The sequence below is a fragment of the Pristiophorus japonicus genome, chromosome 6 (genome assembly GCF_044704955.1).
Source record: "Pristiophorus japonicus isolate sPriJap1 chromosome 6, sPriJap1.hap1, whole genome shotgun sequence".
Taxonomy (NCBI): Eukaryota; Metazoa; Chordata; class Chondrichthyes; family Pristiophoridae; genus Pristiophorus; species Pristiophorus japonicus.
In genome coordinates, this window is record NC_091982.1 from 156540759 (window position 1) to 156612847 (window position 72089).

The following is a 72089-nucleotide window of genomic DNA, read 5'->3' on the forward strand; positions in this document are numbered from 1 at the left end:
CCTTCCCGCAGAAGCCTGTCCAGTTCATATTCAATCTTTTTCCTCATCACATAGGGCACAGCTCTAGCCTTGTGATGGACTGGTCTAGCATCCTGTGTGATGTAGATTTTGACTTTAGCCCCTTTGAAGGTGCCCACACCTGGCTGAAAGAGATGTTCAAATCGACTTAGAACTGTTGAGCAGGAGGTCCGTTCCTCTGACGACATGGTGTGAACATCATCCCATTTCCAGTTTAGTTTTGCCAGCCAGCTTCTCCCCAGCAGTGCTGGGAGATCTCCGGGGACAATCCACAGGGGAAGTCGGTTCACAGTCCCTTTGTGTGTGACTGAGAGCATGGCGCTGCCAAGGACTGGGACGATTTCTTTGGTGTAGGTCCTTAGTTTGGTGTCGACCCTTGTGAGTTTTGGTCTGTTGCTTTTGTGCGGCCACAGCTGTTCAAATTGTTGAGCGCTCATGAGAGATTGTCTCACTCCCGTATCCAGCTCCATGTTGACGGATATCCCATTGAGTAGGACCCTCATCATTATTGGAGGCGTCATGTTGTAAGAGCAGTGGCCATTGATCGTGTTGACCCACTGTACCTCGGTGTCCCGGGTACTGTCCCCACCGTCTTCTGGTCCGCTTTCCGATCCTTCCGATTCGTATACCAGCCGAGCTGCGTTTTTCTGCACATGCGGGCCAGATGCCCTGTATAGTCGCAGTTTCTGCAAACAGCATGCTGAAATCGACACCCCCTTGAGGAGTGCCTTCCCCACATCTCCAGCATAGACCGCTTTCATTGTTTCCGAAGGATGAGCTGCGTCTGGCTGATCTCTCTTGAGCTTCTCTCAGTTTGTAGTTGATTGCTCGCATTGTGGGTTGATGAGGTGTGAACGGCCGTTCATGTGGCCCTTGATGGCTTCTGGCGCCACTGCCTGTTGTTGAGGGCCTGCTCTCCTGCCTTTGTCTGTGTGTGGGGGTAGCGGCTTGTTTCACGCTGTGAACCCCTTGTTCCGATGTTTCGTTAGTTGTCGTACCCGCAGTGTAGATCAACCTCGTTTCTTCTTCTCCTGCCAAGAATGTCTGTGCGACCAGTGCTGCTGCCTCTAGGGTCAAGTTCTTGGTCTCTATGAGCTTTTGGAATATGCCTGCATGGCCTATTCCTTCAATAAAAAAGTCTCTCAGTACTTCTCTCCTTAGTTCATCGGAGAACTTACATAAACTAGCCAACCTCCGAAGTCAGATATGCTCTGGCCCACACAGCGTCTGCAGTTGTAGAACCTGTGTCTGGCCATGTGTAGGCTGCTCGCTGGCTTCAGGTGGTCTCTTACCAGTGTGCTCAACTCTTCAAACGACTTGCTTGCTGGTTTCTCGGGTGCCAGTAGGTCCTTCATTAAGGCGTATGTTTTCGAGCCACAGCTGGTCAAGAGATGGGCTCTTCTCTTGTCAGCCTTATCGTCGCCTAACCAGTCTTTTGTTACGAAGCTTTGCTGGAGCTGTTCTATAAAGTCCTCCCAATTATCTCCAGCATTGTATTTTTCATCTGAGCCGTTGGTCTCCATTCTGTGGATTCTGTAATCCCGTAACTCGTCGCCACTGTAAAGTCCTGTCCCTACAGTACAGACTCACATGAGGTACATGCTGAAGTCAAGGTCACTCAGGACCTGCACCTTTATTACACAGCTCTCAAATGCCACACTTGCCTGAGACTGTCTTTATATACCTGTCTGGGACAGGTATCCAGTGTCTCCTGCAAGTGCACCCCTGGTGGTAAGGTAAGCTTGTGGTTACAGGTCATCTCTAGTTACAGTCATGTATAGCATGGTAAGATACAGTTATGTACAGTAGTGTGAGATACATGACAGCTCCCATGTTAGGTGACATTGTTAACAGTTCTCTCTCCTCAGGTACTGTTCCCCGCTCCCTCAAATCTGCCGTCATCACCCCTCTCCTCAAAAAACCAACCCTCAACCCCTCCGTCCTTGCAAACTACCGCCCCATGCCCAACCTCCCTTTCCTCTCCAAAGTCCTTGAACATGTTGTTGCCTCCCAAACCCGTGCCCATCTTTCCTGCAATTCCATGTTCGAATCCCTCCAATCTGGTTTCCTCCCCTGCCACAGTACCGAACTGCTCTCATCAAAGTCACAAATGACATCCTTTGTGACTGTGACAAAGGCAAACTATCCCTCCTCATCCTTATTGACTCGTCTGCAGCCTTTGACACGGTTGACCACTCCTATCCTCCTCCAATACCTCTCCACCATTGTCCAGCTGGGTGGGAATGCACTCGCCTGGTTCCATTCTTATCTATCTAACCATAGTCAGAGAATCATCTACAACAGCTTCTCTTCCTGCATTGTTACCTCTGATATCCGCCAAGGATCTATCCTTGGCCCTCTCTTATTTCTTATTTATATGCTGCCCCTTGGCGACATCATCCAAAAACACAGCATCAGTTTCCACATGTACGTTGATGACACCCAGCTCTACCTCACTACCACTTCTCTTGACCCCTCCACAGTTTCTAAATTGTCAGACTGCTTGTCCGACATCCAGTTCTGGATGAGTAGAAATTTTCCCCAATTGAATATTGGGAAGACCAAAGCCATTATTTTCGGTCCCCACCACAAACTCCATTCCCTAGCCACTGACTCCATCCCTCTCCCCAACTTCTATCTGAGGCTGAACCAGACTGTTCGCAAACTTGGTGTCATAGATGACCCTGAAATGAGCTTTTGACCACATATCCACAGCATAACTGAGACCGTCTATTTCCACCTCTGTAACATCGACAATCTCCGCCCTTGCGGGCAGGGAAGTGGAGCTGAGCCCAAGATCCTATCAACCATGATCTTATTAAATAGCAGAGCAGGCTTGAGGGCTGAAATAGCCATTCATGCTCCTATTTATTATGTTCTTATGTTCTTGCCTCAGCATATCGCTGCTGAACCCCTCATCCATGCCTTTGTTACATCTAGACTTGACTATTCCTGGCTGGCCTCCCACATTCTACCCTATGTAAACTAGAGATGATCCAAAACTCGACTTCCCGTGTCCTAACTCGCACCAAGTCCCGTTCACCCATCACCCATCATATGCTCGCCGACATACATTGGCTTCCGGTAAAGCATCGCCTCGACTTCAAAATTCTCCTCCTTATTTTCAAAATCCCTCCATGGCCCTTGCCCCTCCCTATCTCTGCAATCTCCTCCAGCCCCACAACCACCGATTCCCCCCCCGCCCCCCCACTGACCTCTCCACCCCGAAATATTTTTGGCTCCTCTAATTCTGCCCTCTTGAGCATCCCTGATTATAACCACTCAACCTTTAGTAGCTGTGCCTTCTGTTGCCTTGGCCCCAAGCTCTGGAACTCCCTCCCTAAACCTCTCCATCTCTCTACCTCTCTTTCCTCCTTCAAGACACTCTTTAAACATACCTCTTTGACCAAGTTTTTGGGCACCTGCCCTAATCTTTACTTATGCAGCTTGATGTCAAATTTATTAATCTCATAATACTCCTGTGAAGTGCCTTGGGACCTTTCACTATGTTAAAGGTGCTATATAAATACAAGTTGTTGTTGTTGTAGTGGTGTCCCACAGGGATCTGTGTTGGGGCCTCAACTATTTACCATATTTATTAACAACTTAATTGATGGGCTAGAAAGCCACTTTTCCAAGTTTGCCAATGACACAAAGACAGATGGCTTTGTATGCCGTGTAGATGGAAGCATAAAATTACAAAGAGATATTAAATAGATTAAGTAAATAGGCAAAACTGTGGCAAATGATTTCAATGTTGGCAAGTATGAGGTTAACCACTTTGGACCTAAAAAGGATAGAACAGGGTACTTTCGAAATGGTGAAAAGCTAGAAATAGGGGAGGTCCAAAGAGACTTGGGGGTCCATGTACATAGATCATTAAATGTCATGGACAGGTACAGAAAATAATCAAAAAGGCTAATGGAATGCTGGCCTTTATATCTAAAGGACTAGAATACAGGGGTTAGAAGTCGTGTTACAGCTGTACAAAGCTCTGGTTAGACCACACCTGGAGCACTCTCAGCAGTTTTGGGCACCACACCTTAGGAAGGATATATTGGCCTTGGAGGGAGTGCAGCATAGGTTTACCAGAATGATACCTGGACTCAAAGGGTTAAATCACGAGGAGAGATTACTCTTCTCTAATTCTGCCCTCTTGCGCATCCCTGATTATAATCGCTCAACCATTGGTAGCTGTGCCTTCTGTTGCCTGGGCCCCAAGCTCTGGATCTCCCTGCCTAAACCTCTCTGTATCTAGAATGCAGCCTAGAGGAGAGAATACAACCCAAATTAGGGTTGTATTCCCTGGAATTTAGAAGGTTAAGGGTGATTGTATCAAACTTTTCAAGATATTAAGGGGAACAGATAGGGTAGATAGAGAGAAACAATTTCTGTTGGTTGGGGAGTCTAGGGCTAGGAGCATAGTCAAAAAATTGGAGCCAGACCTTTCAGTAGTGAAACTCGGAAACACTTCTACACACAAAGGGTGATAGAAGTTCAGAACTCTTTTCTGCAAATGGCATTTGATGCTAGATCAATAGTTAATTTTAAAGCTGAGAATGATAGCTTTTTGTTAACCAAAGGCATTAAGGGATATGGGCCAAAGCTGGTATATAGAGTTAGGTCATAGATCAGCCATGATCTCATTGAATGGCGGAACATGCTCGAGGGGCTAAATGGCCTACTCCTGTTCCTATGTTTATTATCATCTACAAGAGATAAAACTCATTACACACGTCAATCATTGAAAGAAAGTAAAGTTCACAGGAACAATAGACTGCATTTTCCGGGGTGGGGGGGGGGGGCGGATCAGGTGGGAAAGTGTTTTTTCCCCCAGCAGGTCGGGACCCCATTATGAACCCACCGCCATGCGCCTTCATCAAATGTTTCGGTCTTTCAGCGCTGAGCAGGCCTGACACACAGCGATGGGGGAGGCAAATAAAATCATTAGCGGTTTGTTCAGGAACATCCCCAAAGGAGAAGTGAATAGTATGGAGAAGACCATTAAGAAGTGCCTTCTATTGACCTTCAAGCAGACGGACGAGGGCTTTCTCAAGCAGGCATCAAGCCAGTGAGTAGTAGTAATGGGAAATTGGGCTGATTATTCTTTACCCCTCTCAAGCACAGTTGAGGCCAACTGTAGCATCTCCTTTTCTCAGCACAGACTAGGGTTTTATGCAGGAACATTCCTGTGCGGTTCATTACCACACTCATAAGAACATAAGAAATAGGAGCAGGAGTAGGCCATTTGGCCCCTCGAGTCTGCTCCACCATTCAATACGATCTTGGCTGATCTGATTTGGCCTCAACTCCACTTCCCTGCTTTTATATTCTATCCCCCTTGCAATAAAGGCCAACATTCCATTTGCCTTCCTAATTACTTGCTGTACCTGCATACTAACTTTTTGTGTTTCATGTACAAGGACCCCCAGGTCCCTCTGTATCTCAGGATTTTGTAATCTCCCCCAATGTAAATAATTTGCTTTTTTATTTTTCCTACCAAAGTGGATAACCTCACATTTTCCCACATTATACTCCATCTGCCAAATTTTTGCCCACTCACTTAGCCTGTCTATATCCCTTACAGATCCTTTGCGTCCTCCTCACACTTGCTTTCTGCACAACTCGGCATTACATTTACCCACTGAATCCTTGAAAAATAAGCCACTATCTTCAATTTTTCAGTGGAGGTCACCAAATTTCTGTAGTTTGATAGAGGAATTTCAATTGTGCTCCAAATTCTGAGAGAGCCTGTTTCTGTGCCATTATTTTGCTCTCTCTCTTTCACCCAGGAAAAGCAAAATAATACCCCAAAGGTGAGAATTACTGACTTGGGGCAAGCATGAGGTTCTGATTCTTGGGTGCAAGAACAGATTGCAATCTCTAATGTAATAATTGGATCAAATGCATTTTTTACTCATCTTCCTATGAGACCAACTGCTTGCTCCCTCGAACCCCTCTTGATGCAACCTCCTGACAAGTCAATTATCTTTCCTTGGCTCAGTGCTTATTAACCATGTCAGCTGCTCCCTCTCCTCAGAATTTGTTCCCTGCTATCAGAGCTATTGCCATCACCCACCTCCTCAAATGCCCATCCTTGGCTCCGCCCCCAAAAGGATTCATTCCTAACTTTCCCAGTGTAGCCAACGCATCTTAAATGGCCCATGTCCACCTCTGCAATGTACAAGGTTCCATCCTCAGGCACTCCTATTCCTCTCTACATGCTGGCTCTTATCCATGATGGCACTTAGCTTTACCTCCACCATCACCCTTGACTCGATGGCCATTGCTGTGCTGTCAGACGGCCTGTCTAACATGAATGCTTGAAGAAAGTTTTGGCTCAGAATGGCAAGATTGAAGCCAGTCTGCTTGGTTCTCACAAGAAACTCTGCACTGTTATCTTGATTCCATCCTGACTTCCGGCTGAACCTTGAAGTATGCAGCATTGATGTTGTATTCAACTGAGTTGAGCTTCCAATTCTATGTCCAATTTATCACTGAAACTACTAACAGAGGTAGAACCTTCAGCCATCAGGGCCATGCACTCTAGAACTCTTCTCCAGAAATCCCTCTGCATCTTTTCATCTCCCCCTGCATTAAAGTCTTCTCAAAACCTAGCTCTTTCCTTGTCTTCAATCACCCTCACCAGCTCTTTGTCCAATTGTTGCCTGGCGTCCGACTCGGCCTCTCTCTCATGAAGACCCATGACATATTTTGTTGTGTAGGATGCTGAGTGCTATATACACTTAAATTGCTATGTTGTTATGTTGGGTCCTCAATAAGGGCACGGTGTTGTTTTTCTAGTCAGAATAGAAATAACAGGATAGCTAAGATGAATACATAGCTTGAGGAGTGGTGCAAGCGGGAGGGATTCAAATTCCTGGGACATTGGAACCGGTTCTGGGGGAGGTCCAGTCCAAACCGGACGGTCTGCACCTGGGCAGGACCGGAACCAATGTCGTTGGGGGAGTGTTTACTAGTGCTGTTGGGGAGGGGTTAAACTAACATGGCAGGGGGATGGGAACCTATACAGAGAAGTAAAATGGGGCAGAAGCAAAAGATAGAAAGAAGAAAAGTAAAAGTGGGAGGGCAGAGAAACCCAAGACAAAAATCAAAAAGGGCCATATTATAGCAAAATTCTAAAAGGACAAAGTGTGTTTAAAAATACAAAGCTGAAGGCTCTGTGCCTCAATGTGAGGAGTATTCTTAATAAGGTGGACGAATTAACTGCGCAGGCAGCTATTAACAAATATGATATAATTGGGATTGCGGAGACATGGCTCCAGGATGACCAAGGCTGGGAACTCAACATCGGGGTATTCAATATTCAGGAAGGATAAACATAAAGGAAAAGGAGGTGGGGTAGCATTGCTGGTTAAAGAAGAAATTAACACAATAGTAAGGAAGGACATTAGCTTGGATGATGTGGAATCTGTATGGTTAGAGCTGCGGAATACCAAAGGGAAGAAAATGCTAGTGGGCGTTCTGTACAGACCACCAAACAGTCGTAGTGAGGTTAGGGACAGCATTAAACAAGAAATTAGGGATAGCGTGCAATAAACATCTGGTATCATGGGCGACTTTAATCTACATACAGACTGGGCTAACCAAACTGATAGCAATACGGTGGAGGAGGATTTCCTGGAGTGTATTAGGGATGGTTTTCTAGACCAATATGTCGAGGAACCAACTAGAGGGCTGGCTATCCAAGGCTGGGTGATGTGTAATGAGAAAGGACTAATTAGCAATCTTGTTGTGCAAGGTCTTTTGGGGAAGAGTGACTATAATATGGTAGAATTCTTTATTAAGATGGAGAGTGACACAGTTAATTCAGAGACTAAGGTCCTGAACTTAAGGAAAGGTAACTTCGATGGTATGAGCCGTGAATTGGCTTGAATAGACTGGCGAATGATACTTAAAGGGTTGACGGTGGATAGGCAATGGCAGACATTTAAAGATCACATGGATGAACTTCAACAATTGTACATTGCTGTCTGGAGTAAAAATAAAATGGGGAATGTGGCTCAACCGTGGCTAACAAGGGAAATTAGGGATAGTGTTATATCCAAGGAAGAGGCCAGAAATTGGCCAGAAAAAGCAGCAAATCTGAGGACTTGGAGAAATTTAGAATTCAGCAGAAGAGGACAAAGGGTTTAATTAGGATGGGGAAAATAGAGTATGAGAGGAAGCTTGCTGGGAACATAAAAACTGACTGAAAAAGCTTCTATAGATATGTGAAGAAAAAAAGATAAGTGAAGACAAACGTAGGTCACTTGCAGTCAGAATCAGGTGAATTTATAATGGGGTACAAAGAAATGGCAGACCAATTGAACAAATACTTTGGTTCTGTTTTCACAAGGGAAGACACAAATAACCTTCCGGAAATACTAGGCGACCGAGAGAAGGAGGAACTAAAGGAAATCCTTATTAGTCAGGAAATTGTGTTTGGATTGAAGGCCGATAAATCCCTAGGGCCTGATAGTCTGCATCCCAGAGTACTTAAGGAAGTGGCCCTAGAAATAGTGGATGCATTGGTGATCATTTTCCAACAGTGTATCAACTCTGGATCAGTTCCTATGGACTGGAAGGTAGCTAATGTAATACCACTTTTTACAAAAGGAGGGAGAGAGAAAATGGGGAATTACAGACCGGTTAGCCTAACATCAGTAATGGGGAAAATGTTGGAATCAATTATTAAAGATGAAATAGTAGCGCATTTGGAAAGCAGTGACAGGATCAGTCCAAGTCAGCATGGATTTTGAAAGGGAAATCATGCTTGACAAATCTTCTAGAATTTTTTGAGGATGTAACTAGTAGAGTGGACAAGGGAGAACCAGCGGATGTGGTGTATTTGGACTTTCAAAAGGCTTTTGACAAGGTCCCACACAAGAGATTGGTCTGAAAAATTAAAGCACATGGTATTGGGGGTAATGTATTGACGTGGATAGAGACAGGAAGCAGAGAGTCAGGATAAATGGGTCCTTTTCAGAATGGCAGGCAGTGACTAGTGGGGTGCCACAGGGCTCAGTGCTGGGACCCCAGCTATTTACAATATACATCAATGATTTAGCTGAAGGAATTGTGTAATATCTCCAAGCTTGCAGATGACACTAAACTGGGTGGCGGTGTGAGCTGTGAGGAGGATGCTAAGAGGCTGCAGGGTGACTTGGATAGGTTCGGTGAGTGGGCAAATGCATGGCAGATGCAGTATCATGTGGATAAATGTGAGGTTATCCACTTTTGTGGCAAAAAAATGAAGGCAGAATATTATCTGAATGCCGGCAGATTAGGAAAAGGGGAGGTGCAATGAGACCTGGGTGCCATGGTACATCAATCATTGAAAGTTGGCATGCAGGTATAGCAGGCGGTGAAGAAGGCAAGTGGCATGTTGGCCTTCATAGTTAGGAGATTTGAGTATAGGAGCAGGGAGGTCTTACTGCAGTTATACAGGGCCTTGGTAAGGCCTCATCTGGAATATTATGTTCAGTTTTGGTCTCCTAATCTGCGGAGGGACATTCTTGCTATTGAGGGAGTGCAGCGAAGGTTCACCAGACTGATTCCCGGAATGGCAGGACTGACATATGAGGAGAGACTGGATTGACTGGGCCTGAATTCACTAGAGTTTAGAAGCATGAGAGGGGATCTCATAGAAACATATAAAATTCTGACGGGACTGGACAGGTTAGATGCAGGAAGAATGTTTCTGATGTTGGTGAAGTCCAGAACTAGGGGTCACATTCTCAGGATAAGGGGTAAGCCATTTAGGACCGAGATGAGGAGAAATTTCTTCACTCAGAGTTGTTAACTTGTGGAATTCTCTACGGCAGAGAGTTGTTGATGCCAGTTTGTTAGATATATTCAAGAGGGAGTTAGATATGGCCCTTACGGCTAAAGGGATCAAGGGGTATGGAGAGAAAGCAGGAAAGGGGTACTGAGGTGAATGATCAACCATGATCTTATTGAATGGTGGTGCAGGCTCGAAGGGCCGAATGGCCTACTCCTGCACCTATTTTCTATGTTTCTATGTTTCTATGTTTACAGCCACTAATCAATAATTTTTTTCCCAGCTTTTTGATTTTGACAGGTTGCCCACCGATTTCCCGCTGGGCCTAGATCTTGTCTGTGAAGCTGAGGTGGGACGTCAGTGGCCATTGTTCCAGCTGATGAGTTGACAGCTTCAAATGTCAAGTCAAAGTTCCCAACTGATTGAGAAATGTTCTCTTAACTATTAGCTTCTTTAAACTGCATTTGCCTGACACACTCAGGATGCTGCAAGTCTTTACACAATTTCCATCCAGTCTAACTTCATTAACTCTCTCACCATTAATCCAGCCCATGGTTTCCAGATCAGGTCACAGGTACTGAGTGCCTCCAGTCGGGTGGGAGGGGGGGGTGTTGACAATCCAATATTCTCTTTACTATTAATGTCACTCTTTATATTTCCCTGTGGATCTTGACTGTTAATCTACAGTAACAAAGGTGTCTTAACCATGTGTGTATAAACAGGCTGAAAGCAGCTCAGTTGCAGAAAATAGCTGGGTTATGAGACTCACAGAAACAAGCCCACAGCCCACAGCACACATCCAAGTAATACACTGGAGTAAAATCAGAAATATGGCAATCTCACTGAAATTTTCTGGGCCTGTTTGGGAAACTGAGTGTATTTGGTGGGTCTGGGTCTAGTTGGGAGCGTGCTGTGGCTTTTCAAGGGGCTGGGTCTGTTTGGGAGCGGAGGGAGAGCGCCGGGGTGTGGTGGGCACAGCACAGAGCGTCGTGGGGAGTGGGAAACAGGTTTGCGTGAGGAACTGGTGGGTGGGGGGAGGGAGCACTCCTGCTCCTCCAGGCCCACAAGCAGTGCTGTAAAGGCACTTACCTGCTGGATCCAGCCCTTCTCTCCTCCCTTTGCCTGCCAGGTTTCCCGAGCCCACAGCCAATAGATTTAAAACACAGCTGCAATCTGAGACACCCACTAAATATTTAAATCTGGAGTGCATGTTAGGTGCCCAGCCCCCAACACACCTTCGTTAAATCCGGAAATTGGGACCTGGTTTCCCATTTTTGACTCTTTAACCCCCTCCATGCCCATCCTGGGAGGGGTTAAAGTTCCCCCAGTGTGCACATTGCCCAGTGTTTCCCTCGCCCCATCAAATGTGTTAAAAAATGACACATTTACAAATTCACTGGCGCTGGGAATTATTGAGGCCCGAATACTTTAACCAACAGGTATTATCTTCCTGTTAACTTAAAGGTTATAAATGTTTGGATAATAGACGCTGGGTGCAGAAAGTGTGGCCTGGAAATTCGATTAAGCTCGAAAATGGGCGGTGCCAACATGGACCAAGGTTAACGGCCGCCCACAGAAGGAGCACTGGATGCTCTGGTCTTTTGGTGGTGCTGCTGATTTAAAGGGACGCAGCACAGAAGCTCCCTTCCATCGCGCTCTTTCCAGCGGTAACAGCAGCAGGAGCTGAAGGTCGGGTCTACAGGATGGGTGCGGCGTTCTAGGGCAGTCACACATTCACAGGTTTGTAGAGCTGCTGAATTGTGAGTGGCTTAGCCAGTCACGTAATGTTCACAAGACTCAATAAAACCCCAGCCAATTGTGTTCGGGGGATCCACGATGAGGCAGGCGGTTGTGAGCCTGGTGGATGAACTGCTAATGTGTAGTGTGATTGTTAAACCTTTGTTAATAAACCAACTTGTTCCCAACAGCAATGTGTTGCTATGAATTCTTAAGCAAAGAACCCATGAAGAAAATACATTACATCCTTAAACAACTGCATGAGAAATCAATGGAAATAAATTTAAAACAAAGGGAAACGTGAACCTCTTGGTCACCAGTTTACTGGTGTAAATCGTGCAGAAGAGACTTTTAACAATGACAGACTTTTGAAGAATTCTTGGTAAGAATATTGTGTTAAATTTTCTTTAACTCTTGACCTTTTAAAAACAGTCTTCAAAACTTTGCATATTATTTTATCAGTTCCTAACGTTTAAGGAAACGCAACTTTGATGTTTTTTTTCCTGAGATTCTTACAATTGTAGTAGTTTTATTTTAAAAGTATTTTCCACCTGTAAGGTTTGACAGAGCGGGGTGGGGCGGGGAGATTTGATATTTGATGCACCTCTTTGGAAGTGGTTTTCACTGCATCATCTGAGCTCTGCACCAGTTCTCTCAGCAGCTGTTGGCTGCACAGTTTATTGCTCACCCCTGTTTTCCCCGGCTCCACGCGCTGTCAACGGCTGCATGCGCGGGCGTGCTTTGGAAAGGCCGTAGGAGGAGCGTCGATGTCCAAAATTGATGAGCATGCGTCAGTATTGCACGCCGATTGATGTTTTGCTCCTGGTAATTAAAATATTTGCGGCGTAATGCAGGCAACAGCTCAACTTTCCCAATATTGCTGCGTTCTGCACGCCATTTTCCTTCAAAACCGACGCTAAAGGTTCGAATACCTAGGCTTATATGTGCAACAAGGGCTCAATACGTGAGGGATTTCGCCATGTGTGTTTTGCTGTTGTTTTTATTGAAGCACTTTAAAGATACAGGTTGAACCTCCCTTATCCAGAACACCCTTATCCGGAACCACCCCTTGTCCAGAACCATTCCTGGCCACTGAGTGGCGCATGCGCAGAACTCCAACATGAACAAATTGAAGTCCTTCCTCGCTGCCGACTCCAGCAATCACTGGCCTGACCCCGGGATCCACCGCGCCCCCCCATGATCTCTCTGCCGCACTCCCAGACCCAATATCCCCTTACTCAGTACCTGTACCATCCAATTTAACGTGACTACCCCTCGTCCCAGAAAAATCCCTTATCCAGAACAGGCCAGGTCCCGAGGGTTCCCGATAAGGGAGGTTCAACCTGTACAGGATTGTGGCTCGGTCTACACACAGCAGCTGTGACCCAGGGGAGGTTTCATTGTATGAGTCTAGGTTGGAATTGAACGCAGGGTATAGCACTGACTATGGATCCACAAAGTCCCCTTGCACCTGGGGTGACTGGCCATGTACCTTCCCATAGATGCTGAACTTCACAGTTACTAAATGAGCAGACTGAAATTGCTGATGGAGGTAGAGTTTAATTAGTGATCCAGGGAAGCAGAATGAGCTCTATGTTGTAGCATTTCTGTTGATAATAAGCTCAGTACATACAAACAATTCAGGCAGGTACAGAGAGGATATTGTTTCACCGAGGCTGATGTCAAACGGAGGGAGTGGGGAATGATAGCCCACGTTGCTTTAGGAATCGCTGGGTGCTCAGTGTGGAAATCGAGGCCGACTCAATGTGGGGCCTGGCACCAGGCATTGATCTCTGTAATGAAAGAAAATTTTCAATGAGACAGCAATTATTGGTCCTTCTGGTGTTTGCTCGTCAGTTTGTGGTTTCCACCCATGCGTTATTATAGAGGGAAATTCACAGGATGACAAGCGCTCAGCTAAATGCGGCCGCAATATAATTCTTTCCATGGCCTCCCACCATTGGCCTCACCTCAACAAGGTGGAAACTGTGTCACTTGATTCATGGCCCCCCTCAACAGGAAGAGGGAAGATGGAAACTGTGTCACACGATTCATGGCTCCCCCATCAACAGGAAGGTGGAAACTGTGTTTCCCGTTCCACTGCCTCCCTCAACAAGAAGGTAGTGGACATCTGGAACTCTGCTTCCCTTAAAGTTGTTGAGCTTCGGGCAAACAAAAATATCAAAACTGAGATTGATAAGTTTGTGTTAGATAAGGATATTAAGAGTTACAGAACAAAGATGGGTAAATGAAATTGAGATACAGAGCAGCCATGATCTAATTGAATGGGGGAGCAGGCTCGAGGGGCTGAATGGCCTCCTCCTGTTCCTATGTTCCTCAGATGGAAACTTGTTCAGGACACACTAACTCATTGCACCATTCACTTACTGTTTTTACAGCATTTGTTAATTAGAACATAATAAATAGGAACAGGAGTAGGCCATATGGCCCCTCGAGCCTGCTCCGCCATTCAATAAGATCATGGCTGATCTGATCATGGACACAACTCCACTTCTCCACCCGCTCCCCATAACCCCTTATCCCCTTATCGTTCAAGAAACTGTCTATTTCCGTCTTAAATTTATTCAATGTCCCAGCTTCCACAGCTCTCTGAGGCAGCGAATTCCACAGATTTACAACCCTTTGAGAGAAGAAATTTCTCCTCATCTCTGTTTTAAATGGGCAGCCCCTTATTCTAAGATCACTCCCTCTAGTTCTAGTCTCCCCCATCAGTGGAAACATCCTCTCTGTATCCACCTTGTCAAGCCCCCTCATACTCTTATACGTTTCAATAAGATCGCCTCTCATTCTTCTGAATTCCAACCTACTCAACCTTTCCTCATACGTCAACCCCCTCATCCCCGGAATCAACCTAATGAACTGCCTCCAAAGCAAGTATATCCTTTCGTAAATATGGAAACTAAAACTGCACGCAGTATTCCAGGTGTGGCCTCACCAATACCTTATATAGCTGTAGCAAGAGTTCCCTGCTTTTGTACTCCAGCCCCTTTGCAATAAAGGCCAAGATTCCATTGGCCTTCCTGATCACTTGCTGTACCTGCATACTATCCTTTTGTGTTTAATGCGCAAGTATCCCCAGGTCCTGCTGTACTGCAGCACTTTGCTATCTTTCTCTATTTAAATAATAACTTGCTTTTTGATTTTTTTCTGCCAAAGTGCATGACCTCACCCTTTCTAACATTATACTCCATCTGCCAAATTTTTGCCCACTCACTTAGCCTGTCTATGTCCTTCTGCAGATTTTGTATATCCTCCTCACACATTGCTTTTCCTCCCATCTTTGTATCGTCAGCAAACTTGGCTACGTTACACTCAGTCCCTTCTTCCAAGTCGTTAATATGGATTGTTAATAGTTGGGGTCCCAGCACTGATCCCTGCAGCACCCACCTCACTAGTTACTGGTTGCCAACCAGAGAATGAACCATTTATCCCAACTCTCTGTTCTCTGTTAGTTAGCCAATCCTCCATCCATGCTACTATATTACCCCCAACCCCGTAAGCTTTTATCTTGTGCAGTAACCTTTTCTGTGGCACCTTGTCAAATGCCTTCTGGAAGTCCAAATACACCACATCCACTGGTTCCCCTTTATCCACCCTGTTCGTTACATCCTCGAAGAACTCCAGCAAATTTGTCAAACATGACTTCCCCTTCATAAATCCATGCTGGCTCTGCCTGACCGAATTTTGCTTTTCCAAATATCCTGCTACTGCTTCTTTAATAATGGACTCCAACATTTTCCCAACCACAGATGTTAGGCTAGTTGGTCTATAGTTTCCTGCTTTTTGTCTGCCTCCTTTTTTAAATAGGGGCGTTACATTTGCAGTTTTCCAATCTGCTGGGACCTCCTCAGAATCCGGGGAACTTTGGTAAATTACAACCAATGCATCCACTATCCCTGCAGCTACTACTCTTAAGACCCTAGGATGCAAGCCAGGGGATTTATCAGGTCCAGGGGATTTATCTGCCTTTAGTCCCATTATCTTACTGAGCACCGCCTCCTTAGTGATTGTGATTGTGATAAGTTCCTCCCCACCTCCCTGTAACCCCTTGACAATCCACTGTTGGAATATTGTTAGTGTCCTCTACCGTAAAGACAGATACAAAATATTTGTTCAGAGTTTCTGCCATCTCCATGTTCCCCTTTACTAATTCCCCGGTCTCGTCCTCTAAGGGACCAACATTTACTTTAGCCACCCTTTTCCTTTTTATAGGCCTAACATTGCCCAACCCCTTTTTTCGGCGCATTGACCTGAAACGCGCCGACTTTGCACGTTGGAAAGGGCACTAGAAAAAAGGGGCCCCATCCTGGCCGCTCTTCGGAGTCCCCGGTGTCCTGGCATGGCATGGAGGCTGAAGGGGAGGGCGGAGCAACAGGCCAGCGCAGAAAGCACTGCCGGCACCTGGACGCATGCTCAGTGAGAGCTGTGCGCATTCTTCTGCCCTCCCAGTGCGTCCTGTGGGCTGTGAGCAGGACCCGATGCTCGCAGTCACTATCCCCGGCCGAAGGGACGCCCGATCTCGCCGCACCCTATCCCCGGCCAAGTGGCCTCCCGCACTGGCCGGCCGGCCCGCTGAGTTCCCGGGCAGGTAAGGACTTCGCTTTTATTTTTTATTTAGTGGCTGTGCTTGAAACTTTTGATTAATTGGGGGGGGGGAAGTAGGAGAGTTTTGGGGGGGGAGGAGGAGAGTTTTTGGGGGGGTGGGAGGAGGAGAGTGTTGGGAGGAGGGAGGAGGAGAGTGTTGCGGGGGGGAGGAGGAGAGTTTTGCGGGGAGGAGGAGGAGAGTTTTGTGGGGGGTGGGGGGGAGGAGGAGAGTTTTGCGGGGGGGGAGGAGGAGAGTTTTGCGGGGGGGAGGAGGACAGTTTTGCGGGGGGGGAAGAGGAGAGTTTTGCGGGGGGTGGGGAGGGAGGAGGAGAGTTTTGGGGGGGAGAAGCAGAGTTTTGGGGTGGGGAGAGGAGAGTTTTGGGGGGGAGGAGGAGAGTTTTGGAGGGGGAGGAGAGTTTTGGGGAGGAAGGAGGAGAGTTTTGGGGGAGGAGGAGAGTTTTGGGGGGAGGAGGAGAGTTTTTGGGGGAGGAGGAGAGTTTTGGAGGGGGAGGAGAGTTTTGGGGAGGAAGGAGGAGAGTTTTGGGGGTGGGAGGAGAGTTTTGGGGAGGGAGGAGGAGAGTTTTGGGGGAGGAGGAGAGTTTTGGGGGGAGGAGGAGAGTTTTTGGGGGGGAGGAGAGTTTTGGGGGGAGGAGGAGAGTTTTGGGGGGGGAGGAGAGTTTTGAGGAGGGAGGAAGAGAGTTTTGGGGGGGGAGGAGAGTTTTGGGGAGGGAGGAAGAGAGTTTTGTGGGGGGGGGAGAAGAGTTTTGCGGGGGGGAGGAGGAGAGTTTTGGGGAGGGAGGAGGAGAGTTTTGCGGGGGGGGGAGAGTTTTGGGGAGGGAGGAGGAGAGTTTTGCGGGGAGGAGGAGGAGAGTTTTGGGGGGGAGGAGGAGAGTTTTGCGGGGGGGAGGAGGAGAGTTTTGGGGGGGAGGAGGAGAGTTTTGGGGGGGAGGAGGAGAGTTTTGGGGGGGAGGAGGAGAGTTTTGGGGAGGGGGAGGAGGAGAGCTTTGGGGCGGGGGAGGAGGAGAGCTTTGGGGCGGGGGGGGAGGAGAATTTTGGGGAGGGGGAGGAGAGTTTTGGGGGGGGCAGGAGAGTTTTGCGGGGGGAGGAGGAGAGTTTTGCGGGGGGGGGGGAGGAGAGTTTTGGCGAGGGGGGGAGAGATGAGACTTCCAGACCCAGGAGCTGTGATTCCTCCGGTTGCTCAGTGCCCCCCACCCCCGAGACGCGCCGGCCCAGCAGCTGTGACTTCTCCAGTGCACTTCTTCCCTCCCCTATCCCAGGCCAAATGGCCTCACGCACAGTCCGGCCCGCTGCCTTTCCCAGGCAGACTTTAAAGATAAGGTAGGATTTACTTATTTTTTAATTGTATTTTAATGGTTTGAGCTTTTCCTTAATGTTTCCTGCTTGGTTGTTGAGGTCCTCTCCAGCTCCCTTCCCTCCCCTATCCCTGCCCTAATGTCTACCTATTGTGCACTGCTTTTTCTTCACTGCCCTCGAAGGTTTTTCAGAGCAGGCCACATTCGCTGACCTGTGGATTTGGAGTAAGTTTTTGCTGGCCAAAGTGGCATAAATGTCCAAAACTGTCGTAAGTGTCTGGGAACGCCCCCATTTGAAAAAAAAAACTGACCTAAAAAAAATCGTACCTAACTGACTTACTCTGGAGCAAATTTTGGGAAAAACAGCATTTTTTTAAACTTACACCAGAATAAAACAACTTACTCCAACAAAATTGATGCAATTCATGGCGAGGATTGGGCCCTATATACCGAAAGAAACTCTTGCTATCTGTTTTTATATTTTGCGCTAGTTTACTTTCATAGTCTATCTTCCCTTTCTTAATCATTTTTTTAGTCGTTCTTTGCAAGCTTTTAAAAGCTTCCCAGTCTCTGTCCTCCCACTAGTTTTGGCCACTTTGTATGCCCTTGTTCTTAATTGGATACCGTTCTTTATTTCTTTAGTGAGCTACAGATTGCTTTTCTCTTACACCCTTTCCTCCTCACTGGAATATATTTCTCTTGAGAGTTGTGAAATATCTACTTAAATGTACACCACAGTTCTTCAACCGTCCGTCACATTAATCTATTTTCCCAGTCCACTTTACCCAACTCTGCCCTCATACCTTCATAGTCTCCTTTATTTAAGCTTAGTACACTGGTTAGAGATCCAACTTTCTCACCCTCCATCTGGATTTGAAATTCAATCATGCTATGATCACTCATTCCAAGGGGATCCTTTACTAGGAGATAGTTTATTAATCCTGTCTCATTACACAGGACCAGATCTAAAATAACCTGCCCCCTGGTTGGTTCCGTTACATACTGCTCAAGGAACCCATCCCTTACGCATTCTATGAACTCCTCCTCAAGGCTACCCTGACCAATTTGATTTGTCTAATCAATATGGAGGTTAAAATCACCCATGATTATTGCTGTTCCCTTTTTACAAGCCCCCACTATTTCTTAGTTTATGCTCCGACCAACAGAGTTGCTACTGTTAGGGGGCCTATAGATTACGCCCACCAGTGACTTTTTCCCCTTATTGTTCCTTATCTCCACCCAAACTGTTTCAACACCCTTATCATTTGAGCCAGTATCGTTTCTTACTATTGCAGTAATTCCATCCTTTATCAATAGAGCTACCCCACCTCCTTTTCCTTTCTGTCTGTCCTTCCGGATTTTCAAGTTCCGAATTGTTAATGTAGTGGTTGAGGGTGAATGAGGTCAGACACTGTTCTTTCACACTCTGGGACTGGGTGGTACAGTGGGTCACACACTGTCCTTTCACACTCTGGGACTAGGTGGTACAGTGGGTCACACACTGTTCTTTCACACTCTGGGACTGGGTGGTACAGTGGGTCACACACTGTCCTTTCACACTCTGGGACTGGGTGGTACAGTGGGTCACACACTGTCCTTTCACACTCTGGGACTGGGTGGGTACAGTGGGTCACACACTGACCTTTCACACTCTGGGACTGGGTGGTACAGTGGGTCACACACTGTCCTTTCACACTCTGGGACTGGGTGGTACAGTGGGTCACACACTGACCTTTCACACTCTGGGACTGGGTGGTACAGTGGGTCACACACTGTCCTTTCACACTCTGGGACTGGGTGGTACAGTGGGTCACACACTGACCTTTCACACTCTGGGACTGGGTGGTACAGTGGGTCACACACTGTCCTTTCACACTCTGGGACTGGATGATACAGTGGGTCACACACTATCCTTTCACACTCTGGGACTGGGTGGTACAGTGGGTCACACACTGTCCTTTCACACTCTGGGACTGGGTGGTACAGTGGGTCACAGACTGTCCTTACACATCTACACCAGGTCCTGCTCACCCATCACTCCTCTGCTCGCTGATCTACATTGGCTCTCGGTACCTCAAAACCACAATTTAAAATGATCATCCTCAGAATTCAAATCCTTCATGGCCTCGCCCCTCCCCATCTCTATCGCCCCCTCTAGCCATACAACCCTCCGAGAACTCTGCGTTCCTCTAACTCCGGTGCACCCCCCCCCTCCCCCCCCTCACGATGAAGGTTCAGCCGCCGAAGCTCCATGTGTTGGAATTTCCTACTAAGCCCCTCTCCTCCTTAGAGCCCACCTCTGTGGCCAAGCTTCAGGTCATCATCCTTCCATCTCTTTCTTTGGCTTGATGTCGATATTTGTCATTTCACCTCTGTGAAACGTCTTGGGACTTTTTTCTATGTTCCAGGTGCTACATAACTGTAAGCTGTTGTTATTCACCTCTGTAATGTCTCTCTCATTCACTTGCTTCCAAGACTGAAGATAATTTATTCTAATCAGTAACACTGGCTGTGAGAGAGGGAAGAAATGGCCCTTTTTCCCTGTACGCAGGGATCCCAGGCTTTCAGTACGTGACAGTTTGCTTTGCGCAGTCTGTTGCTATGAGGTGAAATGTGTGTTTCAGTAATATTTACCAGATGGGACACAGGAGTAGAGGCCTTCCATTGCTGTGACATATTTTTCACCTAAGAACTCTCTGTAGTCTGTGGTGGGCACGTCAATCAGACATTGAGTCGAGTCTATAAACAGAAGGTGCTTGTGGCCATACTGGGTCGACTGGAACATCGCGAAGCTGCCCTCCTCGGACCCACCACGGCCATGTTTCAGCTGCATTGAGAAACAATACGATTACTGGCAGGGGAAGAAAACATACTGCCATGATCTGCACATGGATGACATTCTATCACCAGAGACACTGATGTACATTGATATCGAACATGCACTGAATTAACATAGAGCGTCCCACACGGTACACCACTCCCACATTGTTGTCTGGGATTGTATCCTTCCTCAGCAACTCCCTGTCCGTCGTTTTCAAACACATCTCCTTTCTGAAACTGGAGAATGGATATCATTGGGCAGAGTCACATTTAAATATACCACACTGCAATATTATAATTTGGAGCTGAGTTATCTACTCCACCAGGTGAGGGATACCCCAGGGCAGGTACAGCACGGGTTAGATACAGAGTAAAGCTCCCTCTACACTGTCCTGTCAAAAACTCCCAGGGCAGGTACAGCACGGGTTAGATACAGAGTAAAGCTGCCTTTACACTGTCCCATCAAACACTCCCAGGGCAGGTACAGCACGGATTAGATACAGAGTAAAGCTCCCTGTACACTGTCCCATCAAACACTCCCAGGGCAGGTACAGCACGGGTTAGATACAGAGTAAAGCTCCCTCTACACTGTCCCATCAAACAACGCACAAATCTGAAACACTTGCACTGGTCAATCTCAAACACCGACACTGATTACAAGCAAACATGTACAGGCAAGCCCCAAACACTTGCATTGAGTGTGAGTAAACCCCAAAATACTCACTAGCTGCTCTTTTAAAAATTGCTGGACTTGATCCCTCATCTCTGCACGGGACACAACAGCTCGAGTTGGAACTGTTGCCAAGTGACACGTCTTGAAATCTGTCACATCAACTTGAGTGCCATTCGTGCACAGCAGCCTGTAGTCATTGGACCGGAGACCTGTAGCCCATTCCTCCTGTGATTTACCTTTAAGGTGAAACATTATATCGGATTCATCAGATATATGGCACAGAAACAGGCCATTCGGCCCAACCAGTCTATGCTGCCGTTCATACTCCACTCGAGCCTCCTCCGTCTTTTCTCATCTAAATCTATCAGCATAACCCTCTATTCCCTTCTCCCTCATATGCTTGTCTAGCCTCCCCTATTGATCTATTATAATATATGCAGCAGTGGTACACAGCTTATAAGCCTCTCCTTCATAGCAACTGGCCTCATTATAATCCAGGTCTGCTGTCACACCATGGTGCCTTCTTCCTGTCACATTATACATGTAACTGGGGTTTTAACAGCATATTGACTACTAAACAAATGTTATGGCCCTGAAAAACTAATTTTAAGTTTGTGGAGTGTCAAATTTAATTTTAAAATTATTTTCATGTGGGAACCGCAATCTTTGTTTTGCTCTCTATAACATTTTCAAACAGTTAGAATCAAAGGAGCATCTTCACTTCCTGGTTCCCGGTCTGTGAGAATTCTGTATTGTGATTGGCTGCTGAGACAGCTTGTTGATGTCACGGCAGCTCGCGTTAGGGAATCCCCATTAACTCGCGCTGATTTCAACAGCGCGTCGGAAAAACCGAACTTCTCGCCACAGGGATCGCGAGATCTTTGTGAGACTCTTACTTCGGGGCCACCGCTGAACGCCTTTGCTTTGCTGCTGACTGCAACATATGGGCCCACTATTAAAATTAGAGCCAGGTCATTCAGGAGGCTAAATTACGAAGCACATTATCACACAAAGGGTCGTGAACATCTGGAACTCTCTCCCGCAAAAGGCTGTGAATGCTGGGGGTCAATTGGAGCTTTCAAGATAGATAGAATTTTGTTGGTTAAATGTATTAAAGGATATGGAGCAACAACAACAACAACTTATATATATATAGCGCCTTTAATGTAGTGAAACGTCCCAAGAAGCTTCACAGGCGTATTATGAGACCAAAAATTTGACACCTAGGGACATAAGGAGAAATTGGGGTTGGTGACCAAATGCTTGGTCAAAGAGTTAGGTTTTAAGGAACGTCTTGAAGGAGGATAGAGAGGCGGATAGGCGGAGAGATTTAGGCAGGTAATTCCAGAACTTGGGACCTCGGCAACACAAGGCACGGCCACCAATGGTTGAGTGATTAAAATCAGGAATGCTCAGGCGGGCAGAATTAGAGGAGCGCAGACATCTCGCAGACAAAGGCAGGTTGAATGGAGTTCAGGAGCAGATCAGCCCTGATAGTAGAATGGTGGAGCAGGTTTAAGGGGCTTAATGGCCTACTCCTGTACCTAATGTTAACATTCCATACAATAACCTCCATGAAGCTAACTGAACAACCCGACAGAAGGTTCATGCATTAAATCACCAACTGGAGTCACTTTGTCTCTTTATCACCAACGCCTAGCCTGAGTGTGGTTACCACTGAGAGCCTTGTCAGTTCAGGCAACATAGTGCAACCAAGAGCTCACACATACCATCAGTATTCTCAAACACCGTTCCATGTTTGAGGAAAGTAACATCGCCCTTCTCCGTCAGGCACCTGAAAGAAATTCCGGTAAGTAATTTAATAAAACGTTTTTTTTCTTTGGATGCGACTCTGGACAGGTACGGGTGTGTTGTGGTCGTGTTATAGTAAACCAGAGAAAAAAGTTCAAATTCAAGAAGCTGTCAGATTGTCATGAAAAATCCAACTGGCTCACTATATCCTTTAGGGAAGGAAACCTGCCACCCTTACTTGGTCCGGCCTATATGTGTCTCCAGTCCCACAACAACATGTTGGACTTGGAGCTGCCCTCTGCAGTGGTCCAGCAAGCCACTTTGTCGTATCAAACGCAGGACAACTCGGGATGGGCAATAAAGGCTGGCCTTGCCAGCGACACCCACGTCCCAAGGACGAATTTTTTTAAATGATGTGTCTCGGCTCTTAAACAGACAGAGGAGTTAGTCAATTTAGAAAGAATGCTGCAATATATTGGCTATTTTATTTCACTCTTATTTTTTCTAAACTATATAAGAACATAAGAAATAAGAGCAGGAGTAGGCCGTATGGCCCCTCGAGCCTACTCCGCCATTCAATAAGATCATGGACTCAGCTCCCCTTCCCTGCCTGCTCCCCATAACCCCTTATCCCCTTATCGCTCAAGAAACTGTCTATTTCTGTCTGAAATTTATTCAATGTCCCAGCTTCCACAGCTCTCCGAGGCAGCGAATTCCACAGATTTACAACCCTCTGAGAGAAGAAATTTCTCCTCATCTCAGTTTTAAATGGGCAGCACCTTATTCTAAGATTATGCCCTCTAGTTCTAGTCTCCCCCATCAGTGGAAACATCCTCTCTGCATTCACCTTGTCAAGCCCCCTCATAAACTTATACATTTCGATAATCTTATACGTATCTCTTCATTTTATATAGATAACAAAAAAAACCCAGATCACGCTGTGGTTCAGTGAGTTACAGAGCTGCACAGAGCAGGGAATTCCCATGTTCAGTCCCTGACGTGAGCCAGCTGATCACAGTCATGGAGATAGTGGGAGGCTGCACTCTGCCATAACATCCCTGAAACAAGGAGGGAAAAAACAGCAAAGGCACCTTGTTCCTGCTGGAATATGTGTGTGTTACTGGATACTGGGCGAATACAGTGTGTGTTACTGGACATTCGGTGAATACAGTGTGTGTTACTGGACACTGGGCAAGCACACGGTGTGTGTTACTGGACACTGGACGAGCACACTGTGTGTGTTACTGGACACTGGGTGAATCCAGTGCGTGTTACTGGACACTGGGTGAATCCAGTGCGTGTTACTGGACACTGGGTGAATCCAGTGCTTGTTACTGGGCACTGGGTGAATCCAGTGCGTGTTACTGGACACTGGACAAGCACACGGTGTGTGTTACTGGACACTGGGTGAATCCAGTGCGTGTTACTGGACACTGGGTGAATCCAGTGCGTGTTACTGGACACTGGGTGAATCCAGTGCGTGTTACTGGACACTGGGTGAATCCAGTGCATGTTACTGGACACTGGGTGAATCCAGTGCATGTTACTGGACACTGGGTGAATTCAGTGCGTGTTACTGGACACTGGGCGAGCACACAGTGTGTGTTACTGGACACTGGGCGAGCACATGGTGTGTGAGTCTGTGACGGCCCCCATGGTCCAATCACCTGCTCATATTACTGACAATGGTCAGTTGGTCAAGGGGGTCCACCAAATGTCCGAGCATCTGAACCTCAGGATAAGTCAGAGAGAAGTATGCTGAAAACAACTGACGCACCGGGCTAGATTTTGACTTTGTGTGAAAGGGTAAAATGGGTGCCAGTAAATTGACAGCCCCTTGTACAGCTCACCCGGTCTTTGACATCCAAATGGAATTAAAAACCGTGAGCGATGTAAAACGCGCTCGCGATTCGCTGTCCCCCGCTTTACCCCATTGCAAAAAGTCAAGATCTACAGCATTCTGTGCATATAAAAATAAGGGTTAGTCATCCAGGGAAGTGAAACTGATTGAAACCCGAATAGTAATCAGCAGCTCACCCAGCACAGACTGCAGCCTCAATGTTATACATCAAACAGCAATTCCACTCCAATTGTGTTTGTGTCTGTGTAAGTTTTGCACATATCTACTTTGTCATGTATCTTACATTATTATATATAACTATATCCTAACATGCTATACATAACTGTAATAAGATATGACCTGTAACCACCAGCATACCTTACCACCAGGGGTGCACTTGCAAGAGACAGGTATATAAGGACAGGTCTCAGGCAAGTGCAGCATTCCAGAGCTGTGAAATAAAGGTGCAGGTCCAGAGTGACCGTGACTTCACTACATGCCTCGTGTGAATCTGTACTGAGGGGACAGGACTTTACAGTGGCAACGAGTTATGGGATTACAGAATCCACAGAATGGCGAACAACGGATCAGATGAAAAGTACAATGCGGGAGACAATTGGGAGGACTTTATAGAAAGGCTCCAGCAAAGCTTTGTAACAAAGACTGGTTAGGCGACGATAAGGCAGACAAGAGAAGAGCCCATCTCTTGACCAGCTGTGGCTCGAAAACATACGCTTCAATGAAGGATCTGTTGGCACCCGAGAAACCAGCAGGCAAGTCGTTTGAAGAATTAAGCACACTGGGAAGAGACCACCTGAAGCCAGCAAGCAGCCTACACATGGCCATACACAGGTTCTGCAACTACAGACGATGTGTGGGCCAGAGCATACCCGACTTCGTGGTGGAACTTCGGAGGTTGGCTAGTTTATGTGAGTTCTCCGATGAACTGAGGAGAGAAATGCTGAGAGACTTTTTCATTGAAGGAATAGGCCAAGCAGGCATATGCCGAAAGCTCATCGAGACCAAGAAACTGACCTTAGAGGCAGCAGCACTGGTTGCTCAGACATTCTTGGTAGGGGAAGAAGAAACGAGGTTGATTTACAATGCAGGTACGACAACTAAAAAAAAATCCGAACAAGAAGTTCACAACACTAAACAAGCTGCTACCCCCACACACAGACAAAACCGGGAGAACAAGCTCTCGACAGCAGGCAGAAGCCATCAAGGGCCACAGGAATGGCCGTTCACACCTCATCAACCCACAATGCGAGCAATCAACTACAAACTGAGAGAAGCTCAAGAGAGATCAGCCAGATGCAGCTCATTCTTTTGGAACACTTTGAACAATGGAACAGGTCTGTGCTGGAGGTGTGGGGGTGGGCGCTCGTCAAGGAGATGTCGATTTCAGCAGGCTGTTTGCAGAAATTGTGAATATACAGGGCATTTGGCTCGCATGTGCAAAAAAACGGCAGCTCGGCTGGTATACGAAACGGATGGGTCGGAAAGCGGACCAGAAGATGGTGGGGACAGTACCCGGGACACCGATGTACAGCGGGTCAACATGATCAATGGCCGCTGCTCCTACAACAGGACGCCTCCAATAATGATGAGGGTCCTACTCAAAGGATATCTGTCAACATGGAGCTGGATACGGGAGCGAGTCAATCCCTCATGGGCGCTCAACAATTTGAACAACTGTGGCCGCATAAAAGAGACAGACCAAAACTCACAAGGGTCGACACCAAACTAAGGACCTATACCAAAGAAATCGTACCAGTCCTCGGCAGTGCCATGCTCTCTGTCACACACAAAGGGACAGTGAATCGACTTCCCCTGTGGATTGTCCCCGGAGATCCCCCAGCACTGCTGGGGAGAAGCTGGCTGGGAAAACTAAACTAGAAATGGGATGATGTCCATGCCATGTCATTAGAGGAATGGACCTCCTATCAACAGTTATAAAGCGATTTGAACATCTCTTTCAGCCAGGTGTGGGCACTTTCAAAGGGGCCAAAGTCAAAATCTACATCACACAGGATGCTAGACCAGTCCATCACAAGGCCAGAGCTGTACCCTATGTGATGAGGGAAAAGATTGAACACGCACTAGACAGGCTTCTGCAGGAAGGCATTATATCACCTGTGGAATTTAGCGACTGGGCAAGTCCCATCGTCCCAGTCATGAAGCCTGATGGATCCGTACGAATCTGTGGGGACTACAAATCTACCAAAAACAGAGTCTCCCGACAGGACCAGTACCCACTGCCCAGAGCGGAGGACTTATTTGCCACATTGGCTGGAGGTAAACTTTTCTCAAAATTAGACCTCACATCTGCGTGTATGACGCAAGAATTGACCAAGGAATCCAAGCTACTCACCACCATCAACACATATCGAGGCCTTTTCATGTACAATCGATGCCCATTCGGCATCAGGTCGGCAGCTGCCATATTCCAGCGCAACATGGAGAGTCTGTTCAAGTCCATCCCGGGGACGGTTGTATTTCAAGACGACATACTTATCATGGGCAGGGACACCGACTCCCATCTCCGTAATTTGGAGGAAGTACTAAAGCGGTTGGATCGGGTTGGCCTACGAGTCAAGAAATCCAAGTGCCTGTTTCTGGCACCCGAGGTTGAATTTTTGGGCAGAAGGATTGCCGCTGATGGAACAGAGTCCAAAACAGAAGCAATCAGCCTGGCACCCAGGCCCCGGAATGTCTCAGAACTGCACGTCTTTCTCGGGCTACTCAATTACTTTGGGAACTTTATGCAGAACTTAAGCACGCTGCTGGAGCCTCTCCACGTGCTACTCAGGAAGGGGTGCGATTGGTTTTGGGGGGATGCCCAGGAACGCGCCTTCTGTGTTCCAACAGTGTTTTGACTTTCTTTGACCCAGGTAAAAAGCTAGTTCTCACATGCGATGCGTCAGCGTATAGGGTCGGGTGCGTTTTGCAACATGTCAATAGTGCGGGCAAATTACAACCCATAGCTTATGCCTCCAGGTCACTTTCGCGGGCGGAGCGCGGGTACGGAATGGTAGTGAAGGAGGCGCTCGCGTGCGTGTACGGTGTCAAAAAGATGCACCGATACCTTTTTGGGGCCAAGTTCGCGTTAGAAATCGACCACAAGCCCCTCACGTCCCTCCTATCCGAGAGCAAGGCAATAAATGGCAACGCCTCGGCGCGAATTCAACGGTGGGCACTCATGCTGGCGTCCTACGACTATACCATAAGGCACAGACCAGGCACAGACAACTGTGCCGACGCGCTCAGCAGGCTACCCCTGGCGACCACAGAAGGGTCTGACGAACAGGACTGTGAGATAGTCATGGCAATCAATGCCTTTGAGTCCACAGGTTCGCCTATGACGGCTCGCCAAATCAGAGCCTGGACGGACAGCGACCCCACGTTATCCTTAGTAAAAAGATGGGTCCTAACCAGTGATTGGGCAGAGGCTTGCGATGCCTGCCCCGAGGAATTAAAACCCTTTCACAGGCGCTTGCATGAGCTATCACTACAAGCAGACTGCCTGATGTGGGGCAGCCGAGTAGTCATGCCTCTGCGAGGCAGAGAGGCATTTGTCCAGGAGCTCCACCGCGAGCACCCGGGGATCGTTCTCATGAAGGCCATAGCCAGATCCTACGTCTGGTGGCCTGGTATTGACTCAGACTTGGAGCTCTGCGTCCGAAGGTGCACCATTTGTGCCCAACACAGCAATGCCCCCAGGGAGGCTCCACTGAGCCCCTGGCCCTGGCCTACCAAACTGTGGTCGCGGGTGCACGTAGACTATGAGGGCCCATTCATGGGCAAAATGTTCCTCGTAGTTGTAGATGCATTTTCAAAGTGGATCGAATGCACCATTTTAAACTCGAGCACAACCTCCACCACTGTGGAGAGCCTCGCAACCCTGTTTGCAATGCACGGAATCCCTGACATATTGGTCAGTGACAATGGTCCGTGCTTCACCAGCACAGAATTCCAAGACTTTATAATTGACCACGGCATAAATCACATCAAGACGGCACCGTTCAAGCCGGCCTCCAACGGCCATGCGGAGAGAGCAGTGCAAATCATAAAACAAGGCATGCTTAAAATCCAAGGTCCCCACGCTGCAGGGTCGCCTGTCGCGACTGCTGCTGGCATACAGATCTCGTGTGCACTCACTGACTGGGATCCCCCCCGTGCAACTGTTGATGAAAAGGACTTTAAAAACAAGGCTCTCATTAATCCTCCCAGACATGCACGAAATCATTGAGGCAAAGCGCCGTAAGCTGACTGAGTACCATGACAGAAATTCGAGGGGGAGATGGAATGAGATAGGGGGCAAAGTCTTTGTACTTAACTATGGCAGGGATCCCAAATGGCTTGCAGGGGCAGTAATGGGCAAGGAAGGAAACAGGCTACTGGTAGTACAAATGGAAAACAGCAAAACCTGCCGGAGGCATGTAGACCAAGTCAAAAGCAGATTTACCAACAGCACTGCGGAACCAGAGGCAGACTACAATGTGGAATTCGCACCACATCTGGTGGACAGACAGAGGGAACAACCTGAGGAAAGGGCAATCCCAACAGACAGCCCAGGTAAGTCAACAACAATCACACCAATCGAAACAGACAGCCCAGGCGAGATACCAGCAACCACACCCAAAGAAAAACAGACACCAAGGCAAACAACTGAACCACAACTCAGGTGCTCCACGCGAGAGCGTAGACCACCTGAGAGACTGAACCTATAAAGACAATAAGACCTTGGGGGAGGGTGATGTCATGTATCTTACATTATTATATATAATTGTATCCTAACATGCTATACATGACTGTAATAAGATATGACCTGTAACCACCAGCATACCTTACCACCAGGGGTGCACTTGCAAGAGACAGGTATATAATGACAGGTCTCAGGCAAGTGCAGCATTCCAGAGCTGTGAAATAAAGGTGCAGGTCCAGAGTGACCTTGACTTCACTACATGCCTCGTGTGAATCTGTACTGAGGGGACAGGACTTTACATACTTGAATAATGTTAGTATCGGCGAATGGAACAGTTCCATTTCAGCTACCCAGTGCCTGCTTCATTTCAATACAACATAGAGTACATACAGAGTAAAGCTCCCTCAACACTGTCCCATCTATCACTCTCAGGGCGGGTACAGCACGGGTTCGATACAGAGTAAAGTTCCCTCTACACCGTACTAATTACTGAGCCTCAGACACAAGGAGCATGTCCTATTGCACAAGTGTGACACGTTTCCATGACAGGCCATCCTGCAATCTCTCTGGGTGACGCTGCCAATTACAGACTGAATTAAGGGCAGCTTGGTGCTGTGGGAAACCAATGTTTGCCAGGGGAGCTGGATTCACTAAAAACAAAGCCAGCAGTTAAGCAGCGAACACCCAGTGGAATAAAATGGCTTTCCCTGTCGCTGGACCGGATGCGAGCTGCATTTCAAAGCTCAAAATAAGCCGTGTACCTGAAGGCTCCGCTGTAGCCGAAGTATCGCTCATTGGTGTTGAAGGCACACTTGTCCTTTCCGGGTTCAGATGAGCTGCCCTGGCCGATACATAGAGAGCACAGTTTGGAGTCAGGATCTGCTCCCGGGGCACAGCTTTCGCCAAAATATGTCGCTTCATTCAAAAAGAATATAGAAATTGTTTTTAGTTTTCAGCAGCAACAACAGGAGTTTGGCGCATTCGGTATTCATGTCAGGATCGAGTACACGCATGTGTACTGAATGAAAATGGAACACGTGTGTGCACTGAATAGAAATCGAACACGCATGTGTACTGAATGGAAATGGAACACGTATGCGTACTGAATGGAAATAAAACACGCATGTGTACTGAATGGAAATCAAACACGTGTGTGTACTGAATGGAAATCAAACATGTGTGTGTACTGAATGGAAATCAAACATGTGTGTGTATTGAATGGAAATCAAACACATGTGTGTATTGAATGGAAATCAAACACGTGTGCACTGAATGGAATGGGTGGAGAGAGGGTAAACAGGTTGGGGAAGTGGAGAGGGAGATGGGAAGGAGAAGGAAGGTGATGAAGTGAGAGGCAAGGGAGGAAGGCGACAGATGAGAAGAGAAATAAGGACAGGCAATGGGGGAAGTGTATGGACAAGCTGGGAAAAGGGGAGAGAGAGGGATGGGTAAGAGGAGAAAGGACAAAGCGGGGTCGAGGGTGAAGCGAGAAAGAGGGAAGGAGAGTGAGTTGTAGGAGTGAGAAGAGAATGAGAATGGTCCCATGATTGGTCTCACTACCTTTAACATCAAGCCTATATCTCCCATGACCTTCCGGCTGCAGGTGATCTACTCCCCCTGGGTAATGGCAAGCTGCGGGCCCCTCGAGAAAGTAGGTTTGGATGGTGTTGAGACAGACCAGAGCTGTGGCTGCAGCTCAGACAATAGCAACGTGCGACAGCCTGGCCCAGCAATCGGCACGGTCTCAGCCTGCAAGACCATCAGCAGGCTAGGACCACTGGAGGGAGCAGCGTGCGGCGACATACCACTTCAGGGAACAGCGCGTGCTGCTGCAGGAGGACGACAGCTGATTGCAGCGCGGGCAGGAACAGCAGGAGCGGCGAGGTCGGGACGAAGGTGTTCGTAGAGGGATTTGATCAGGGCCCAGAAGAGGCGAGGGCCCAGGGGCAGCACGGGCCAGCCCACACTGCGATATGTGTGCGCACTAGGTCCATGAAGCAGAGCAGGTCTCCAGTCATCTTGGTTAATCCTTGCCAAGACCTTGGACCAAGACCTAGCTCTGTCAAGCCCGGGTGGTTACTGGGGTGCAACGGCCACCACACGTTAAAAAAATCCATGCACAGGCATCTTCCACCCTTCAGGATGTAGTTCGGGATCTGGAATATAATTGAAACACCTGTGAACTCATCCGTTTTCAGCATGGAAGCAAGTCATCCTCATTTCGAGGGACCGCCTATGAGGATGATGAGAGGCACAGCTCCTGACAGGGAGTCACACGAATCACGTCAATCAACAGTGGGGAAAGGGACCTAAAGGAAATGAATAATCTGTGAGCCTTGCCTGTCGGCATACCTGACAGAAGGGAAAATCGCCACGGCTGGCAAAGGAGGTGCTGAAGAAAGTGTGCCCTCTGGTGACTATTGGCCCCTTCACCATTTGGGACACTGCTGAATGGACATTCATGGGAAGTAAGTTCAGACTGACTGCTGCCCAGTTCGAAGGTATTTAATCATCACTTCAAATCAAAGGTTGTCCATTTACTCACACCTCCACTCCAACAGAGGGACATCCACTTACAGTTATAAAGGGTGCAGTTTTTGATTTTCTCCTGTGTGATCAGCAGTCCCATTGGGATATTCCAAGCGGTTCGCTCAAGAGCTGTGTAGCAGACCTTCTTGCCTTTCAGGTTGTCCCAGGTCAGAGTCGGATCCTTCACCAAAGCCACTATATATACATCTGGACAAAACAACACAGCAGTCAGCATTTTTTGTGATCTTCAGGATAAGTCTCGGAACAAAACAAAACAGGGCTGTAAGGGTTAAATTACGTGGATAGGTTGCATAGACCAGGTGTGTATTAAAGATGAAAGGGTGGTCGAATTGAGGTGTTTAAGATGATTGAGATGATTTGATAGGGTGGGTGGAGAGCAGATATTTCCTCTGGTGGGGGGAGTCCAGAACAAGGGGGTATAACCTTGCAATTGGAGCTAGACCATTAAAGGCTGATGTCAGGAAGCACTTCCTCACACAGAGGGTCATGGAAATCTGGAACTCTCTCCCCCAAAAAGCTGTTGAGGCTGGGGATCAATTGAAAATTTCAAAACTGAGATTGACGGATTTTTGTTAGGCGAGGGCACTGAGTGTTACGGAAACAAGACGGGTAACTGGAGTCAAGGTACAGATCAGGGATTTCCGAGGACAATTTGTCTTTTTTTGGGACTCCCAGGTCAGGTATAGCAGGGGCCATTTTGTCTTGTAATTGTTTCTCAGGTACAGCCGCAAACAAAAGCTACATTAATTGCCCAGCCCTGTTTGCCCTACGAAGGTGTTGGTGAGCCGTCTTTCCTGAGCAGTTCGCTTCTAACGTTGAGAGCTGGGGCCGTCCAGAGAGCATTGACTTAACTGCACAGTGTGGGGCTGAGGTCACATGCCGTAGGATAGTGTACAACATAAACGGCTTCACAATACAGAAGCCAGGAGTAATATCTTTGCATTAGGGGAATGCACTGTGTGTGATGGAGGCTAACACACGGTGCCGACTAGAGCAATAGGATTCTGCGGGGGAATACTCGTAAGGAGGAGGTGTGTAGCGGAGGACGAAAACCCCCTCATTTTACCCAGAAGGAAAAGGGCTGTGGGATCGGTCTGTGCTGTGAATTGAAACCCAGACGGTTTGACCTTGGCAGAGCAGTGATTGGATGGGGGAGGACACCGTAGGGCCAATGGTGGGACAGAGTCAGCCCGAAGCATGGGGCTTTCAAGCCAATGGGAGAGCACTTGCTCGAAAACTGTGGGACTGACTCATCGCCATTATCGGGCTATTGTCTTCCCCATGTTTACACTATGGAAGGAAATTATGCAGACCTTCAGAAAACTAGGGAACCCAAAACAACCCAAGGGCCTATACAATGGCTACAGGAGGCCAACCCAATCAACACCCACTCAAATCTTGAGTAGGTTAACATCAGTGGAAAAAACCTGCAATAATCTAAAACTGCTGCATTTTTCAAAATCACAAAGCCCACCAATAGGAAGGATCGATTTCAGCAGGCGAGGCAGACTGGATAATCTGGCTATAAAAAAGGGGTTTCTGACGCATTGTGTGTGGTTCCCTGCTCTCGTGATCCAACAACCAGCAAGCCTCTCGACGCTGAAGGAAAACCAGTGTCCGAAGACACCGAAGATAGAAGAAACAAACCACCAGACTGCAGAAGGTACAGTAGTATAACCTCTGGTCCCTGGAACTCCCAACTCAGTTAGGCCAGGAAAGGAGAGAGGTTGGGCATTGTACTGCTAAACTTGTGTAAAGATTTTCGTTGTGACCGTTTAGTGGGATTTAGGGGGATTGTTTTGTTCGTGTATTGCTGTTTGTTGAGATACACCTTGTCAAATAAATTGGAAGCCTAAGTTCCTCTTGGAATCACCTTGTCTCAGTTCTATTGTATTACATCTCCTGATCGTGAGTCTTATGTCAGAACAGTGTAAGGGAAGCTAGGAGCGCATCGAAAATGCTCAACTGTGTGTCACAGGCTAGGGAAGACGGTGTTAGGAGTGTTTGACACTCACAGGTGCCTCACAGGCTAGGCATAAGCTGTGGGGACGCACGAGTCTCAAAACCCCCTTCATAAGCTGTGGACACAGTCTCTCCAAGGGTGCTCTTGCAGCACTCGGGGTACCTCACAGGCCAGACATAAGCTGTGAGGGCAGAAGTCCAGAGACACCCAAGGCACAACAACACTCCCCGAGAACCCCTTACAGAACATGGTGTCCGCGGCAAAACATAAGCAAACAGAAGATGTTAATATAACAGATGAGGTGATAAGAGAGGAAACTAAAATGGAGGAGAGAATTTCTTCATACATTTTTGGCACGGTGAACCTCACCAAACCTTGGGTGCAAGCCCTCAAACGGGCAGAGCGCCCAGTGGATGCTGCTGCCCAGTGGACAGCAGGGAAGGACCACAACCGCAAGGCCATCTGGCTTATCTGCTTCACCTGCCAAGTCCAAAAGCTCGACCAGTGGGTGAAGGACTTGGAACAGAGTCTTCAGAAATCAGAGGAGCTCTCTGCTATCCGGGCTGTGGTTGGGGACAACCTGCTGGCCGAATTAGCTGAGGAGCAGCAAGGGAACTGGCAGTTGGAGGAGACCTTCCGAAATAGCCGGGACTATCTTCAGTGTCAGGTCACTGAGGCCAAGGATAGTGAGGGGTCCCTCCGGGAACAGAACTCTCGGTACACCCAGAAAATTTGGGAACTAGAGAATAAATTAAAAGACGTACAGGCAGCCTATAAAGTGGCCAGTAGCAGTGAGTTTGCAGATCACGGTCCCTGCCAGCAGAGGATTAAAACTCTCACCCACGCTCTATCCCGGGCAAAGGGGATGGTCGCCCTGATAGGACCTGGAGGGTCCACAGGGGACAAAGGAGAGTATTGGGGGGTAGAGGAGAATCGAAAGCCAAGAGACGCACGACCACCTCCTGAGGCACCGGTGGTTTGTCCGGTGGGGTACCAGGGGGAGCGGGGCACGCAGGTAGTAGCATACCCAGGGCTGGGGGCAGGACCAATGTGTCCCGCTCAGCAGCAGGGATGTGAAGCTCCCGCCGAGGGTCAGTTAAGGGCTGGATCAGGCGACCAGGCACTGTCTGCTGCACTGGGTATGGTGGGACAACCGGAGGTAGAGGGACCAGCGCAGAAAGATCCTGAAGCAGGGCGAATGTGCCCGGTCAGGCAGCGCAAGTACGGTCCTCCACAGGGAGGTGGCCAAGGTCAGGGAGCGCTGGAGAGCGACTTTATTATTCCCCATGGAGTTCAATCACTCAGGGCCATGGTAGCCCATTTGGCCAAACTCACTCGCAGCGGGGACCCGTCTATCCACTTCATGGAGGTGATGCAGGCAGGGGAAATTAATGGGTGCGACGAGGAAGAGACAGCCAAGCTGCTGCTCTTCTCTCTGGACAGCAAATTGTACCAGGCCCTATCGGCAGAATGCCGGAGGGGACAGCGCACATTTACTGAGGTCCAGAGGGTCGTCCTTGAGGCTATGGGCTTCGATGACTGCAGTCCTTTCGAACGGGTCGAAAGGACAAGGCAGCTCGCAGGGGAAACCCCGCAGGCGTTTGCGGACAGGCTGTGGGTGGTATACCACGCAGCCTGTGGGGAGCTCCTCAACTGGGCAAATATTTCCGCGGTACAGACTGGCCGCTGGCTGAGGATGTTGGTGGCAAACTGCTTGCCCCGGCTCAAGGCCAGGGCAGAACTGTGGTTCGATTCCCGGGACCCCAACCTCACCGAGGAAGCAGTGGTCAGGCAACTAGCACTGGTCCAACGGAATGGAGGAGGGGAGGAGGAGAAAACCTCCAAAGGTCGGGTAAATGAAGTAAAACCCAACTTGATTCCCAAAAGGGAATGGCACCAGGAGGGTGGCCGCTCGTCTGATAAGGAGGGAGTGTGCTACGGGTGCAGGAAAGCTGGGCATTTTAAAAGGGATTGCAGGAGCCCAGTAAAGAAATATGGGGGGAGAAGTCCTTCAGGAGCCGCCCAGCGTAGGGGAAGTGGAGGGAGCTCCTCACCATCCCTTGACCAGATAGTAGCTGTAGTGAGGACAGCGCTGGAGGGGACTGGGAAGTTAGCCACGGCAACAGGCAGGGAAGCACCAGCAACCCTGCCAGTACAGAGGCTGTGACTAGCCCAGACCCAGCCTGCATACCTGTGCCCACTAGAATACGACCCCTGGGGACGACCTTGGGTCAAGATGGAGGTTGAGGGTGTATTGGGTACTTACCTTTTGGACAGTGGTGCTTCCAGCACGGTAGTCCATTCGGAGGACCCCGCAACCTCACCCCTATCAAACGGGGTGCCGTATCAACTAGTTGGGTTCACAGGAAATGCGAAGGCTGGGTTTTTCTCAGTCCCGCTCGCAGTTCGTTTAGGAGCCCTCCAAACACAATGGAAGTGCGTCTCAAAACCCCCTTCATAAGCTGTGGACACAGTCTCTCCAGGGGTGCTCTTGCAGCACTCAGGGTACCTCACAGGCCAGGCATAAGCTGTGAGGGCAGAAGCCCAGAGAGATTGAAAACGCTCAACTGTGTGTCACAGGCTAGGGAAGAAGGGGTTAGGAGTGTTTGACACTCACAAGTGCCTCACAGGCTAGGCATAAGCTGTGGGGACGCACGAGTCTCAAAATCCCCTTCATAAGCTGTGGACACAGTCTCTCCAGGGGTGCTCTTGCAGCACTCAGGGTACCTCACAGGCCAGGCATAAGCTGTGAGGGCAGAAGCCCAGAGAGAGATACCCAAGGCACAACAACACTCCCCGAGAACCCCTTACAGGTGTCAAGTTAATGCAATGTAAAAAAAACATCCAAACCATTGTGTAAAGAATTATAGCTAGTTGGGAGATAGTGGAGTAGATCGTAACTTGGTGCGACGGTGTGAAACGGGTGATAGCAAATCGGCAGTCGATTTTACATCTCTCCCCATTTTTACTTACGTTGGTTTCAGCTGAGATAAAACTGGGGAGAGATATAAAACAGGCTGCCGATTCACTATCACAAGAAGTCTAAATCTACCCCAACATGTCTAGGTTTCAATTGTTACCGATCTGGAATGGTTTGATGTGTGTAACCCTGCATAATTGTGCTAGCTTCTGCCCACATTCCAGTGAGAATAGCATGTATGGGATGTAACATTGCCATCTACTGGTGTAGTGGCGTACTACAACACATAACGATCATGTGACAATAAGCTCAGAATTGATAGGTTCAGAATAAGTTATCTGACATTGCCCATTTAACTGCGTAAATAGTCTGACTTTCAGTAATTCTTTGGTATTCCATGCTGAGAACGTGCCTGGATTGGTTGGTTGACCTCACAACCCCCATGGATATCCTACTTGTAAGTATAGATGTATAAGTTGATTGTACGTTCTGTCATTATTAATTAACCAACAAGTTTAATTAACACTGGCTTCCAAACCTATATAATTTGGATGAATCTACTCGGTTGATCTAACACATGTTGGCCAGACCAACTATGGGTGGCCAGTGCCCTTCCTGAAGAACAAACTTGAGTTTTTACAAGTCTTTCAAGGTAATTTATTTCTGATGCCAACCCACAAATTTATTATCACAAATTAGATTCAGAGTAAAGCTTGCGGACTGTGAAGACAGTTGGATTCTTTTGAGTTAGCTTGAACTGGTCTGACTTGCTGCCTCTCGCTATGTTTGGTGCAGCTGTTCCAGTGTTGGTTGGCTTTTCCAGACATGCAGTGGCAGGCTCTGTGCTCTGCTTCTTCCAATTTTGGGGGATTTTAGATTTCTCCTTCAAGGCCAACCAGTTTCCGTTTAACAGCTGCTGGTGTCAGGATGTAAGCCCATGGATACCAGGAGCACCCAAGCACCATCCTCCCCTGTTGTCACTGCGCTGGACAGCGTCCCTATGTTTGTGTTCCTGGCCAAAGACCTCCCTAAGTGGAGGAAGAGCATCCGGGAGGGCGCTGAGCACCTTGAGTCTCATTGCCGAGAGCATGCAGAAATCAAGCGCAGGCAGCGGAAGGAGCGTGCGGCAAACCAGACTCCCCACCCACCCTTTCCTCAAACCACTATCTGTCCCGCCTGCGATAGAGACTGTAATTCCAGAATTCGACTGTTCAGTCACCTGAGAACTCACTTTTGGAGTGGAAGCAAGTCTTCCTTGATTTCGAGGGACTGCCTATGATGATAATGATGATGATGTTTGTGTCTATTGAGGTTCTGTGGAACCTTGCAAAATTACTCTAACTGTCAGTACCACAGACTCACGGCATCTCTAATAACTATCGGCAGGAGATATCCCTCAGAATCTGCACTGTAGGAAGTCCATTCTGCGAAGGGGACAGTTCAGCCCCAGTGTGGCGGTACAGCCCAGTCCCAGTATGGAGGTACAGCCCAGTCCCAGTGTGGAGATACAGCCCAGTCCCAGTGTGGAGATACAGCCCAGTCCCAGTGTGGGGGTACAGCCCAGTCCCAGTGTGGGGGTACAGCCCAGTCCCAGTGTGGGGGTACAACTCAGCCCCAGTGTGGAGATATTGCCCAGTCCTAGTGTGGAGATATAACCCAGTTCCAGTGTGGAGATACAGCCCAGTCCCAGTGTGGAGATACAGCCCAGTCCCAGTGTGGAGGTACAGCCCAGTCCCAGTGTGGAGATACAACCCAGTTCCAGTGTGGAGGTACAGCCCAGTCCCAGTGTGGAGCTACAGCCCAAACCCAGTGTGGAGGTACAGCCCAGTCCCAGTGTGGAGGTACAGCTCAGTCCCAGTGTGGAGATACAAACCGGTCCCAGTGTGGAGGTACAGCCCAGCTGAAGTATCTGCATCAAGTCTACACACTTCATTACAATTGCTATATATCTTTAGGACAAAAATGAAACTTTTAAAACTCACATGGCTTTGTAATTGCTGCTGAATCCATGCAGGGTGCCAGATTCTCTGTAGACGAAAATACACAGGATGTACAAAGGATTAACATTTCCTCAGATTGGATAGATGGGCGACAACTTCTGCGTCTCTTTGGAGCAAATGACTGGTGACCTGGAAAATGGACCAAAACCTGTCTCTGGAAAATCCCGGTGTACAGGCATCAGGTGGTGTTGGTTATTGGAGGTGCGTGGGGGAGGGAGGGGTTTTCCCAACCCTGTCTCTCCCCCCGCCCGGCCAGAGATCCTGCCTGCTACACCCCTGGTAACAGTCAGTGCTACATCGACCTGCAGGAAGCAGAAGTGCTGCAACTGAGCCAAGACTGGTACCTGTTCTAGCCACTCTGTAGCATTGCAGTGTCCCGTCAGTGTCCTCCATGCCCATGGAGACGCTGGGGGTAGTGATAGCTTTGGAGGGCAACTAATCAGTCACTTGGCTCATTTGTGCCCAGCTGTTGCGGCAGATGTTACAGATGTCGCAGCCAGAAATGAGCCTGTCATGTAGAAGTTCAGGGCAGTGGTGACCTGTAACAGTCACCGAGAGGGCGAAAGCTGGATTGGCAGTCACATAGCTGCGCGATCGCGTTCTTTTTGAGCAAAGCTTCTTTCACAGCCGCTGCTGCTTTGGTCAAATACAAGTGGAAGCCCTTCTGCCCGAGCACTCGGGTGTGGGGTTCCTTCAGGTGGGTGCCAGGTGCCCGCAGGGCAGACGGGCAACCTTCCACTGCTTCTGCGCTTCTTCCAAGCAGCAAAACTAGAGGGGGATTTCCATTGGGCAATCCACCCTGTGCGAAAGGCGGGATGGGGGTAGCAGGCAGCCTTTGATCAAATGGCGCGAAAGCAGATGGTAAAGCAGGTAGCAACGGGATGGGTTAAAAAACGCACACAGGCCCGGTGAAAGATTTGAGCAGTAGCTGCATAACTTGTCCCTTTGAACTGACTTGTGCCCTAAGGGTGGCACCAGGCATTGCTGGAAGCCAGTGTTATACAGGCATGGTACAGACTCAATGTAGGTGAGGTGTATGGCCACCGATTCATTTACAGGTGCCAGAAATGCAGGCAGAACATTGGCGACTGCAGAGGCCAGTGGTGGTGGGGGGGGGGGGGGGCGGGGGGCGGTGAAACGTGGAGCAGTTGTCCGTCCAATTACTGTCCGAGATGGGGCAGGAGGTGGCGGGGAGTCTAGGCTATTAATGTCCACGAGCACAGGGGCATACAGATACCTACCTGGGTCGTAATACTCAGCCATGACTGGTACTAGGCCGCACTTTCCTGCGCCAATTATACTTGCACTGTGAAGAACGACAGCATCAGCTTCAGCCAGCTGCAAAACAAAAGACTCTGTTAGCAAGCCCGCCTCCTTGCGGTTACCTGCTGCTTATTGCAACCTGTCCAGCCTGTGTGTTACCTGGTTGCTGAGCTTGCTGTCAGTCCCCCTCAGTTGGGACGTGACCCCTCTGCGTTTCTCTGCCGATCTGCTTCCACCGATTCCAACTGAGGACTCTTGCTCTCAGGGAGGCTGTGGAATAATGTCCAGTGGAATTCGAGCCCCTGAGAAACACCCCATGATGGCCCCCCGTTGCCCTATCAATCATCATCATAGGCAGTCCCTCGAAACGAGGGCAACTTGCTACCACGCCAAGAAAAGATGAGTTCACAGGTGTTTCAATGAAGGACCTAATATTCCAGGTCCTGAACTACATCCTCAAGGGTGGAAGATGCCTGTGCGTGGATTTTCTTTTAACATGTGGTGGCCGTTGCACACCAGCCACCACACGGGCTTGACAGAACTAGGTCTTGGTCTAGTGGCAAGGATTACCCAAGACGACTGGAGACCAGCTCTACTGCACGGATCTAGTGCGCGCACATATCGCAGTGTGGGCTGGCCTGTGCTGCCTGGCCCCGAACTCACGCCTCTCCTGGGCCCCCATCACATCCCACCACAGTCTCTCGCCGCTCCTGTTGTATCTGCCCACGCATAGACTTCAACCAGCATCATCGCAGCTGGATCTTCGCTGACAGGGGCCAGAAAGGTGTAGCCCTGGCCAACCACTTGAAGGTCAGTTCAGAGGTGGCAGGGTTGGCTGATGATCATCGTAAAGAAGAACCTTGGAAGACCACTGTCACCTTGCTTCACTGTCTCAGGCTGTGGAACGGGCATAACCACTGTGCACCCCACTTCCACTGCCTGCCTTTACAGGCGTACAGTGCACCGGAGACAGGACTGGTGAGACTTCCACCAGTTCTGCTTCCTTTCGTGACGTGAGGCTGCGATGGGGCAGACGCAAGACCCACAAGCTGGCACAGGGCAGAGACCCAGCATCGCTCAGTCCCACCCCCTTCACAGCTGTCATATAGCCAAGGAAATTCAGGGCCTCTGTCATTTTGCTGTTCCACGATCTTTCTCTGGCCCTTCCTTCACCTCTCCATTTCCCTCACTGTCTGTCTCTCCGGCCCTCATTTAACACTCCGGCCCTCATTTAACAAATGTCTCTGAAATTCCTCTCTTTCTTTAACGAAGGGTTAGAGGGAAGAGCATTTATCCGTTAACATTCCACACTTGTTTCAAGGCTTGTGCATCTCTCCCTCCCCCCCCGCCCCCCAGTCCCTCCTTTATCCTGTGTACTTCTTTGACTCTGCCCTTTCCCCTCACTTCGTTTCTGAGTGTCTCCTTCTCTGTCTCCCTTGCTAATCTGTATGTTGTATGTGTGTTTCTCTGACTGTGTCTCTTGCAAACCCTTCCTTGTGCTCTTACACTTTCTCTTGCCCACCGGCATGTGTGTGTCTCTCTCTCTCTTTCCCTTTGTGCCCCAGTGCAGAGCTCTTTTCAGCACAGCCAGGCAAAAGACCCAGATGTGTTCCCAAAGTAACGAGGGAACAAAACTACCAGTTGTGTCAACCAGAATCATTTGCAGAAATTGAGCTGCTTGTGTGCACCTCTTCATACAGAGAGTTTTAGGCTCACCCATTGCCCATGTGCTCGCTGACCCGTGTCCTAACTCGCACCAAACCCCGTTCACCCATCACCCCTGTGCTCGCTGACCTACATTGGCTTTCGGTTAAGCAATGCCTCGATTGCAAAATGCTCATCCTTATTTTCAAATCCCTCCCTATCTCTGTAATCTCCTCCAGCACCACAACTCCCCTCTAATTCTGCCCACCTGAGCATCCCTGATTAGAGTCGCTCCACCATTGGTGGCCGTGCCTTCTGTTGGCTAGGGCCCAAGCTCTGGAACTCCCTCCTTAAACCTCTCCACATCTCTTACCTCTCTTTCCTCCTTCAAGATGCTCCTTAAAGCCTACCTCTTTGACCAAGCTTTTGGTCACCTGCCCTAATTTCTACTTATGCGGTTCGGTGTCAAATTTTTTAAATCTCATAATACTCCTGTGAAGCACTCTGGGACATCTTACTATGTTAAAGACGCTATATAAATACAAGTTGTTGTTGTCGTGAGATTAAGGAATGGCATCTGAGGCATTGGAGGCTGGTGCCCATTCTCTTGGCTGTGTGTTATCGATAAAGTCATGGGGTGGTGCGACGGGGGTTGTGGGGGGGGGAGGTGGTGGATTGGGGGGTATACAATTGAGGAAATTATTGAATATATTTATGTCCCATCAAACACTCCCAGGGCAGGTACAGCCACGGGTTAGATACAGAGTAAAGCTCCCTCTACATTGTCCCATCAAATACTCCCAGGGCAGGTACAGCACGGGTTAGATACAGAGCAAAGCTCCCTCTACATTGTCCCAACAAATACTCCCAACCCACCGATTGGCTACAGTTGGTCTAGACTCCATGTGCAACACCAATGGAAATCAACCAGTTTATAGAAATTGTAACATGGCAGAGAAAAAGTTGACTTGTTGTAGTAACATAAAATTTGGAAAGGAATGTCTATCCCAAGTGAAACTACTCTGCCTTTCCAATACCCGACATATAATATTTCCTTCATCTTAGTTTACTTTTCTCTTGATACACACCCTCCAAACCTCGGTTACTGGTTCCCAAATGTTCAGCCACCTAAAGACTCATTTTTAGAGTGGAAGCAAGTCTTCTTCGAATTCGAGGGACTGCCTATGATGACGATACCCCTCACCTTCCAAATATACCCCTCATGTTCTAAATATCCTCTCACATTCCAAATATATTCTCACATTCCAAATATACCCCTCATATCCCAATATACTTCTCACATCTCTTTCTATTAGTTCCAGTGTCCTATTTTATGTAATTGGTACTGACGAAACAACACATTTCTACATTCACTGATCCCCCTGGTAACATGTGGCATTTCCTGTCTAAGGATGAGGCAAGAGCCTGCTCCCTGACCTTGGCCAAAGCCCCTCGGTGACATAACGTTCGGGGCTACACGAGACTGGCTGTGGTTCATTCACCCTCCTGTGCAAGTGCCTCAAACTCATTTGCCGTCCCCTACCCCGGTGAAGCAGGAAAAGTCCGGGATTGGCTGGGCAAGCCGATGCTGTCCCCATTTTATAAGGTGAGATGTTATTAAATGTGGTGACGTGTACCGTTATCTTCTGGATGCACTCGACCGAGGAGCCGGCCTGGATGCAGGCGACTGATGTCCAGTTGCTGCACTTGTTGTGTTCCTCCGCACTCATGGTGCACCAACGCAGCCTAGTGTCAGCAGAAGCAGTGGCCTCACCTGGGGAATAGGAACACGTTGACTTCTGTTTCAACACTTCATTCCACATTGTTTACAAGTCGGATTTTCAGTCCCCCCCCTCACCCCCCCCACGCCATCGCATTCCCCAACTTGAGAAGCAGGTGGCAAGGGCTGTGGCAGAGCGCAGGCAGGTTGCCCCATGCTTTGCTTTTCCCTCTCCCTGTGTGCGAGAAAGCAGCTTCCCTGCTCACTAACTTCCTTCCGATCCACTGTGCAGGAAACTGCAGAGCTTTCTTAAGGCATCTTGTTCCTGACAGGTGGTCAGCAGAACGTTCAGGCAGGGACCGGCTACCTCCTAATGGGTGTGACATTCAGTCAAAGGGTTGTGAATCTTTGGAATTCTCTGCCCCAGAGGGCTGTGGCTGCTGAGTCTCTGAATATATTCAAGGCTGAGATAGATAGATTTTTGGAGTCTAGGCGAATCAAAGAGATATGGAGATCGGGTGGGAAAGTGGAGTTGAGGTCGATGATCTTATTAAATGGTGGAGCGGGCTCGAGGGGCCGTAGGGCCTACTCCTGCTCCTATTTCTTATGTTCTTATGTAAAATACAAACTGGAACATCCAAAATACTCTCAATCCTCAGGATAAGCTAAGTGGCATTGTCGAGCATTTTGAAACTTAACCGTTCAGCACTATCTCCTTAACATAGGAACATTAGGAACAGGAGGCGGCCATTCAGTCTCTTGGGCCTGTGATATGCTCCTCCTGTACCATGTGGGAACACGGGGACAATACCAGTGTCCCTGACGACTACATGTGCGGGAAGTGTGTCCACCTCCGGCTACTGACGGTCCGCGTTGCGGAGTTGGAGCTGAAGGTGGATTCACTCTGGAGCATCCACGATGCTGAGAATGACGTGAGTATCACGTGTAGCGAGTTGGTCTTACCGCAGGAGAAGGGTCCACAGCCAGCGAGGGAATGGAAGACCAGCAGGAAGAGTAGTGCAAGGAAGGTAGTGCAGGGGTCCCCTGTGGTCATCCCACTGCAAAACAGATACACTGCTTTGAGTGCTGTTGAGGGGGATGACTCATCAGGAGCGGGCAGCAGCAGCCAAGTTCATGGCACCGTGGCTGGCTCTGTTGCACAGGAGAGCAGGAAAAAGAGTGGGCGAGCGATAGTGATAGGGGATTCAATTGTAAGGGGAATAGATAGGCGTTTCTGCGGCCGCAACCGAGACTCCAGGATGGTATGTTGCCTCCCTGGTGCAAGGGTCAAGGATGTCTCGGAGCGGGTGCAGGACATTCTAAAAAGGGAGGGAGAACAGCCAGTTGTCGTGGTGTACGTTGGTACCAATGACATAGGTAAAAAAAGGGATGAGTTCCTACAAAATGAATTTAAGGAGCTAGGAGCTAAATTAAAAAGTAGGACCTCAAAAGTAGTAATCTCAGGATTACTACCAGTGCCACGTGCTAGTCAGAGTAGGAATCGCAGGATAGCTCAGATGAATATGTGGCTTGAGCAATGGTGCAACAGGGAGGGATTCAAATTCCTGGGGCATTGGAACCGGTTCTGGGGGAGGTGGGACGAGTACAATCCGGACGGTCTGCACCTGGGCAGGACCGGAACCAATGTCCTCGGGGGAGTGTTTGCTAGTGCTGTTGGGGAGGAGTTAAACTAATATGGCAGGGGGATGGGAACCAATGCAGGGAGATAGAGGGAAACAAAAAGGAGGCAAAAACAAAAGACAGAAAGGAGATGAGGAAAAGTGGAGGGCAGAGAAACCCAAGGCAAAGAACAAAAAGGGCCATTGTACAGCAAAATTCTAAAAGGACAGAGGGTGTTAAAAAAACAAGCCTAAAGGCTTTGTGTCTTAATGCAAGGAGTATCCGCAATAAGGTGGATGAATTAACTGTGCAAATAGATGTTAACAAATATGATGTGATTGGGATTATGGAGACGTGGCTCCAGGATGAGCAGGGCTGGGAACTCAACATCCAGGGGTATTCAACATTCAGGAAGGATAGAATAAAAGGAAAAGGAGGTGGGGTAGCATTGCTGGTTAAGGAGGAGATTAAGGCAATAGTTAGGAAGGACATTAGCTTGGATGATGTGGAATCTATATGGGTAGAGCTGCAGAACACCAAAGGGCAAAAAACGTTAGTGGGAGTTGTGTACAGACCTCCAAACAGTAGTAGTGATGTTGGGGAGGGCATCAAACATGAAATTAGGGGTGCGTGCAATAAAGGTGCAGCAGTTATAATGGGTGACTTTAATATGCACATAGATTGGGCTAACCAAACTGGAAGCAATACGGTGGAGGAGGATTTTCTGAAGTGCATAAGGGATGGTTTTTTAGACCAATATGTTGAGGAACCAACTAGGGGGGAGGCTATCTTAGACTGGGTGTTATGTAATGAGAGAGGATTAATTAACAATCTCGTTGTGCGAGGCCCCTTGGGGAAGAGTGACCATAATATGGTGGAATTCTGCATTTGGATGGAGAATGAAACAGTTAATTCAGAGACCATGGTCCAGAACTTAAAGAAGGCTAACTTTGAAGGTATGAGGCGTGAATTGGCTGGGATGGATTGGTGAATGATACTTAAGGGGTTGACTGTGGATGGGCAATGGCAGACATTTAGAGACCGCATGGATGAACTACAACAATTGTACATTCCTGTCTGGCATAAAAATAAAAAAGGGAAGGTGGCTCAACCGTGGCTATCAAGGGAAATCAGGGATAGTATTAAAGCCAAGGAAGTGGCATACAAATTGGCCAGAAATAGCAGCGAACCCGGGGACTGGGAGAAATTTAGAACTCAGCAGAGGAGGACAAAGGGTTTGATTAGGGCAGGGAAAATGGAGTATGAGAAGAAGCTTGCAGGGAACATTAAGACGGATTGCAAAAGTTTCTATAGATATGTAAAGAGAAAAAGGTTAGTAAAGACAAACGTAGGTCCCCTGCAGTCAGAATCAGGGGAAGTCATAACGGGGAACAAAGAAATGGCGGACCAATTGAACAAGTACTTTGGTTCGGTATTCACGAAGGAGGACACGAACAACCTTCCGGTTATAAAAGGGGTCGGGGGGTCTAGTAAGGAGGAGGAACTGAGGGAAATCCTTATTAGCCGGGAAATTGTGTTGGGGAAATTGATGGGATTGAAGGCCGATAAATCCCCAGGGCCTGATGGACTGCATCCCAGAGTACTTAAGGAGGTGGCCTTGGAAATAGTGGATGTGTTGACAGTCATTTTCCAACATTCCATTGACTCTGGATCAGTTCCTACGGAGTGGAGGGTAGCCAATGTAACCCCACTTTTTAAAAAAGGAGGGAGAGAGAAAACAGGGAATTATAGACCGGTCAGCCTGACATCGGTAGTGGGTAAAATGATGGAATCAATTATTAAGGATGTCATAGCAGTGCATTTGGAAAGAGGTGATATGATATGTCCAAGTCAGCATGGATTTGTGAAAGGGAAATCATGCTTGACAAATCTTCTGGAATTTTTTGAGGATGTTTCCAGTAGAGTGGATAAGGGAGAACCAGTTGATGTGGTATATTTGGACTTTCAGAAGGCGTTCGACAAGGTCCCACACAAGAGATTGATGTGCAAAGTTAGAGCACATGGGATTGGGGGTAGTGTACTGACATGGATTGAGAACTGGTTGTCAGACAGGAAGCAAAGAGTAGGAGTAAATGGGTACTTTTCAGAATGGCAGGCAGTGACTAGTGGGGTACCGCAAGGTTCTGTGCTGGGGCCCCAGCTGTTTACACTGTACATTAATGATTTAGATGAGGGGATTAAATGTAGTATCTCCAAATTTGCGGATGACACTAAGTTGGGTGGCAGTGTGAGCTGCAAGGAGGATGCTGTGAGGCTGCAGAGCGACTTGGATAGGTTAGGTGAGTGGGCAAATGCATGGCAGATGAAGTATAATGTGGATAAATGTGAGGTTATCCACTTTGGTGGTAAAAACAGAGAGACAGACTATTATCTGAATGGTGACAGATTAGGAAAAGGGGAGGTGCAAAGAGACCTGGGTGTCATGGTACATCAGTCATTGAAGGTTGGCATGCAGGTGCAGCAGGCGGTTAAGAAATCAAATGGCATGTTGGCCTTCATAGCAAGGGGATTTGAGTACAGGGGCAGGGAGGTGTTGCTACAGTTGTATAGGGCATTGGTGAGGCCACACCTGGAGTATTGTGTACAGTTTTGGTCTCCTAACCTGAGGAAGGACATTCTTGCTATTGAGGGAGTGCAGCGAAGGTTCACCAGACTGATTCCCGGGATGGCGGGACTGACCTATCAAGAAAGACTGGATCAACTGGGCTTGTATTCACTGGAGTTCAGAAGAATGAGAGGGGACCTCATAGAAACGTTTAAAATTCTGACGGGGTTAGACAGGTTAGATGCAGGAAGAATGTTCCCAATGTTGGGGAAGTCCAGAACCAGAGGTCACAGTCTAAGGATAAGGGGTAAGCCATTTAGGACCGAGATGCGGAGGAACTTCTTCACCCAGAGAGTGGTGAACCTGTGGAATTCTCTACCACAGAAAGTTGTTGAGGCCAATTCACTAAATATATTCAAAAAGGAGTTAGATGAGGTCCTTACTACTAGGGGGATCAAGGGGTATGGCGAGAAAGCAGGAATGGGGTACTGAAGTTGAATGTTCAGCCATGAACTCATTGAATGGCGGTGCCGGCTAGAAGGGCCGAATGGCCTACTCCTGCACCTATTTTCTATGTTTCTATGTTTCTATGTTTCTATATGCCATTCAATTAGATCATGGCGGAACTGTACCTCAACCGCATTTACCTGCCTTTGCTCCAAATCCCTTGATACACTTACCCAACAAAAATCTCTCGATCTCAGTCTTGTAAGCTCCAATTGACCCCACAGCCTTTTGGGGGAGAGAATTCCAAATTTCTGTTACCGTTTGCGCCAACAAATGCTTCCTGCTTTCGCTCATGAATGGCCTGGCTCTCATTTTTAGATTGTGCCCCCTTGTTCTTGATTCCCCCACCAGAGAAAATGGTTTCTCCGTATCTGCCCTATCAGATCCTTTTAACATTTTCATGGAACCCTCTCTGCTCCAGTGAAAAGACCCCATGAAAAGTTACACAAAACCATTCTTTAGTCTCTCTGCTCCCATCACCACCAACCCAAAAATTACAGCTGAATCCATCACCAGTCTCTGAACATACTATGACGTTACAAATGCTGGTATAATGGGAGGTGTAATACTGGCCGGCAGGTGGAACACTCTGATCGCGATTGGAGCTTTACTTCAACTTTTCATACCTCTTCTGAGAGCTTCAATTGAGCTTGTGAATTCTCTGCCCAGATACAGCTGGCAATTCATCAGTTTACGGAGGTGGGTCAGATGTGTCATCCAAAAGACGGCACCTCCATAGTGCAGCACTCCCTCAGTACTGCACTGAAATGTCAGCTTGGATTCTGTGCTCAGGCCTCTGGAATGGGACTTGAAGCCACAACTTTTATGACTCAGTGTAGAGAGTGCTCCCAAATGAGCCACCGCTGATACTAAGACGTGGAGACCTGTTTATTTGGATCGGTGATAAGCGTCAAAAATACAAACTGGCCACCGTTCCTAATGAATGAGACTTGTTCCAGAGACATGACCTTGAGATGGTGTGTAACCCACTTTTTCCTATTTGTCATATCAAATCCCCTCACCAGTTTAAACACCTTTATCACATCGCTATCCCATCGCACATTAGCCCTTTCTACTCAAGTATCTGCGGTCTCTTGTGTCGCAGTAATTTTGCACAAAGCAAGATTGTACGAATAACAATGAGATGAATGACAAGTTCATCTGTTCTTGGTGCTAGTTGAGGGAGGAATGTTGGCCAGGGCACCAGGAGAACACCGCGGTGCTTGCTGTTCTGCTTTGACTCGTGCCATGTAATATGCATCTGAACCGTCAGGTGGCGCTGTGGGTTAACATCTCATCCAAAGAAAGGCAAGTGAGTGGCACTTGATACAGTTACCCACCGAGAAAGCAATTCAAATGTGATTAAATTGTAATTAATGTGATCACCACAATGTGAATAGTTTGATTAAAATGTGGTTAAATGCAATTAAATTGTAATACATGTAGGAACTGAGGACATAGTGGGTTAGACATTGGAGTAACTGCACCTGTACTGGGATACACGTAGACACAAAATATACCTGTAATGTGGTACACAGATACACACACTGTACCTATACTGGGGTACACACACACACTGTACCTGTACTGGGGTACACAGATACACACATGTACCTGTACTGAGGTACACATATACACACGCTATACCTGTACTGGGGTACACAGATACACACTATACCTGTACTGGGGTACACATATACACACAATATACCTGTACTGAGGTACACAGATACACACACTATATCTGTACTGGGGTACACAGATACACACACTATACCAGTACTGGGGTACACATATACACAAAATATACCTGTACTGAGGTACACAGATACACACACTATACCTGTACTGAGGTACAAAGCCTTAGTTTAAACTGCAAAAATACAAATATTTTCTGTTACAATCAATTTTTTTATCTGGAGAGGTGGTCAGACGAGGTCCGTTTCCCTCCGTGCTAGGGCTTTTGATAATTAAAAACTAAAATGCCTTCCCCATGAATGAACATTCCACTTTCAGGCAAAAATCTGCACAGGATCGCTCACATAATAACTTGAGGCAGACAGGGTGCGAAGGCACCAAACTGCGAGCACGCAATAAAAATATATTTTATTCTAAAAGCACGAAAATGACTTACAAATAATTCCCAAGACCAAAGCTGTGACGAGCAGCCTCATCCTGTCCCACAGGTTCAAAGACTGGTGGAAGAGAGAAACAGTCTGTCCCGAAGCAGTTGTGAGGAGGTCTCCACACTCTGGCTCCCGTTTTACAGAGTCCTGAATTGGCAGGGATACAGAGGACAGCACTGATCCCTGTTTACTGAGTGTTTCACAAGAACTTACCAGAAACTAGCCAACCGTCGCAATTCAAACAAAGCCTTTAGTTTGGGAATTCAAGTGGGTTTTTTTTTGTTTCCAAACATGTCATCAATTTAATTCTTGTAAAAAGAGAAAGGTTGTGCAATGTATGTGCTCAGAAACTGATTTCCGATCTTTTACCTCAAAAGATTAACCTTTTATTATCTTTCCAATATATTTTATTCATTACAATATTATTCCTACATTACAACAGTGACTATACTTAAAAAAATACTTCATTGGCTGTAAAGCACTATGGGACGTCCGGTGGTCATGAAAGGCGCTATATAAATGCATTAAATTCTATCTCTAGCTAGTCCTGATCTCGGGCCACCGACCAGTGGGGTACCAGAATTAGCCCGAGCGGGCTGGCGAAGGGGACAATCAGTCAGGGTTCCCATTTCCCCGTGTTGTTGCTTGCCATTTGAGGACCGGATTGAAGCCCCACACAGTTCAGGCCCTTGCCTGAGTCAGCCGACCTCGCAGGGAACGGTGCTGCATAACAGAGAAATCAGCCACAGTTCCTGCTCCTGATGCCTGCTCGAATGTTTGCACATCACGTGAGGACAGGTTTGGCCTCAGTTGTGATACCTCCCATGATTGACTGGGCTGCTGGCATTCACTGGCCAGCCTTGTATTTAAATACTGGCCACTCGGGTGAGATATCTTACCAAGAAGTCAGAGTCCAGGGCAGGAGCCAAGAAAATTGGGGGGGGGGGGGGGGGGGAATAAATTCTCCAATGAGTTGATTTAATTTTTTCATTGGAGCAAATCGAAGTTTGCAGAATGAAAAGGTTCTTCCAACAAATGATTCCCCTGCCATCTTTTTGCTCCTACTTCAGCCCATCAGCTGCCAGAACCCTCGGTCGTGCCTTCGTCACCTCCGGACTCGATTATTCAATACTCTCCCGGCCTGCCTCCTATCTGCCACCCTCCATAAACTTCAGCTCATCCAGTACTCTGCTGCCCCATCCCTATCCCGCACCAAATCCCACTCGCATATCACCCCTGTGCTCGCTGACCTACGTTGGCTCCCAATCCATCAACATCTCAAGTTTAAAATCCTCATCCTTGTGTTTAATTCCCTGAGTGGCTTTACCCTCCCGCTCTCTGTAACTTGCTCCAGTGATACAACCCTTCCATCTCTGATTCTGCTCTCTTTTGCATCCCCTGCTCTCTTGGCCTTAACATTGGCCTTTAGATCCCACTCTCTGGAATTCTCTGCTAAATCCCTCTGCCTCTCCGCCTCCCTTTAAGACCTTCCTTAAACAGACCTGGTTGAGGAAGATTTTGATCACCTCTCTAAATATCTCCTTTTCTGGCATGACTTCCATTCTTTTCCCCTTTGCATTTTTGTGAAGCATATTTTTTCTGCATTACATGCTCTCACTATATCAATACAATTTGTTGCTGCTAATTGACCCGAATGAAGGTCAAAGTAAGCGGTGTGTGTTAATCGTTTGCTTCTATGTAACGCAACAAGGCATTTATTAAACTCAAACACCATCGCTGGGCAGTTCCTCAGGGGCTGAGCCGCTATAACTTCTCCGGGAGGATCAGCGGAAAGCCAGTTTACGTGGGATTCCCGCCGAAGTTCTGACTACAAATGGGGTGATATTCCCAGCGCATGCTGCTGTCACTTACCTATTAGAGAAACACTGGGAGGGATCTGGCTCGTGCAGGAGGTAGGTATAAGTGGTAGAGTTTGTCATGCAAGGTCGCAGGTTTGGACTTTTCATGGACAAAATAGACATAACCGGCCTGCGATCCCAAGACAGCAGTTAAAACATTGGTGGTATTCGCACCTCTGAATCAGAAGGTGTCTTATTTGTCCGATAACACCCCTATGAAGGTAAACGTGGGGCGAGTTCTTGGAGGGATTTAAACACAAGGATGAGAATTTTGAATTTGAGACACTGGTACACCTGGAGCCAACATAGTTAAATGAGAATGGGGTGTTGGACGAAGGGGACTGAGTGCAGGATTAGACATGGCCGGCAGAGTTTTGGATGAGTTTCCGTTTATAGAAGTGCAGGATGGTACTTCTATAAGCCAGCCAGGAAAACTTTAGAATAATTAAATTATGGTTTCAGCAGCAGATGGATGGAAGTGGGACTGATGCGGGTGCTGGTAGAGGCGGAAGTAGCTGGTCTTTGTGATGGAGAGGAGATAGTTTTGGAAGTTTAGTCGAGGTTATGAACAATTTAGTCTGAGACAATTGACAGGGAGAGAAATGGAGTTTGCGGTGAGAGAATGGAGTTTGTAGCAGGGGCTGAAGCCAATCGCTTCGGTCTTCCCAATGCTTTCGTCGGGAGGACGTTATGGGTCATCCAAGACTGTAAAGTGAGTACCTCATCTGACGTCATTGAGATGATTGAACCCATTGCCAAGAAATCTTCCTTTTCCATAACACAATGAGCTCACGCATGCCATTGAGGCTTTAAGATTAAGTACTTCCCCAGTATGAGAAATATTGGTCTGTAACACAAGACACCCCGGGTGTGCTGGTGTCTTGCTTACAGTAGCTCATAGTGTGGTCTGGAGTTGAAGTACCAGTCTGCTGTGATTTTAACATGTTTCTCTGACTCTACCTCTTTCTGTTGATGTAAGAATCTTTTCCCAAATTTCTTCATTCCTTTCTCGAAGGTGCATTTATATAGCACCTTTCACAACCTCAGGACTTCCTAAAGCGCTTTACAGCCAATGAAGTATATAATGTAGGAAACATGGTTGTCAATTTGTGCATAGCAAGCTCCCATAAACAGCAACATGATAATGAGCAGATAATCTGCTTTAGTAGCGAGCTGTGGGAAGCCAACTGAGGCTTCAAGACCGGGCTGGGATGGTAAGTTGCGGAGGGGGGGAGGCACGACCTTGAATCCCAGGGTAGCAGCGGCCCACATTATTTTCAAGGACCCTGCTCCTTCAGGATTCACAAAAATAATTGAACACTTACCTTTGCCGGGTATCTTCAGTTCCATCGTCCGTGAAATTTTTTGAAGCCTGTGATGCGCAGGTTCAGACCGGTTCCAACCTAAAGTGGCAATCGTTACCCTATTTATGATATAGGACCAATTTCCATATTAAAAGGGACCAACTGGCTGAAACAGGCAGGTGTTTCGGACACCTGGCAGTAGGCCCCTTTCAAAACGGTGGCGCCTGGGTTGCCGATGTGGTAAGACAACCGACCCCCATTTTGAGACCGCTACCGTCCCATTCAGACCAGGTGAAAGCGATGAAAATCAACCCCATTGTGTATATAAAATTATAGAAAGAAAAACAGAAAACAAAATGTGCAAATTAATTCTTCAGTGACACTGAACCTCAAGCCACCAGTGTTTGTGACCCTAAAACTCAGGGTTTTATATGGCAAATGAGAAAGGTGATGACTGTGAAGGGTGTTGTGGAGTTGACCGGTTGTTGAACTGGATTACCGGATGCTAACGTGTAGACATTTCAACTGCTGAACGACGAACACAGAAAAAAATAGTGAGCAGCCAGCGACTCTTTCAGAAATGAGTTTAAACACAATGAAGCAAGTCTTGCTCACCTTGTCGGACTTTGTGCTGATAGACAGCAGAATTTGTTCCCTCTTTACACAGTTTATTGCGAAGTGGCAGCTGTTTTTATGCCATTATATCTCCCTATGAAGATTGAGCATGTCATCCCCTGTTTATACTTATCCATACTAAATTCATCTGCTAATGTTCCTCCACCCACAATTTAATATTGTCTGTCAAGGCAACCGTTCTGGGCTCCCAACACTGATCACTGGAGCATTCCATTCAGCATTACTCACCCAACTGTTTTCTACCCTTTAGTCAATAACTTATGACACCAGTTGAAATAACTTGAGTCCTGAGTTCTTCATTGAGTCAATGGAAAAAGCAGGAAAGCAAAAACTATTGGAGGAAAAAAGTCTGCTTTGCTATGAGCTCAGTGGGTAAATGCAATGTATGATGTACTGAGCTATTCAAAAACTGGTAAGCTCAGTTGGTGGTGAGCCTCACTGTCGGCCTTAACACCCCCAATCTAGGAAAAGGGGAAAAACTGTCAGGGTTCCACACATCCTAAATGCTTTTGATTGGCCCAGGCTGGAAGTGCATGGTTGTGGAGGTATGAGATGAGCAGAATCAGGTTCCCTGGAATGCCTCATGATTGAGTGGCATCACCCTCTGAGCAGCCTCATCCATAAGGACCACCTGTAGAACGGTACCTGTCCCTTAGCATGAGTCCCCACCATCAGCAGAAGAGAAAGCCAAGAAAGGTGGGCACAGAATGGAGAAACAAAGAGACAGAAACAAGAGAAGGAAGGAAGGATTTGTGGAGAAAGTGAGATAAATCAGACCACAAAATAAATTTGTGAAAGGAACAAAAATTAATTTCAATCAAATGAGTTGAAAAAAAAATGAAAACTGAGCAAAAACTGGAAAAATATTAATCAGAAACATCAAAGGGTAAATAGTTGAGAGAAAGGAAAAGACGAGAATAATTAGAAACAGAGAACAAGTGCAGGCAGCGGAAGGAGCTTGCGGCAAACTGGACTCCCCACCCACCCTTTCCTCCAACCACTGTCTGTCCCACCTGTGACAGAGACTGTAATTCCTGTATTGGACTGTTCAGTCAGCTGAGAATTCACTTTTCGAGTGGAAGCAAGTCTTCCTCGATTTCAAGGGACTGCCTATGATGATGATGGACAAAGTTTTGCGTGTGATGTGTTTGCACGCCAGTGTCGCGCACAAGCATTTTTAAACTCACGATTAAGTGAACCCCTGTCATGTATCTCACACGACTGTACATAACTGTATCTTACCATGCTATACATGAATGTAACTAGATATGACCTGTAAACACAAGCATACCCTACCACCAGGGGTGCACTTGCAGGAGACACTGCATACCTGTTCCACACAGGTATATAAAGGCAGGTCTCAGGCAAGTGTGGCATTCGAGAGCTGTGAAATAAAGGTGCAGGTCCTGAGTGACCTTGACTTCAGCATGTGCAACGTGTGAGTCTGTACTGCAGGGACAGGACTTTACAGTGGCGACGAGTTACGGGATCACAGAATCCACAGAATGGCGACCAACGGCTCAGATGAAAAATAAAATGCTGGAGATAATTGGGAGGACTTTATAGAAAGGCTCCAACAAAGCTTTGTAACCAAAAACTGGTTGGGCGACGATAAGGCAGACAAGAGAAGAGCCCATCTCTTGACCAGCTGTGGCTCAAAAACATACGCCTTAATGAAGGACCTGCTGGCACCCGAGAAACCAGCAAGCAAGTCGTTTGAAGAGTTGAGCACACTGATAAGAGACCACCTGAAGCCAGCGAGCAGCCTACACATGGCCAGACACAGGTTCTACAACTACAGACGCTGTGTGGACCAGAGCATACCCGACTTTGTGGCGGAACTTCGGAGGCTGGCTGGTCTATGTGAATTCTCCGATGAACTAAGGAGAGAAATACTGAGTGACTTTTTTATTGAAGGAATAGGCCATACAGGCATATTCCAAAAGCTCATAGAGACCAAGAACTTGACCCAAGAAGCAGTAGCACTGGTCGCACAGACATTCTTGGCAGGAGAAGAAGAAACAAGGTTGATCTATACTGCGGATACGACAACTAACGAAACATTGGAACAAGCGGTTCACAGCGTGAAACAAGCCGCTACCCCCACACACAGACAAAGGCAGGAGAGCAGGCCCTCAACAGCAGGCAGTGGTGCCAGAAGCCATCAAGGGCCACATGAACAGCCGTTCACACCTCATCAACCCACAATGCGAGCAATCAATTACAAACTGAGAGAAGCTCAAGAGCGATCTGCCAGATGCAGCTCATCCTTCGGAAACAATGGAAGCGGTCTGTGCTGGAGATGTGGGGGAAGGCACTCATCAAGGGGGTGTCGATTTCAGCATGCCGTTTGCAGAAAGTGCAACTATACAGGGCATCTGGCTCGCATGTGCAGAAGAACAGCAGCTCGGCCTGTATACGAATCGGAAGGGTCGGAAAGCGGACCAGAAGACGGTGGAGACAGTGCCCGGGACACCGAGATACAGCGGGTCAACATGATCAATGGCCACTGTTCTTACAAGACGCCTCCAATAATGATGAGGTCCTACTCAACGTATACCCATCAGCATGGAACTGGATACGGGAGCGAGTCAATCTCTCATGAGCGTTCAACAATTTGAACAGCTGTGGCCGCACAAAAGCAACAGACCCAAAACTTATAAGGGTCGACACCAAACTAATGACCTATAACAAAGAAATCGTCCCAGTCCTTGGCAGCGCCATGCTCTCAGTCACACACAAAGGGACTGTGAACCGAATTCCCCTGTGGATTGTCCCCGGAGATCTCCCTGTTGGGGAGAAGCTGGCTGGCAAAGCTAAATTGGAAATGGGATGATATTCACGCCATGTCGTCAGAGGAACGGACCTCCTGCTCAACAGTTCTAAGTCGATTTGAACATCTCTTTCAGCCAGGTGTGGGCACGTTCAAAGGGGCTAAAGTTAAAATCTATATCACACAGGATGCTAGACCGGACCATCACAAGGCTAGAGCTGTGCCCTATGTGATGAGGGAAAAGATTGAACATCTTTCTGCGGGAAGGCATTTTCTCACCCGTGGAATTTAGCGACTGGGCAAGTCCCATCGTCCCAATCGTGAAGCCTGATGGATCCGTACGAATCTGTGGGGATTAAAAATCTACCATAAACAGAGTCTCCCTACAGGACCAATACCCGCTGCCCAAAGTGGAGAACTTATTTGCCACATTGGCTGGAGGAAAACTTTTCTCAAACTAGATCTTACATCTGCGTATATGACACAAGAACTGACCGAAGAGTCTAAGCTACTCACCACCATCAACACACATCGAAGCCTTTTCATGTAAAATCGATGCCCATTCGGCATCAGGTCGGCAGCTGCTATGTTCCAGCGCAACATGGAGAGTCTGCTCAAGTCCATCCCGGGGACAGTTGTGTCTCAGGACGACATACTCATCACGGGCAGGGACACCGACTCCCATCTCCGCAATTTGGAGGAAGTACTAAAGCGGTTGGATCGGGTAGGCCTAAGAGTTAAGAAATCCAAGTGTCTGTTTCTCGCGCCCGAGGTTGAATTTTTGGGCAGAAGGATTGCCGCTGATGGAATCCGCCTAACTGAATCCAAAACCGAATCAGTTCGTCTAGCACCCAGGCCCCGGAATGTCTCAGAACTGCGCGCCTTTCTCGGGCTACTCAATTACTTTGGGAACTTTATGCAGAACTTGAGCACGCTGCTGGAGCCTCTCCATGTGCTCCTCAGAAAGGGGTGCGATTGGTTTTGGGGGGCACCCAGGAACACGCCTTCAATAAGGCACGCAACCTTCTATGTTCCAACAGTGTTTTGGCTTTTTTTGATCCAGGTAAAAAGCTAGTTTTTACATGTGATGCGTCAGCGTATGGGGCCGGGTGCGTTTTGCAGCATGTCAATGGTGTGGGTAAATTACAACCATTGCTTTTGCCTCCAGATCACTTTCGCGGGCGGAGCGTGGGTACGGTATGGTGAAGAAGGAGATGCTCGCGTGCGTGTACGGTGTCAAAAAGATGCACCAATATCTTTTTGGGGCCAAGTTTGCATTAGAAACCGACCACAAGTCGCTCACGTCCCTGCTATCTGAGAGCAAGGCAATAAGCGCCAACGCCTCGGCGCGCATTCAACGGTGGGCACTCATGCTGGCGTCTTACGACTACACAATAAGGCACAGACCAGGCACAGACAACTGTGCCAACGCGCTTAGCAGGCTACCCCTGGCGACCACGGAAGGGTCCGACGAACAGGACTGTGAGATGGTCATGGCAATCAATGCCTTTGAGTCCACAGGTTCGCCCATGATGGCTCGCCAAATCAGAGCCTGGAAGACCAGCGACCCCACGTTATCCTTAGTCAAAAGATGTGTTTTAACTGGTGACTGGGCAGAGGCTCGCGATGCCTGCCCTGAGGAGATCAAACCTTTCCATAGGCGCATGCATGAACTATCACTACAGGCAGACTGCCTGATGTGGGGGAGCCGAGTATCATGCCCTTGCGAGGCAGAGAGGCGTTTGTCCGGGAGCTCCACCGCGAGCACCCGGCGATCATTCTCATGAAGGCCATAGCCAGATCCCACGTCTGGTGGCCTGGCATTGACACGGACTTGGAGCTCTGCGTCCAACGGTGCACCATTTGTGCCCAACTCAGTAATGCCCCAGGGAGGCCCCCCTAAGCCCCTGGCCCTGGCCCACCAAACCATGGTCGCGGGTGCACGTAGACTATGCGGGCCCATTCATGGGCAAAATGTTCCTCGTAGTCGTCAATGCATTTTCAAAGTGGATCGAATGCACCATTTTAAACTTGAGCACCACCTCCACCACTGTGGAGAGCCTTAGAACCATGTTTGCAACGCACGGAATTCCTGACATATTGGTCAGTGATAATGGTCCGTGCTTCACCAGCGCAGAATTCCAAGATTTTATAGTTGACCACGGCATAAATCACGTTAAGACAGCACCGTTGAAGCCGGCCTCCAATGCAGATCATTAAACAAGGCATGCTCAAAATCTAAGATCCCATGCTGCAGGGCTGCCTGTCGCAACTGCTGCTGGCATACAGATCTCGTCCGCATTCATTGACTGGAGTTCCCCCCGTGCAACTATTGATGAAACGGACCTTAAAGACAAGGCTCTCATTAATCCTCCTGGACATGCATGAAATCGATGAGGCAAAGTGCCGTAAGCTAACCGAGTACCATGACCGAAATTAGAGGGGGAGGTGGAATGAGATAGGGGACAAAGTGTTTGTGCTAAACTATGGGTCCCAAATGGCTTGCAGGGACAGTAACAGGCAAGGAAGGAAACAGGCTACTGATGGTACAAATGGACAATGGCCAAACCTGCTGGAGGCATGTAGACCAAGTAAAAAGTAGATTCACCAATAACACTGCAGAACCAGAGGCAGACTACAATGTGGAACTCACACCGCACCTGGTGGACAGACAGAGGGAACAACCTGAGGAAAGGGCAATCTCAACAGACAGTCCAGACGAGATACCAACAATCATACTGAACGAAACAGACAGCCCAGGCGAGACACCAGTAATCACACCGAAAGAAAAACAGGCACCAAGGCAAACAACTGAACCACAACTAAGACGCTCCACATGAGAGCGTAGACCACCTGAGAGACTGAATCTATAAAGACAATAAGACCTTGGGGGAGGGTGATGTCATGTATCTAACACTACTGTACATAACTGTATCTTACCGTGCTATACATGAATGTAATTAGATATGACCTGTAACCACAAGCATACCCTACCACCAGGGGTGCACTTGCAGGAGACACTACATACCTGTTCCACACAGGTATATAAAGGCAGGACTTCGGCAAGTGTGGCATTCGAGAGCTGTGAAATAAAGGTGCAGGTCCTGAGTGACCTTGACTTCAGCATGTGCCTCGTGTGAGTCTGTACTGCAGGGACAGGACTTTACAACCCCTAACTTAAATAATTGAAGACACAGGAAAGTAAGGAAACCTGTGAATTAAAAGAATAAGAGATAAGGGCAAAATTGAAACTAAAGAAAAAGGCATACACTATCTCCAGAGACAATAAAGGGGTGGATGACAAAAGGGAATGCAAAGAGGTTAGGAACGTCGTCAAAAAACAATTAGCAAAGCAAATAGGGACTGCGAAATTAAATTATCAAGGAATGTAAAAAGAAATAGTAAGGTATTCTGCCGACCCATAAATAACAAAAATAAAATCCAGATAGGGATAGGGTACAGAAGGATGCACAAGATAAACAAGATATCCTGCAGGTTTTCTCAGGCTTGTTCCACTCACCACGATCCATACATTACACATACATCATTTTGCGCGGTCTCATTAGGGGCTTTCCCGTTCTACTCTATAATCAGATTTATCTTTTTAGCGTGGGATTCAAAGTATTTATCCACATCCTGCAGATGGATGGTCATAATTTGGCCCTCCCTTAATTCCCCATTTTCCAAATCGTTCATCTTGTACAGAATTTCTCTTTGGCGATTTCTGATCACCTTCACAGGTCGATCTAAACGAGCTAAACCAAGACTAGTAACAAGGGAGATTCCGGTGTGAAAAACATCCAGCCATCTTACCTGACCATTTCATGGGCATACCTTTGGGAACTGTGCTGGCTTTTTGTGATTTGAGGGATGAGGAGCAAGTGTACCAGTATAACCAGTGGGAACAGAGGCAGATGCACCTGAATACTGCATTGTAGGAGAGTGCAGTGCTCATAGGACGCGTGTACAGGCCCAGGCACAGTTTCCCAGAAATGTCAAAGGAGCTGTATCTCAGGAGACTGAGGTTGAACAACAAGGCAGATATGAAACTGCGTTACCTCGTTCAAAAAATCCTGCAAAAATGCTTTCAGGACTGGTACTGTTCTGCCGGTGATACTAAAGGTTACTATAGCCGTAAATTATTATGTCACAGGGGATATCTGCTAGATGAGGCAGTATCCAGTGAATTACTTCACCCAGCAGATCATTGAAGTACTGTTTAAAAGGACAAACAAATTCATCATCGTCTGTTGTAAGGGACAGCTGCAGTAGCAGCAGAGGTCACAGGATGTATTTGTGCAGGGCGGCAAGCATCCCACGGCTTCCAGCCCTCGTTGCTGCCACTCATGGAAGCTGGATTTTCGGCGTTTAAGATTTCAGGATGTTAATGATGGTGGGACGGTCCTGATACTGCCTGGAAAAAGATTCCGCCCTAGTCGGCAAAATTGGGCAGCTGAGCCCTGAGTGTGGGGCAGAGCGCTAAGGGAGGCGTTGTACACCTTTGTCAGGGCGTTAGGCCGGCTGAGCAAGTGAAATTCCCGAGCTGAACAGCCGGCCTCGGAGTGCTCTAAGAGAGGCCCAGGGGGGGACAAAACTGAAAAAAACCACTAAAAACATTCTCAATAAATAAATCACGCCACCACAACAAAAATCACAAAAAAATATATAATAGAAAGGAATCACACTGACCTGAGGGCGACATTACTTACCTCACTGCAGCCGCTATGGGTCAGACCGCACGCTTTCACAGGTGGTCCCAGCAGGGTGCACTGCATGGAGCCATGTGTCAGCCCACCCGCTTTCACAGGTGGTCCCAGCAGGGTGCACTGCATGGAGCCATGTGTCAGCCCACCCGCTTTCACAGGCGGTCCCAGCAGGGTGCGCTCCGTGAAGCTACGGGTCACACCGCGTGCTTTCACAGGCGATTCCAGCAGGGCGCGCTGCACGGAGCGACAGGTCAGACCACGCGCTTTCACAGGTGATTCCAGCAGGGCGCACTCCACGAAGCTACTGGTCAGAACGCATGCTTGCACAGGCGGTCCCAGCAGGGAACGCTGCACGGAGCTACGGGTCACACTGCACGCTTTCACAGGCGGTCCCAGCAGGGCGTGCTGCACGGAGCTATGGGTCGGGCGGGAGGCAAAAATTGAGCCGCTGGCGCAACCAGGGGCTCGCCTCCTCCGGGTGGTAATGCTCTGTGTCCCGCCGAAACCGGCCCCGAAAACCCGGGCGGGGTGCCGGAAGATGGCCACCCGCCCAGGGGAGCTCACTGCCGCCATTGCTGTCCCTCCGGGGCAAAAACAGAGGCTGCAACGAGCTGAAAACCAAGCCCACAGGCTCCTTACGCTAGTGCAGTAGCAAGAATGGATTCCAATCAATAAATGTTTGGCTTGTCTGCGACCACAGCCATTGCATCATGCAGACAGATGCAGCAATGTTTGCTTCATCCCGTGACAGTCTGCAGAACTATATGTTCCAGGGACAGTTGGCCCGTTGTTCTGTACGTAATAAATCGATAGACTGAATACTGTAAACTAACGCAGGTACAAACCTGGCTCAGCTTGATTAGGGCCCAAAGTGATTACATTACATGATGGCTTGCTTTTTATACCTGGGCCGCACACACATGCGTACAGCCCATTGACCTCCGACAGTGGCGGCACCTGGTGGCTAGTAACCCTAAGCATACATACATGACACCTGTAAGGATGGCTTCTGGCAATACCCACTGGAACCCTGATTACTGATACCTGTCCAAAACCCACAAACAGCACCATACTGCATGATAGTCTGCATCCCAGAGTACTTAAGGCAGTGGCCCTAGAAATAGTAGATGCATTGGTGGTAATTTTCCAAAATTCCATGGACTCTGGATCAGTACCTATGGATTGGAGGGTAGCTAATGTAACCCCACTTTTAAAAAAGGAGGGAGAGAGAAAACAGGGAATTATAGACCGGTCAGCCTGACATCGGTGGTGGGGAAAATGCTGGAATCAATTATTAAAGATATAATAGCAGTGCATTTGGAAAGCGGTGACAGGATCGGTCCAAGTCAGCATGGATTTATGAAAGGGAAATCATGCTTGACAAATCTTCTGGAATATTTTGAGGATGTAACTAGTACAGTGGATGAACGAGAACCAGTGCATATGGTGTATTTGGACTTTCAAACGACTTTTGACAAGGTCCCACACAAGAGATTAATGTGCAAAATTAAGGCACATGGTATTAGGGGTAATGTATTGACGTGGATAGAGAACTGGTTGTCAGACAGGAAGCAAAGAGTCGGAATAAACAGGTCCTTTTCAGAATGGCAGGCAGTGACTAGTGGGGTGCCGCAAGGTTCAGTGCTGGGACCCCAGCTATTTACAATATGCATTAATGATTTATGAAGGAATTGAATGTAATATCTCCAAGTTTGCAGATGACACTAAGCTGGGTGGCGGTGTGAGCTGTGAGGAGGATGCCAAGAGGCTGCAGGGTGACTTGGACAGGTTAGGTGAATGGGCAAATGCATGGCAGATGCAGTATAATGTAGATAAATGTGAGGTTATCCACTTTGGTGGCAAAAACAGGAATGCAGATTATTATCTGAATGGTGACAGATTAGTAAAAGGGGAGGTGCAACAAGACCTGGGTGTCATGGTATATCAGTTATTGAAGGTAGGCATGCAGGTACAGCAGGCAGTAAAGAAAGCAAATGGCATGCTGGCCTTCATAGCGAGACGATTTGCTTATAGGAGCAGGGAGGTCTTACTGCGGTTGTACAGGGCCTTGGCGAGACCACTCCTTGAGTATTGTGTGCAGTTTTGGTCTCCTAATCTGAGGATGGATGTGCTTGCTATTAAGGGAGTGCAGTGAAGGTTCACCAGACTAATTCCCAAGATGGCAGGACCGACATATGAAGAAAAACTGGATCGGCTAGGCTTATACTCATTGGAATTTAGAAGAATGAGAGGGGATCTCATATGAACATATAAAATTATGACGGGACTGGACAGGTTAGATGCAGGAAGAATGTTCCCAATGTTGGGGAAGTCCAGAACCAGGGGTCACAGTCTAAGGATAAGGGGTAAGCCATATAGGACCGAGATGAGGAGAAACTTTTTCACCCAGAGAGTGGTGAACCTGTGGAATTCTCTATCACAGAAAGTTGTTGAGGCCAGTTCGTTGGATATATTCAAAAGGGAGTTAGTTGTGGCCCTTATGGCTAAAGGGATCAAGGGAGATGGAGAGAAGGCGGGAGTGGTGTTCTGAAGTTGCATGATCAGCCATGATCATATTGAATGGCAGTGTAAGCTCGAAGTGCCGAATGGCCGACTCTTGCACCTATTTTCTATTTTTCTATGTTTCTATGAACACACAATTGACTGCTGAAGGAAAGGCTCCAGTGCCTGGGTCAGTCAGGAATGAGCTACTATACGTAAATCTGTGGAATTCTCTAACCCAGGGACCTGTGGAGGCTGGGTCGTTGAATATATTTATGGTGTAGACAGACAGATTTTTGAACGATAAGGGAGTCAAGAGTTATGGGGAGCGGGCGGGGAAGTGGAGTTGAGGCCAGGATCAGATCAGCCATGACCTTATTGAATGGCGGAGCAGGCTCGAGGGGCCAAATGGCCTACTCCTGCTCCTATTTCTTATGTTCTTATGTTCAGACATAATTTCTTTCCGGGCCCGAAATTCATCGACACACCGCCCGCTTACCGCCGAAAAATACAGGTTGTGTCAAAAAACAGGTACATACCGCCAACATACTATCCGGGCGCTATGCACACTGCCCGCTCATGTAGAACTGCCCACATACCACCCAAAAGTACAAGTACAAGTTTCATGATATACCACTGAACTGCATACAGTCGTGGGGAAGGTGCTTTTAAGTGGATCTGAAGTGGGCGACAGGTTTGTTTGATAGTACGCAGATCTTTATAGTTCTCCATGGTTTGATGTATTCTTAAATGGATTGTATTTTCTAGTGTTAGCCAATAATATAAAATGTCTAATAAAGCCTTATTTACTCATTTATTAATGAACTATAATAAAATTTTATTCATCTCTCTCACACCCCAATCTCCCTCACCCCCCACAGTCTCTCTTGCACTCCAGTCTCACTCACACCCCATTCTCCTCACCAGCCCCCCCCACCCAACGCTGATCCCTCTCTCCCCCCGTCTCAGTCACCCCCCAGTGTCTCCCCCCCCAATCTCATTCACCCCCAATCTCTCACCCCCCAGTCTGTCCTCACCCCTCAGTCTCTCCCCCCCCCGTCTCCTATGAATGAAGTATGGATGAATATCTTCCTCTGGTATCTTGTTTGGCCATCCATTTGTTATGTAATCATACACCTTTGACATAACTGGGTCACATTTGGTTGCTCTACCAATCCCTTCAGCTGTGACTGGCAGCTCAATGTATGAAAAATAGAACGCTTTGTCTACCTTAGAGATAATGTTCTCAGTTTCTAGTCTTTGAGTTCTTGCTCCTGGAGTGCGTATGGTACAGGACTTGGCTTGCAGTAAATTGGTCTAGCATCCTTCTGCACTCACCTTGAACACTTGGATCGGACTGCCTGTTTCACGGAACACCTTCGGATACTGCTTAATGTGTTATCTTTTGATGCAAATTTCATTTCCACACAAGAAAATCTAATGTCAATCCAGCTTCAATGATCCCAACCAATTTCTACCGATCAAGGCAAGCTTGTTTCCTGCCACTACTAAGAGAGACTAGCTCTGAAACTGATCCTTGTATTTCACCAGTATGGTGATACTTCCGACAACAGGAATTTGCTCTCCTGAGTAGCCCCGCTGCTCAATTCTTCAATTTCTCCAGTCGAAAATCACGCAATGTATCGAGATGTAGCTGTTATATATGTAAACCTGTAAATACCTTGTTTAACCACCAGAGTCCGAAGGGATCCCACAATCCCTTGGGAGCACCAGTACATAAGGAGGCCTCACAGGCTGGAGAGGCACTCTGGAGATCTGTAATAAAAGACTAAGGTCACACTTTACTTTGAGCTCACAGTATCTGGTCAGACTCTTTATTCAATACATAACAACTGGCGACGAGATACAGATGACGAACCCCACAGCAACGATGCAGAAAACAGTGGGCATCCTGGAGAAATTTTCGGAGGGAGATGATTGGGAAAGCTTCGTGGAGCGACTCGACCAATACTTCGTGGCCAGCGAGCTGGAAGGAGAAGCGAACGCTGCCAAACGATGGGCGATTATCCTCACCGTTTGCGGGGCACCAACATATGGCCTCATGAAAAATCTGCTTTATCCAGTGAAACCCACAGAGAAGTCGTATGATGATTTGTGCACGCTGGTCCGGGAGCATCTAAACCCGAAGGAAAGCATTCTGATGGTGAGGTACCGGTTCTACACGTACAAAGGTCTGAAGGCCAGGAAGTGGCGAGCTATGTCGCCGAGCTAAGACGCCTTGCAAGACATTGCGAATTTGAAGGACATTTGGAGCACATGTTCAGGGACTTCTTTGTACTTGGCATTGGCCATGAAGTAATACTTTGCAAACTTTTGACTGTAGAGACCCCAACCTTGAGTAAAGCCATAGCAATAGCCCAGGCGTTCATTGCCACCAGTGACAATACCAAACAAATCTCTCAGCACATGAGTGCTGCTACAAGTACTGTGAACAAAGTAATATTGTTTTCGAATTGTAAAGTACAGGGCGGGCCTCACATGCCTGCAGCTGCACGTCCGCAGATGTTTCAGAATACACCATCAAGGGTGGTGAATGCAAGGTCATTAACATCTTGTTGGCGCTGCGGGGTGATCATCATTTCCATTCAAAGGATATGTTTGCAAGGGCTGTGGAACAATGGGACATCTCCATCGTATGTGCAGGCGAGCTGCAAACACTGCTAATCCTGCAAACCACCATGTTGCAGAGCAGGACAGATCCACAGCGGATCACAATGAACCAGAGCCTCAGACCGAGGAGGCAGAGGTATATGGGATGCATACATTTACCACAAAGTATCCCCCAATAATGCTGAAGGTTGAATTAAATGGACTCCCAGTGTCAATGGAGCTGGACACAGGTGCGAGCCAGTCCATTATGAGCAAAAAGACTTTCAATAAATTGTGGTGCAGCAAGGCCTCAAGGCCAGTCCTGACTCTTATTCGCACGAAACTGAGAACTTACACAAAGGAACTGATTCCTGTAATTGGCAGTGCTCCTGTAAAGGTCTCCCACGATGGAGCGGTGCACAAGTTACCACTCTGGGTGGTACCGGGCGATGGCCCCACGCTGCTCGGCAGGAGCTGGCTGGGCAAGATACGCTGGAACTGGGACAACGTCCGAGCGCTCTCATCTGTCGACGACACTTCGTGTGCCCAGGTCCTAAACAAGTTCCCCTCACTGTTCAAGCCAGCATCGGGAAGTTCCAAGGAGCAAAAGTGCAGATCCACCTGATTCCGGAGGTGCGACCCATCCATCACAAGGCAAGAACGGTACCATACATGATGAGACAGAGGATGGAGATCGAGCTGGCCCAGCTGCAACGAGAAGGCGTCATTTCACCATTCGAATTCAGCGAGTGGGTTAGTCCGATTGTTCCAGTCCTCAAGGGAGATGGCACCGTCAGAATCTGTAGTAATTACAAAGTAACTATCAATCGTTTCTCCCTGCAAGATCAATACCTGCTACCAAAGACAGACAACCTCGATGTAATGCTGGTGGGAAGAAAGACATTCACGAAGCTGGACTTGGCCTTGGCCTACATGACGCAGGAGCTGGAGGAATCATCGAAGGGCCTCACCTGCATCAACACGCACAAAGGTCCCTTCATTTACAACAGATGCCCGTTTGGGACTCAATCAGCCGCGGCGATATTCCAGAGAAACATGGAAAGCTTACTGAAGTCGGTCCCGTGCACCGTGGTCTTCCAGGACGACATTTCGGTTTCAGGTTGGGACACCGTCGAGCATCTGCAGAACCTGGAGGAGGTTCTTCGTTGGCTTAATCGCATGGGGCTCAGGTTAAAATGCTCGAAATGCGTTTTGCTGGCGCCTGAAGTGGAGTTCCTGGGGAGAAGAATCGCGGCAGACTGCATCAGACCCACTGATTTGAAGGCGGAGGCAATTGAGAACGCACCGAGACCATAGAACGTGATGGAGCTGCTGTCGTTTCTTGGACTCCTGAACTACTTTGGTAACTTCTTCCCGGATCTCAGCACACTGTTACAACCACTGCATGCTTTAGTGCGTAAAGGAGATGAATGGGTATGGGGTAAAAGCCAAGTAATGCCTTTGTAAAAGCTAGAAAACTGTTATGTTCAAACAAATTGCTTGTGTTGTATGATCCATGAAAGCGTTTGCTACTAGCATGTGATGCGTCGTCATTGTCATGTATCTCACACGACTGTACATAACTGTATCTTACCATGCTATACATGACTGTAACTAGATATGACCTGTAACCACAAGCATACCCTACCACCAGGGGTGCACTTGCAGGAGACACTGCACACCTTTCCCACACAGGTATATAAAGGCAGGTCTCAGGCAAGTGTGGCATTCCAGAGCTGTGAAATAAAGGTGCAGGTCCTGAGTGACCTGGACTTCAGCATGTGTCTCATGTAAGTCTGTACTGCAGGGTCAGGACTTTACAGTGACGACGAGTTACGGGATCACAGAATCCACAGAATGGCTACCAACGGCTCAGATGAGAAATACAATGCTGGAGATAATTGGGAGGACTTTATAGAAAGGCTCCAGTAAAGCTTTGTAACCAAAGACTGGTTGGGTGACGATAAGGCAGACAAGAAAAGAGCCCATCTCTTGACCAGCTGTGGCTCGAAAACATACGCCTTAATGAAGGACCTGCTGGCATCCGAGAAACCAGCAAGCAAGTCATTTGAAGAGTTGAACACACTGGTGAGAGACCACCTGAAGCCAGCGAGCAGCCTACACATGGCCAGACACAGGTTCTACAACTACAGACGCTGTGTGGACCAGAGCATACCCGACTTTGTGGCGGAACTTCGGAGGCTGGCTAGTTTATGTGAGTTCTCCGATGAACTAAGGAGAGAAGTACTGAGAGACATTTTTATTGAAGGAATAGGCCATGAAAGCTCATAGAGACCAAGAACTTGACCCTAGAGGCAGCAGCACTGGTCGCACAGATGTTCTTGGCAGGAGAAGAAGAAACAAGGTTGATCTATACTGCGGGTATGACAACTAACAAAACATCGGAACAAGGGGTTCACAGCATGAAACAAGCCACTACCCCAACACACAGACAAAGGCAGGAGAGCAGGCCTTCAACAGCAGGCAGTGGCACCAGAAGCCATCAAGGGCCACATGAACCTCACACCTCATCAACCCACAATGCGAGCAATCAACTACAAACTGAGAGAAGCTCAAGAGAGATCAGCCAGATGCAGCTCATCCTTCGGAAACAATGGAAGCGGTCTGTGCTGGAGATGTGGGGGAAGGCATTCATCAAGAGGGCATCGATTTCAGCATGCCATTTGCAGAAAGTGCAACTATACAGGGCATCTGGCCCACATGTGCAGAAAAACAGCACCTCGGCTGGTATACGAATCGGAAGGGTCGGAAAGCGGACCAGAAGACGGTGTGGACAGTGCCCGGGACACCGAGGTACAGTGGGTCAACACGATCAATGTCCACTGTTCTTACAACAAGACGCCTCCAATAATGATGAGGGTCCTACTCAATGGGATACCCGTCAACATGGAACTGGACATGGGAGCGAGTCAATCTCTCATGAGCGTCCAACAATTTGAACAGCTGTGGCCGCACAAAAGCAACAGACCAAAACTCACAAGGGTCGACACCAAACTAAGGACCGATACCAAAGAAATCGTCCCAGTCCTTGACCATGCTCTCAGTCACACACAAAGTAATGGTGAACCGACTTCCCCTGTGGATTGTCCCCGGAGATCTCCCAACACTGTTGGAGAGAAGCTGGCTGGCAAAACTAAATTGGAAATGGGATGATGTTCACGCCATGTCGTCAGAGGAACGGACCTCCTGCTCAACAGTTCTAAGTCGATTTGAACATCTCTATCAGCCAGGTGTGGGCACGTTCAAAGGGGCTAAAGTTAAAATCTACATCACACAGGATGCTAGACCGGACCATCACAAGGCTAGAGCTGTGCCTTATGTGATGAGGGAAAAGATTGAATATGAACTGGACCGGCTTCTGCGGGAAGGCATTATCTCACCCCTGGCATTTAGCGACTGGGCAAGTCCCATCGTCCCAGTCATGAAGCCTGATGGATCTGTACGAATCTGTGGGGATTACAAATCTACCATAAACAGAGTCTCCCTACAGGACCAATACCCGCTGCCCAGAGCGGAGGACCTATTTGCCACATTGGCTGGAGGAAAGCTTTTCTCGAAACAAGATCTCACATCTGCGTATATGATGCAAGAACTGACCGAAGAGTCTAAGCTACTCACCACCATCAACACACATCGAGGCCTTTTCATGTACAATCGATGCCCATTCGGCATCAGGTCGGCAGCTGCTATATTCCAGCACAACATGGAGAGTCTGCTCAAGTCCATCCCGGAGACGGTTGTGTTTCAAGACAACATACTCATCACGGGGCAGGGACACCGACTCCCATCTCCGCAATTTGGAGGAAGTACTAAAGCGATTGGATTGGGTAGGCCTAAGAGTTAAGAAATCCAAGTGTCTGTTTCTCGCGCCCGAGGTTGAATTTTTGGGCAGAAGGATTGCCGCTGATGGAATCTGCCCAACAGAATCCAAAACCGAAGCAATTCGTCTGGCACCCAGGCCCCGGAATGTCTCGGAACTGCACGCCTTTCTTGGGCTACTCAATTACTTTGGGAACTTTATGCAGAACTTGAGCACGCTGCTGGAGCCTCTCCATGTGCTACTCAGAAAGGGGTGCGATTGGTTTTGGGGGGACGCCCAAGAATGCGCCTTCAATAAGGCACGCAACCTTCTATGTTCCAACAGTTTTTTTACTTTTTTTGACCCAGGTAAAAAGCTAGTTCTTACATGTGATGCATCAGCGTACAGGGTCGAGTGCATTTTACAGCATGTCAATGGTGCGGGTAAATTACAACCCATTGCTTATGCCTCCAGGTCACTTTCGCGGGCGGAGCGCGGGTACGGTATGGTGGAGAAGGAGGCGCTCGCATGCGTGTACGGTGTCAAAAAGATGCACCAATATGTTTTCGGGGCCAAGTTTGTGTTAGAAACCGACCACAAGTCGCTCACGTCCCTGCTATCTGAGAGCAAGGCAATAGCGCCAACGCCTCGGCGCGAATTCAACGGTGGGCACTCATGCTGGCGTCTTACGACTACACAATAAGGCACAGACCAGGCACAGACAACTGTGCCGACGCGCTTAGCAGGCTACCCCTGGCGACCACGGAAGGGTCCGACGAACAGGACTGTGAGATGGTCATGGCAATCAATGCCTTTGAGTCCACAGGTTCGCCCATGACGGCTCGCCAAATCAGAGCCTGGACGACCAGCGACCCCACGTAATCCTTAGTCAAAAGATGTGTTTTAACTGGTGACTGGGCAGAGGCTCGCGATGCCTGCCCCGAGGAGATCAAACCTTTCCGTAGGCGCATGCATGAACTATCACTACAGGCAGACTGCCTGATGTGGGGGAGCCGAGTATCATGCCTTTGCGAGGCAGAGAGGCGTTTGTCCGGGAGCTCCACCGCGAGCACCCGGCGATCATTCTCATGAAGGCCATAGCCAGATCCCACGTCTGGTGGCCTGGCATTGACACGGACTTGGAGCTCTGCGTCCGACGGTGCACCATTTGTGCCCAACTCAGTAATGCCCCAGGGAGGCCCCCCTAAGCCCCTGGCCCTGGCCCACCAAACCATGGTCGCGGGTGCACGTAGACTATGCGGGCCCATTCATGGGCAACATGTTCCTCGTAGTCGTCAATGCATTTTCAAAGTGGATCGAATGCACCATTTTAAACTCGAGCACCACCTCCACCACTGTGGAGAGCCTTAGAACCATGTTTGCAACGCACGGAATTCCTGACATATTGGTCAGTGATAATGGTCCGTGCTTCACCAGCGCAGAATTCCAAGATTTTATTGTTGACCACGGCATAAATCACGTTAAGACGGCACTGTTCAAGCCGACCTCTCATGGCCAGGTGGAGCGAGCAGTGCAAATCACTAAACAAGGTATGCTTAAAATCGCCTGTCGCGACTGCTGCTGGCATACAGATTTCGTCCGCATTCGTTGACTGGGGTTCCCCTTGTGGAGCTATTGATGAAACGGACCTTAAAGACTAGGCTCTCGTTAATCCTCCCAGACATGCATGAAATTGTTGAGGCAAAGCACCGGAAGCTAACCAAGTACCATGACCGAAATTCGAGGGGGA

At 48.1% G+C, this 72089-nt stretch overlaps 1 protein-coding gene across 1 annotated transcript; it reads right to left on the reverse strand.

Moving 5' to 3' along the window:
• Nucleotides 1-13079: 13079 nt before the first annotated feature.
• On the reverse strand, nt 13080-50319 carry LOC139265264 (serotransferrin-B-like). The gene is made up of 10 exons (XM_070882205.1): nt 50138-50319; nt 43228-43364; nt 39925-40021; nt 38666-38710; nt 31828-31986; nt 30012-30165; nt 22681-22745; nt 21002-21186; nt 20092-20284; nt 13080-13332 (listed from the first exon to the last, which is right to left on the reverse strand). The coding sequence occupies exons 1-10, from the start codon at nt 50175-50177 to the stop codon at nt 13301-13303; spliced, it is 1107 nt and encodes a 368-aa protein (XP_070738306.1). The 5' UTR covers nt 50178-50319; the 3' UTR covers nt 13080-13300.
• Nucleotides 50320-72089: the final 21770 nt, after the last annotated feature.

Coding starts and splice junctions, on each gene's coding strand:
- LOC139265264 (XM_070882205.1), bottom strand. CDS start 50,177: ATGAGGCTGCTCGTCACAGCTTTGGTCTTGGGAATTATTT. Junction 40,022..43,227: donor AGTGCATCCAGAAGATAACG/GTACACGTCACC, acceptor TTTGTTTTGCAG/CTGGCTGAAGCTGATGCTGT. Junction 22,746..30,011: donor GGCTACAGCGGAGCCTTCAG/GTACACGGCTTA, acceptor AATTTCTTTCAG/GTGCCTGACGGAGAAGGGCG.